Source organism: Trachurus japonicus, chromosome 4, assembly GCF_045865225.1.
Source record: "Trachurus japonicus isolate A0001 chromosome 4, Traja_1.0".
Lineage (NCBI taxonomy): Eukaryota > Metazoa > Chordata > Actinopteri > Carangiformes > Carangidae > Trachurus > Trachurus japonicus.
The window spans coordinates 33,813,244-33,878,243 of record NC_140910.1 but is presented as its reverse complement, the minus strand read 5'-3'; the positions used below and the strand labels follow the sequence as shown (position 1 = coordinate 33,878,243).

Here is a 65,000-nt window from a genome sequence, read left to right as displayed (position 1 = left end):
TATCTAAAATGGACCATTAACAAGTGGTAACGTAGATTCATCCACATTCATATGAGACTTTTTTATAACCAAATAGAAACTCCTCGTTGTCCCTTTAACTTTTTTTTCAGAAATATTTCAACTTTTTTGGAGAAATTGTACCATTTTTTTTTCCAGAAATGTCTTTATAATCTTTCAAAAATGTACGCCTACAGTGTTTCCTCCAGGATTTTTTTAAAGAGTGGCGGCGACGGTGGTCTGATCGACGGGGGGGGGGGGTGCGCATAAGACCGGATCGTCGACTAGTCGCTGATGACATCATTCATATTTTTCCCATCATAACTAAAATCCCAGGAGGAGGGAAATGCTTTGCAACAATCTGTATTCACTGACAGACGCTCATGCACAGAAATTAGTCCACAGAACAGCAGCTTTGTAAACAACAAGCTGTAAATCAGTTTGTTTTTTTGTAACATAGGCTACAGGTGCAAAAGTGCCCGACCCTCTGTCTGGTACGATCTGGTTCTATCCAGCTTGACGGCGCTGTATTTTTTTCATTCAGCGCACTCAGCTGTTGTTTCAAGCCGCTACTCTTGTAGCCTACTGTTACATGATCAGCGACTAGTCGACGTCAAGCTCAAAACGTCATTGTGTTGCAGGGGACTAGTCTGTGCTACCCCTAGTGGAAAACCTGCTTTACATTGTTTTAACATTAATAAAAAATTTTTAAAAATCATCATTCTGAAGGTGTGGCGGCTTTTATTTTGCCGTGGCGGTGCGCCACGATCAATTACATGTAGAGGAAACCCTGGCCTAATTTGAACGTACATTGATTGTTTGTGTATTTCTGGTGTTTTGTCCAATGGGGGTCCGTGGTCTAATTTGTGTCAATTCTGGGGTCCTTGATGTAAAAAAGTTTGAGAACCAATTTTATCACTTTTTAAATTATTGTTTGACTTTTTATTTTTTTATTTTTTTAGAAATTTTAACCACTTTTCCTAGAATCTTTTCAAGAAATTTTACCAGTTTCTTCTCAATTTTTCTTTTTTACTTTTTTTTTTTTTTTCAAGAAATTTTTACCCCTTTTTGTATTATTGTTTGGCCCATTTTTTTTTCGAGAGAGAAATGTTGCCACATTTTTCTAGAATTCTTTGAAGAAATTTTACTATTTTTTTTCTCAATTTTTCCCAAAAAACTTTTTACTATTTTTTTAAAAGAAATTTTATCACTTTTTTCTAGAAATATTTCAACTTTTTTTGAGAAATTGTACCATTTTTTTTCTCCAGAAATGTCTCTATAATCTTTCAAAAATGTACGCCTAATCAATGTAAACGTACATTGATTGTTTGTGTATTTCTGGTGTTTGCTTCAAAATTTTGTCCAATGGGTGTCCGTGGTCTAATTTGTGTCAATTCTGGGGTCCTTGATGTAAAAAAGTTTGAGAACCTTTTATTTTGTTTTTTTGTTTTTTTAGAAATTTTTACCACTTTTACTAGAATTTTTTGAGAAAGTTGACCAGTTTCTTCTCCATTTTTCTTTTTACTTGTTTTTTTTTTCAAGAAATTTTACCCCTTTTTGTATTATTGTTTGGCCCTTTTTTGAGAGAGAGAGAAATGTTGCCACATTTTTCTAGAATTCTTTTGAGAAATTTTACTATTTTTTTCTCAATTTTTCAAAAAAACCTTTTACTATTTTTTTAAAAAGAAATTTTACCACTTTTTTCTAGAAATATTTCAACTTTTTTTCAGAAATTTTATTACTTTTTAAATTATTGTTTGACTTTTTTTTTTTTTTTTTTTAATTTTAACCACTTTTCCTAGAATTTTTTCAAGAAACTTTACCAGTTTCTTCTCAATTTTTCTTTTTTTTTTTCAAGAAATTTTACCCCTTTTTGTATTATTGTTTGGCCCTTTTTTCGAGAGAGAGAAATGTTGAAATTTTTCTAGAATTCTTTTGAGAAATTTTACTGTTTTTTTCTCAATTTCTTTTTTTAAAGAAGTTTTACCACTTTTTTCTAGAAATATTTCAACTTTTTTTGAGAAAATGTACCACTTTTTTCCCCCCAGAAATGTAAACGTACATTGATTGTTTGTGTATTTCTGGTGTTTGCTTCAAAATTTTATCCAATGGGGGTCCACGGTTTAATTTGGTCCAAGTATGAACAGTTTACCACCTACAGTAAAAAGCAGTTTACCCACTACAATACAAAACATTAGACTGAACCACTGCCACGATTTAGCATTTAGAAGTGGAGATGAGGAGAAAGCACATTCCTCTGGTCTGGAGCTTCGTTCCTCACTGAGGTTTCTGTCAAGTCACAAAGACTCTCTCTGTTTGGGGATGTTGCTTCCTGGACCGCTCACCGTCCTCACACACACACACACACACACACACACACACACGAGGGCGGAAACATCTCCGCCACAAGAACAGAATGTAAAAAAGAAGAAGGTGAAATAGAAAGATGAAGTCCCATCAGCAGCCCCAAGAGGACGAGGCGTTCACTGCAGCTCAGGAAACCAGACCAGATCAGATGATGAAGATCCACGTCGACTTCATGATGATGATGATGATGATGATGATGATGCTGGCTGTGGAGCGGCGACACACACACACACACACACACGAAGGTCAGAGGTCACCGCCGTCTTCTCAGGACCAAAAAATATCCTCCATTAAAACACCAAGAAGGAGAAGGACAGTGGACGTGACATCTCGGTCTCCTCTGTTCCTCAGAGATAGTAACTCTGTTTTAGAGGGAAATACAGAGACTGTTGATGAAAAACTGTCCCTGAAGGCAACGCGCATCAGTGGTTTTGCATGTATTTCCCTCTAAAACAACTCTGTGTGGTAACGTTGTGTTATTATCTCATAGCGTGGTGAATGTGCAGCTCACAACTTGTCCACCAGAGCGTTGTGGAGTTGTTGGATTGTGTATTTGATGAGTTTGATGAGGGAAACCAAGAAATCCCATAATGAGCCTCCGTAGCGTAGCTCTGAGCAGCTCACGGCTCTGCTCCGCCGTTCTAAAAACAGCTTGCACCGACAAATAAAGGTAACGAACCTACTGCTATGACTATAGGGATTATGGCAATGGGCCAATTTGCCAAAATGTTGAACTATCCCTTTAACGTTAGTCCAGAGTTTATTCGAAACAACGTCATTTAGGACATTTTTACAGCCTAAATCTCCCTTCAGGACACTTGGATTGCAGTGGACAAGCAGTGTGGAGGAATATTAAAGGGTTGTTGTGTAGTTTTATGGACGTTTTTGTGTCGGGCCTCATATAAAGTTTTTTAAATTTATTTAATTTTTACCACTTTTCCTAGAATTTTTTTGAGAAATTTTACCAGTTTCTTCTCAATGTTTCTTTTCTACTTTTTACAATTTTTTAAAAGAAATGTTACCCCTTTTTGTATTATTGTTCGCCCCCCTTTTTTTGGAGAAATTTCACCACATTTTTCTATAGTTTTTTGAGAAATTTTACCACTTTTTCTAGAATTCTTGAGATATTTTACCAGTTTCTTCTCAATTTTTTTTTTAAACTATTGACTATATACTATTTTTACTTTTACCACTTGTTTTTTATTATTGTTTGACTTAATTTTTTTTTTAATTTTAGCACTTTTTTGAGAATTTTTACCACATTTTTCAAAAAAAAAAAAAAAAAAAGCTAAATTTTATCACTTTTTTCTAAAAAATGTTAAACTTTTTTGTTAATTTTTTTGATATCTTACCACTTTTTTATGCCGTTCTCTCTCCTCATTGGATAAAGGTTGTAGGATACAAGGAAAGTTTTCTCCTGGGCTCAGAGCAGAGCAGAGTGACTGACAGACCCGTGTTTCAGACCAAACACTCTATAGAAGTGATTGCTGTCGGAAGATACAACTATTTAAGACTTATTAACACAAACATTCACCTTACTGATAGCTTTAAACGTACATTGATTGTTTGTGTATTTCTGGTGTTTTGTCCAATGGGGGGCAATCTGTGGTCTAATTTGTGTCAATTTTGGGTCCTTGATGTAGAAAAGTTTGAGAACCTGAACGGTTTACCCACCTAAAAAGCAGTTTACCCACTAGACTACACCACTCCCCCCCCCCCCCTCGTTGGGGCGTTGGTCCGTCCCTGCTGCTGCTGCTGATGTGACTGGACAAATTAGCGTTACGGCCGCTAATGTATTCAAACCGCTGGCGAGCAGCTGCGCGGGACATTGAGCTGTATTAGAAACGATCGGCCTGACTGTCAGCGACGCTAACCGCTCATGAAAAGGTGACAGCACATTTGGCTGCTATTTGCTGGAAGAGAGGAGGAGGAGGGGAGGGGAAGAAAAAATACCTACGAGTTTAACTTTGGGGCATTTTGATCTTTAATTCATACGGGATGTGGAAAATGTGTTTGGTCTATTCACATCTCAAAAGAGTCATTCTGAGGAGAGAGAAACGTTGTATCATCATCTCACGCCATCGCGCCGCTCGGCAGCACTTTGATGACTTTGTACCAGTTTGTCCTCATTCATTCACAAACTGTCCTTTCATTTAAAAAAAAAAAACACTCGGCACTCTCTCTCCCGCTCCTGTCGAGGCGCTCGCTTACTTACGCACGCAAACGCCGAATATTTGAGGCGACTCCTGGATGTGTTTTATGCAGACGACATCTGACAGGCCTGAAACGAAGCCAGGGCAGATATGAAAGCAGGCACTGTCTGTCAAAACCAGGAAGTAATCACACACACACACACACACACACACATCCACCTACCTCAGGGGCCCAGCTGAAAGTCATTAGCCCTAAAACAATGTGCTGCTTCTACTGTTAGTCTAAAAAAAAGAAAAATAATAACAGTAATAATACTTAGGAGAATTACGATAATGATTTGAGAGGATCTCAATTATGTGGCGGTGCGTTCAGGGTCCCCGTCAGGGTGTTGGACTGTGGAGCTGCAGGATTTGCTGCAGCCTTGATTGTAATAGCCATCGGTGATTACCCCGCTCTCTAATCCCATTAGACTTCGTTTGGAGCGAAGGATGAAAAACATTATAAATGAAATGAAAAGAACGTTTAAAAATCATCATCATAAAAACTACATCCATATGCCCGAGAGTGTTGTTGTTGTTGTTGTTGTTGAGTGAAGTGAAGTGAAGCAACACAAAGAGAAGAAGTCGATATAAAAACACAAATCTGTTCATCTGCAATGTTACAGGCAAAAAGTATAAAACACATCAAACATCATCGGTACATTAAAAACAAGAAAACTCTTCTTTACATTTGAGGACGAAGCACACGCACACACTGCAAAAACTCTACATCTTTCCAAGAATATTTGTCTTATTTCTTGTCAAAATGTCTCATTTCTAGTCAAAACTAATCTCTTTTCACTTAAAATAAGACTCATCACCTAAAAATGAACTTGTTTTTAGATCATTTTCACTTGTTTCAAGCATATTTTCATTTGAAATAAGTAGAAAAATCTGCCAGTGAAAGCAAGTTTTTTGTGCTTGTACAGTAATAAGGAAGAAAAACTTGCTCCACTATCAGATTTTTCTACTTATTTCAAGTGAAAATCTGCTTGAAAGAAGTAAAAAGTGTCTAAAAACAAGCTACTTTTTATGTGATGAGTCTTATTTTTAGTATAATGAGATTTGTTTTGACTAGAAATTACATTTTGACTAGAAATAAGACAAATATTCTTGGTAAGATTTGGAGTTTTTGCAGTGCACACACATGAAGACTTGTTGTTCTGGATGTGGATGTTTTATCTGGATGTGGAGGAGTTTCATTAACGTCTGGACGTCGTCTCAGATTAATACGATCTGTCAGAAGAGTTGGAAGGTCGTCTGCCTTCGCCTCTACCGGCTGATTAACACGCTGCTCTGATTACACACACACACACACACACACCGCGCACGAGGACGTTTCACACACCGGGTCGCACACCTTCACTTCCTGTCAGGTTCTGCTGCCAAAGTTCAAACTCATTTAAGAAGAACGACAGGTCGATGGAGGAAAAGTGAAGTTAAAGCTCCTTTAAAATAAAGGTAGATGTTTGTATTAAAGCTCCTTCAGTATAAAGGTAGATGTTTGTATTAAAGCTCCATACAGTATAAAGGTAGATGTTTGTGTTAAAGCTCCATACAGTATAAAGGTAGATGTTTGTATTAAAGCTCCATACAGTATAAAGGTAGATGTTTGTGTTAAAGCTCCATACAGTATAAAGGTAGATGTTTGTATTAAAGCTCCATACAGTATAAAGGTAGATGTTTGTGTTAAAGCTCCATACAGTATAAAGGTAGATGTTTGTGTTAAAGCTCCATACAGTATAAAGGTAGATGTTTGTATTAAAGCTCCATACAGTATAAAGGTAGATGTTTGTGTTAAAGCTCCATACAGTATAAAGGTAGATGTTTGTGTTAAAGCTCCATACAGTATAAAGGTAGATGTTTGTATTAAAGCTCCATACAGTATAAAGGTAGATGTTTGTGTTAAAGCTCCATACAGTATAAAGGTAGATGTTTGTGTTAAAGCTCCATACAGTATAAAGGTAGATGTTTGTGTTAAAGCTCCATACAGTATAAAGGTAGATGTCCATGTGTAGTGTGATTATAAAGCAGCTCTAGGTTCTATATTAATACTGTGAAAGTATCAAAGCCTCAGTCCACAGAGAAATGCACACAGCCTGGATTCAGAAACTGAGCCTTTAAAAACCAGCCGTCAGGACTTCCTGTCACTTTGTGATGTCACAACTAAGCCCCGCCCCCTCACCACCACCTGGACCCACCATCCAACAACAACCTTACTTTAGGATTTGGTTTCTCTGAGTGTTTTATTCTGAAATCTAAACTCTTTTTATATTGGATCACTGTAGGAAACAGTCAGCCAATCAGAAGAGAGGCTCGGAGCATCTTCCTCTCTTCTGATTGGCTGACACCGACCTGTTGTCACTAGATGGAAAACAACAAAATAAGGAGTCTGATTTAAAATGTATTAAACATCCCTCTCAGTCAGTTATTAGTGGTGTTTTATATCCTGGAGCTTCTCCTCTAAAAACTGTTTTGTTTTCAAATTTCATCGTCTTCAGAGTCGAGGTGTGAGTGCGAATCAGACGTCAGCGTCCAGATACAATAACACATCCAGATTCCAGATCAACTCAATATCACATCTAATGTCTTTTTTTCTTTTTTTTTTAAAATCGAATGCAACAAGAAACATCAGGTTCTTCACTCAGAGGAGAAACGACAACCCAACAACAAAAACCAAAATCCACACGTTATTCCACTGATCCAGAAACAGCAGAGAGCTGTGAGTCCGTCTCCATGGACGCAGACAGAGCTCCTGTACAAGTTGAACTTTTTTTCTCTGTGTGGGTTGTAGAATTAAAGGGATAGTTCAACATTTTTGTCAAATTGGCCCATTGCCATAATCCCTATAGTCATATAGCAGTAGGTTCGTTACCTTTAATTGTCGGTGCAAGCTGTTTTTAGAACGGCGGAGCAGAGCCGTGAGCTGCTCAGAGCTATGCTACAGAGGCTAAAGGAATTTCTTGGTTTCCCTCATCAAACTCATCAAAAACACAATCCAACAACTCCACAACGCTCTGGTGGACAAGTTGTGAGCTGCACATTCACCACGCTATGAGATAATAACACAACGTTACCACACAGAGTTGTTTTGGAGGGAAAATCATGCTAAACCACTGATGCGTGTTGCCTTCAGGGACAGTTTTTCATCAACAGTCTCTGTATTTCCCTCTAAAACAACTCTGTGTGGTAACGTTGTGTTATTATCTCATAGCGTGGTGAATGTGCAGCTCACAACTTGTCCACCAGAGCGTTGTGGAGTTGTTGGATTGTGTATTTGATGAGTTTGATGAGGAGGGAAACCAAGAAATCCCATAATGAGCCTCCGTAGCGTAGCTCTGAGCAGCTCACGGCTCTGCTCCGCCGTTCTAAAAACAGCTTGCACCGACAATTAAAGGTAACGAACCTACTGCTATGACTATAGGGATTATGGCAATGGGCCAATTTGACAAAATGTTGAACTATTAACCTTTAAGGACGAACCTGGACGTTAACAGAAGTGGAATAACTTGTGAATTCAGCTTCAGGGTTTATTTTCCTCTCAGTTTTTGGGACAAACGGAGCAAAGCAAACAACATTCATATAATAATAATAATTATTACAACATTAATAATGATAATGATCATGTCCGTCTACTTCATAGCAATCATCCAGACCGGTATGATGATGTCGGGGAAGCCTTCCTGCTTCTCCACGGCCAGCACCTCCAGACCGGCCTTGGCCACGATGCTCTTCATGATGTCCAGGTGGCGGCAGATGCTGCTGTCGATGGGGTCCAGCTTGCAGCCCTGCCGCGCCATGTTGTCCTTCATGATGATCACTCCGTTGGGACGAAGCGCCTTCTTACATCGAAACAGGAAGTTCATCAGGTCCTTGTCTGTTAGGTGACCTGGAGAAGAAGGAGAAGAAGGAATATCTAGTGTGAAACTGGTCCCTGCAGTCATCTCTCTTTCCTACCGCTGCTCGCCAACACCCTGGCCAGGTAGATGGAGTGAATGAATAAAAACACATAAAAACACATTATACTGCGTTACGCACCAGATGATTTATTGCACCTGGCGGCTCAGACAGGTGCCCAAATAATTAAAAAGAAAGAGGAGGAAGATTTTCTTTTTTCCATTTCTTCCCGTTGCATCCGTCCAAGCAGCCAGAGGATCTTCTCTCTGGGTCCAGAGGAGATAAATAATCCCTCCCATGTGTTCGAGCTCCAACATCTCCACAGAGAGTCAAATTTGGACGAACCAGGGTCTGTCCTCTTCTCTTCCTGGTTCGTCCAATTTGGATGAACCGGGAAGAGAAGCTTCTGCTACAAAACAAGCTTGAAATATAGACTTATTTAATTTTTTTCGGGACAATTTCGCATTTCGGGGCTTCAATACAAGAGGGACATTACATACGAGCAGCATGGAGGTATTTGGATGTTTTTTGGTGTGTCTTTTTGTTGCGAAGACAGTTGGTATCCATTTGCAACCGTCATATGGACATGCACTGCTACGCCGAGACCCCCTGTAACTCAGAGAAGCCACGGAGGACTCTGAAACTTCTCCCAGCCCTTAGTCCACATGAAGGGGAGGAGATAATGAGTAGAGTTCTCAACGGGCCTGAAAATTACAACCCGAACCGACCCAACCCGCGGGTTATTAAGCCCGGACCCGACGGAGCCCGAAAACACCAGCATTAATTATCTGTCCGAACCCGGCCCGGGCCGAAAAAAAAGAAAAAGCGGCGTGCTATCTGTGCAGCGGGACGTGCCGCTGCCGGTGACACAGCACTGGTCTTCTGCCTCACGTCATCTGGGGCGGGACTTAACGTACTCCTGTAGGCTACACTTGCCCTTTGATCAGCGGGCGCAATTGATTACATTTCCGCCGCGGGAACGGTGCGCCTTTGTGGAGATTTATCCACCAACCAGTGCGCGTGCTGTTGACGCACAGCTGTCAGCTGCAGGAGTAGGTACAGGGTTTCCCGCAGCTCTTTGTTGTTAAGGCGATATTCGCCGCCGCCGCCCCCCGTCGGACGATGGCCGCATCCTACACACCACAGAGAAGCGCGCATGCATAACAGCAGCACGTGTTGAAAGCAAAACTTAATACGGCATGGTGCCCCCCCCCCCCCCATCAACAGATCCGCGCTACCCCCCCCGTCGACAGGTCAGACACCACCTTAACTAACAAATTTTCTGGGGAAACACTGAGGTACATGCCTATTGTCGACATTTTCACGCAGTGATGTTTCATTGGTTCTGCCCACAGCAGCACAAGATGCAGAGTGGGATATAATTGCCTGAGACTCACACGTAAACAAACAACAATTTACACCATAAATGTGTTTCATGAGAGAGAAAAAAGGAAGCCCGAGGTCCGACCCGACCCGAGTCACGTTCATATTTCTTCGACCCGAACCCGGCCCGAACCCACGGGTTCCGTCGGGCTGGCCCGGCCCGTTGAGAACTCTAATAATGAGTGTAATTTCAATTGTGGGTGAACTATCCCTTTAACGCAGGATCAGACGACATGAATTCAGGGCCATTTTCACTCCATTTTGTTGTGTGATAAAACTGAACTGACAGATTTTCTGTCTAGGATGCTCTCTACGACGTCCACGACAGAAAGTCTAACATGTTAGAAGTTTTTACATTTCTTCTCCTACAACATGAACCTGGATGTCGGCCAATAGGACGACAGAGCTCTGACTATTGGTTTACACACAGTGAAGCTCCGTTAAGCTGCTTCATGTCTCAGTGTCAGTGAATGTTTTAGAGGTGAACACGTTGGTTAACGTAGTTCATACCGTCCTCTTCACCAGACCCAGGAACAACTCCACCATCGCTTCTTCTTCCTTTTCTTCTCTTTATCTGAGCTAAAGCAGCTACAGTCGCCATGATTGACAGTTTGTTGAGGCGCCTCCCTGACGGTCGATGAACTCCAGCAGGGTCGTGGACCATGATTGGATGAGGTCATAGTGTTTCCATTTTCCCAACCAAGACACGACAAGAATTTATGCCACTGTGATTGTTTAATGGAGACCATCAGGAAAGACGTGTAGTCTGAACACGGCCATATTCTCCCCTCTAACACTGATCTCAGACGCATCGTACCAGGTAAAAGGCCAGAAAACCAAAGATATTCAACATATGTAAAGATCCTCCATGAGCGGCTGCTCCAGTGATAGAAATGGTTTCACTTCCTGTCTCTCTAAATGGGCGTGGCCAACCGTCACCACCTCGTCTGTGAACGTGTGTGTGGATTTATACAATTTGAAGGTAGATGAAAGTGAGATATTTATATTTTCTTATGATAACATTACATATTTAGCATGATGAAAATAATTTAAATCATTTTCACAGGAGTTTGCGGCCGTTTGTTTGACGTTGCCATGGAGATCTGAGCCAAATCTGGCGAGAGTGTGTCGTAGAGACAGAGACAGGTCTGGAACAAAGTGGATTTTCTCCTGAGTGACTGTGGGGAGAAAGGACAGACCATAATCTGTGTTCAAGTTAAATTGTCCCATTGAAGTCAATACACTCTATGCTGCCTCTGGTCTCTCTAAAGGGGCGTGGCCGAGCAGAAGCCTAGTGACATCATACAGGAAGCTGACTCCTCATGGGGGGGCGGGGTTTATAAACCGTCTTTGATAAAACTGCGTGTTTGTCTTCGTACCGTCACCACATCATCAGGTTTGAACAGGAAACCAGAGAAAGTGGAGAAGCCAGGTATCGAACCTCCGATCTCCTGATTAGTGGTCAACCTGCTCCACCTCCTGAATCACAGCTGCACAAGAGTTTACACAACTTTCTTTGCTGCTTTTTCCTTTTTTTTCTACCCCCGTCTCTCTTGTTCTTATGGTAACCAGTAACCATGGCACCAGTACACCCAACTGGATGCTGTTGGACGTCTTCAGGGTGATGATTGGTCTGTGGTGAAGAGCCGTGCAACCCTATAGCTCAGCCTCTCTGTTGTTTGAATCTGGGAAGAATGGATCTTTCTTTTTCTTCTTTCCTCTCTGGTTTTGTTCTCCACCGCCCCCTGAGGGACAAACATCTGTCTCTGCAGCAGCGGTCAGCGGGCGAGGACGACGGCATGTGAGCAGCTGAAGACTCTGAACCACAACAGTGACGCTCTGAATAAAAAGATCATTTACTAACTCTCTGCCTGCAGGTTTCCTCTTCCTTTGCAGTTCAGTTTCCAGGTTTCACGTCATCGAGTCCAAAACTTTAAAAAAAAATAATAAAACCCGAGCTGGACAGAATCCATGTCAGGAGAAGCTGCTGCACAGATCAATCACAGGTGGATGTAGCAGCTCCTCTAGAACCTCCAGTCTCTTTACCACAGATTAAAGGGATAGTTCACCCAAAATTGAAATTTCGTAGGCGTAGCAGTGCATGTCCATATAACGTTTTAAAATGGATACCAACTGTCTTCGTAACAAAAAGACACACCAAAAAACATCCAAATACCTCCATGCTGCTCCTATGTAATGTCCCTCTTGTATTGAAGCCCCAACATGAGAAATTGTCCCAAAAAAAATTAAATAAGTCTATATTTAAGCTTCCGCTACAAACAAGCTTGAAAAATACTGGTTTTTCGGGACAATTTCGCATTTCGGGGCTTCAATACAAGACGGACATTACATAGGAGCAGCATGGAGGTATTTGGATGTTTTGGATGTTCTCTGTAACTCACAGAAGCCACGGAGGACTCTGAAACTTCTCCCAGCCCTTAGTCCACATGAGGGTGAGTAGATAATGAGGGAAATTTCAATTTTGGGTGAACTATCCCTTTAAACAAACAGGACATGTTCACTTTTTAACTCTGGACAGAACCATGCTAACTGCCCCCACTGCTTTCAGTCTTTATGCTAAGCTACGCTAACCACATCTGGAATGTGAAAGTTTCTCTGCAGGTTTTCACCGCCACTTTGCTGATTTCTGTTTGTGTTCACATGTTTATGAGTGGCTGCTTTAAAGGGATATTCCTCTGTAAGTATAACCCAGTAGAAAACCCCCACCCCCCCCAGAGATCAAGTTTACCGACTGCAAACTTCTCTACTTGTAGCGACTTCAGCACAGACAGCCAGATAGAAAAACACTGCTGTCTATGGAGCCTCCAGCCAACCTCCATCAAGAAGCCTCTCATAGCCACAAATAATGTTCAGAACAGCACCAGACTACATCAACAGTACAAACAGGGTCCCATCCCATAATATGAGGCATCAAACACCTGCAGGCAGGGCCGGCCCCTGGCATAAACCCTCTATGTGGTTGTTTAGGGCCACAGCCGTTAGGTGGGGGGCCACATGATCAGAAAGGTACCGGGGTTCATCAAGTCATTTAAACATCCTGAGGTCTGCACGTGCAGCTATGAGCTTTATATGTAATGTGAAGTCAATATTCAGCTTCTTTTATCTCACATTTGAGACATTTGGTGAAAATAGAACGGCAGAATGACAACATTTGTGCTCAAAAAACAATCTTACAAAATGTCATTTTAGACTTGTTTTGTATTCATATCCTATTTCAAGCACCAAAACAGTTCATTCTCATGACTGAAGGAGTGTTTTCACAAGGGATTGGAAATGTTTCAAAAAGCAGACCTCAAATTTCCAGCATTTGTCCTAAATTATTTCTTTCTACAGTGTTCTAGGACAAACTGGCCTCAGTGTGCTTACAGCAGAGGTTCTAATATTTAGACATAAAACACTTGAGTATTGTTACATCTGCAAGTATCTTAAAAAGATACATTTAAGAAAATATGTAAAAGTGGAGAAAATGTCCTCAAACCTCAGAGGGATAAACACGTCTGTATTCAGTTTTAACCAGTGATTTGGTGGGGGCCACCAAAATCCTAGGGCCGGCCCTGCTGCTAGCTTTAGGACCCTGTTATCGTTTCATCCCATTCCAATATCCGGGGACTACACGATCTTTACCTCATAAAAAAGATCGAGGTAACACTTTACAATAAGGGTCCCTTAATTAACGTTAGTTAGTACATTATTAAGCATTAATTAACTGTTTACAGATATATTAACAATCATTTTCATGTATTACTTAGGATTAGTTAACACATAAATTAATGTAGCCTATTAGTAATGTTTACTACTCAAAGTTAGTTAATAACCCCCTAATAAATTATTAAATAATTAGTTATTATTATGTATGCATTACTCAGCATTAATTAACACATAGTTTATATATTAATGCTTAATAATGTACTAACTAACGTTAATAAAGGGACCCTTATTGTAAAGTGTTACCAAGATCGATTCATGCTCAGCTAATTGGTGGGAGTTCAGAGCTCAAAACCCCGCAAGAGTCTTGTGATCGGGACCGTGATTCGGCACTAGTTGCTTCTGAGCGTAATGAGATTTTGGTTCGCGGGTGGAGGCAGGGCAGTCACGTGATTGCGCTACACCAATACACTTTTCGTAAAGACAACAGCAATATGGCTGCCGCTATATGTCCCGTCTGTCCGTCCTGGGTGAGGGATCCCTCCTCTGTTGCTCACCCTGAGCTTTCTCCTGCTTTATTTTCTTGGTGAGTTTTTCTTCAGTGGATGTGAGGGTCAGAGGTCAGAGGATGTTGTCATGATGCTGTGTAAAGACCATGAGACAAACTCTTTGTAAAAATGGGCTATACTACTTTTTCTACTGGTTCATTGCTGTGGATTGTGGACAGCCTGATGAATTCTTTTCTTGTGACCACTTTCAGGATGGTTTCGGCCCCTCCTTACTTTTACATTTGTTTTCTACTTGAAATTACATTGCATTATGACAGTGATGCCTGATGCTTCTGCCATGTGATTTTTCTAGTGGACATGTGCTATTTGGAGATTTGTTTGTATAATGTAGACTGTGTGTATATTGCTCCTCTATCTTCTTGTTTTTTTTCCCAATCATCACATGACATGTCAGGTGACCTGTGCATTTATTTAAGCAGGTGTGTTAATTACTGTCTTCATGTCTGATGAAGGGCTGAGATGTCCGAAACGTTACCACTTGGTGTGTGACAATAAATTGTCACGGGAGCAAAACTAGTGTGCGGTCTTCTTCTTTCTTTACCTGTATCTCCTTTTGTGGACCTGCACCTAGCCTCACCTTTTTGGGATGTGCGTGTTTTTGTTCTTACTATACTAATAAAACTGCCTTGGCTTGCCTTTTGTAATCTGAAAAATGACGCAATGTAATGAATGTATGTATATAATAACAATAAACAACCGTATGCTGATGTTTCATTCAGGCCCTGGATGTCGGAGCGGAAATCAGTTTCTGTAAGACTTTTTCTGCTTCACCTTACGGCCTATGAAGTCACTACAACTAGAGACGTTTGTGGTTGATAAACTTGATCTCTGGAGGGGGGGTCTACTGGGTTCTACTGGGTCTGACGTAGGGTTAAACTTACAGAGGAATATCCCTTTAATTAAAGTGGACATATTATGCAAAACTCACTTTTTCATTGCTTTAGTATGTGTATTTGCGTATCCGGAGCGCCTCCTCACCCCTTAAACGTAAGTTTTGACAACTACGTCAACATTTTGTAAACGGCCATAGTCAGAAAATGTGTCTCTTAACAAGCCGTTTTAATTTCACCCGGCTTATTACATCACAAGCTGGGTGATTTGAATATTCCAGAGAACCCAGCTGTGCTCAATCTTTTGGTTTTTCTGACCAAAGCATGTTACTAACATTACTTTTAGACATCAAGGTGCCATGTCAAGAAGCAGAAATGAGCAGAATATGTCGTCTTTAAGGAAACACTGAAGCCTTGGTACTTACACGCCACCCACTGCATCCAGATGACGTCGTACTTGCTCTTGGGCGGCGTGAAGTCCTGCAGGTTGTAGCAGTAGTAGGTCTCGATGCGGTCGGCGTCGTCGCCCAGGTATTCCTCGTGCGCGTGCAGCAGGAAGTGCTCCATCATGTCGGCCAGCTCCATCTTCTCAAACACCGGCAGGAGGACGCCTTTGGACACGCGGCCGATCCCGGCGCCGCAGTCCAGAGCGCAGTGAGTCCCGGCCTTACCAGGACCCTGAGAGGGACAAGACACCACCGAGTCAGAGGAGAGAGTAGGCTGACCTGTCCCCGGTTAAAGCTGTCCCTCACTGCAAAAACTCAAACATCTAACCAAGAATATTTGTCTTATTTCTAGTCAAAATGTCATTTCTAGTCAAAACTAATGTCATTCTACTTAAAATAAGACTCATCATATTAAAAGCAGCTTGTTTTTAGACACTTTTTACTTCTTTCAAGCAGATTTTCACTTGAAATAAGTAGAAAAATCTGATAGTGGAGCAAGTTTTTCTTTCTTATTACAAACACATAAAACCTCCTTTCACTGGCAGATTTTTCTACTTATTTCAAGTGAATATATTTGTTTGAAACAAGTGAAAATGATCTAAAAACAAGTTAATTTTTAGGTGATGAGTCTTATTTTAAGTGGAAAGAGATTAGTTTTGACTAGAAATGAGACATTTGGACAAGAAAAAGGACAAATAATCTTGAGTTTTTGCAGTGCTGAAAATGTCCCCGATTTTAATATTGAATGGGGGAGGAAAAAAATAAATAGTTTGTTGCTGGTTGTTTATGTTTCATCTCTGTTTTTGATTGTTACGGCTCTAATGTTAAAGACATAGTTCAACATTTTGGCAAACTGGCCCATTGCCATAATCCCTATAGTCATAGCAGTAGGTTTGTTACCTTTAATTGTCGGTGCAAGCTATAAATACATTTTATTTGTAAAGCACTTTTCACAAAGTAATCTCAAAGTGCTACAGAAACCAGAAACAAAATAAACAAAAGACTAAGAGAAATGTTATGTTTTTTAGAACGACGGAGCAGAGCCGTGAGCTGCTAAAGGTAAATTCATGCAAAACCGCTGATGCGCGTTGCCTTCAGGGACAGTTTTCATCAAGCAGTCTCTGTATTTCCCTCTAAATGGCAAAAGGTTTTTACAAACAGTTTGTCCCAAAGGGCTTTACATGGCATCGAAACCCTTTTAACAGGGAAAACCAGGAGAAAGCTCAGGGTGAGCAACAGAGGAGGGATCATCACCCAGGACGGACAGACGGGACAGAGATGTTGTTACAGACAAGAAAACAGTTTACAACAGAGAACTCTGTGTGGTAACGTTGTGTTATTATCTCATAGCGTGGTGAATGTGCAGCTCACAACTTGTCCACCAGAGCGTTGTGGAGTTGTTGGATTGTGTATTTGATGAGTTTGATGAGGGAAACCAAGAAATCCCATAATGAGCCTCCATTAGTAGCGTAGCTCTGAGCAGCTCATGGCTCTGCTCCGCCGTTCTAAAAACAGCTTGCACTGACAATTAAAGGTAACGAACCTACTGCTATGACTATAGGGATTATGGCAATGGGCCAATTTGCCAAAAATGTTGAACTATCCCATTAAATGACGTCATATCACAAAAGAAACAGAGTGGACTATTCTTTCATTTTGATACAGAAGCATTTTGTTGAAGTTGTTTAATCTTGCTGGTGCTGTTGCATGGTTTAATCAGATTTATTTATTCTATGAAAACATAATTTCTGTAGTAGAAAGTGGCTCTTACTTGGTCTGAAAGGTTGAGGAACCTCTGACGTAGCACATGATAACATAGAAGGATGTTTAACCACCGCGCTGAAAGAAATCCAGTCGCCTTAGGATAAAGTGAAACACATTGTGAAAAACTAAGCCTGAACTTATGTTTCACAGAGGACTAAATCTCCAGCTGAATGTCTGTGTCCCTGCAGCATGTTCTCCCCGTATCTATAAGTCATAAAGGGCTCTTCTGCAGCATCATCTGCGCTGCCAGATGTCAGACCTCTGGACCTTACAAAGCACCGATCCCAGAGACCTCAGCTCCTCGGGGCAGCGCACAACTCTGAACTCTACCACAGGGGAACGGAAAAGCCTCCTCACTTGAATCGCGCTGCTTTTTCTTTCCCTCTCATTTGGTATTCTGACCTCACTCCAACCCCGTCACCGGAGGGGCCCCGGTGTGTGATTGTATGAAAGATGGGGCCCGGAGGAGCTGTGCGCTTGTTACAGAATGCTTCCTGGTTTCGGTGAATTAGTGCCATATTGCTGCTCTGTGCTGTGCTGTGCTGTGTGTTACCGCGGCTCGGTTTAATCTGGATGTGCTTTAAATCTTTTCCCCTGCTACGCTTTGTGTTTTTGGATGGAGACGTCAGGTTTAAAAACTGAAACAGGAGCGTGTTTGCAGCCGGGGGACATGGATGTGTGAGCTGGATGAGCTGGACCAGACTCATCACTCAGGGGGGGAGGAGCTAAAACCTGAAGCCAACAGCATCGACAAGACAAACACACTGTTTTAGACTGGATTGTGTAATGAGGTGTCTCAATGGCTCTCAAAACTTTTTACATCAAGGAGCCTAAATTGACACAAATGAGACAAAGGAAGGACACCCATTGGACAAGATTTTGAAGCATTAAACACCAGAAATACACAAATATATTTGTTCTGAGACTGAAGAATGTTACTTTCATAGTCAATGTTCGTTCAAATTAGGGCCAATGGTGTGACTTTTTGGAAATATTGTAGAGAAATTTCAGGGAAAAAGTGGTGCAATTTCTCCCCAAAAATGTTTAAACATTAAAGGGACAACGAGGAGTTTCTCCAGCGGCAGAATGAAAAATTCTGCGACAATAAAAAAGTCTGATATTAATGTGGATGAATCTACGTTACCACTTGTTAATGGTCCATTTTAGATAAATCTATGGTTTTGTCTCTTTGGTTATTTTGTTATTATTAGTGGTGGTGGAAATGCTGGGCGAGCCGACCAGCGTTTCTTTACTTTCGGTTTCGTGGCGAGTCATGAGAATAACGCCGCCGTATGAATCTCCGTTTATGGTGGGAACTACGACGGTATGTGATCGTCTTCCAACCTCTGACTTTAATTCTTGATGAATGAAAACATGAGTCTGTCTTGCGCCGGTCAAAGAATTTCACGGTGCGCGGAGGCTCATAAATGTAGTGAGAAAACACTTCACTTTAACAAAACTCCTCATTGTCCCTTTAAAAAAAATGTGGTAAGATTTCTAAAAAATAAAAATAAAAATTCTAGGAAAAAAGTGGTAAGATTTCTAAAAAAAAATATATATATATATATATATATATATATATATATATATATATATAGAAAAAAGTGATACAAATTTCTCTAAAAATGCTTAAACATTGCTAGAAACTGTGGTAAAAATTCTCAAATTCTTCTGTTTTGCTTGTTTTGTTTATTATTGTGGTCTCTTATTTTTTGTTTTTATGAGGTGAGATTTCTCTTATAAACCCATCTGGGTTTCTTTAATCTCACCTGCACAACTGGTTTGCTGTTTTTATGCTGTTTTTTCTTCTTTTGTTAATTGTGCAAATAAAATCAAATAAAATCAAAAAGAGTTTTAAAAATATTCTAATGAGCACAGTGCAACTTTACAAACTAAACTCAGCTGTAAAGGCCTTTGCACGTCACCAAGTCTGTTTTTCGATAAGTGAGAGGGACACACAGTCATCCTCACTGCCTCCTTGACGACTTTTGTCTCCCTTTGTGAAATTTGGAACAGAAAATATAAACGTATAGTGATAAAACGTATCGAACTCAGTGTGTAAGGAGTCAGTAGGAAAACAGACCTGGTGTACAAAGATCTGAACTCACAGACGGAGATCTGAGTGCAGAGAACAGAGAGCTGATATCTCACATGTTAAAACCAGTCGTTCTTGAACATTGTGTCACTCGCTGCTCAGGACTTGTTCTGTTTACATTTTGCACCAGAGAGAAAAAAAAAGAAAAAGTGTCCACTTAAGTCATGTGTGTGTGTGTGTGTGTGTGTGGCTCCTCTGAAGCATCCAGTCTTAGCAGGTTATAATTAGAGCTCCTGTAAAACTGATCCTTTAAATAACACAGTCTCTGGGCCAAACCCGTTCCCCAGAATTAGCACCCAATCACATGTGCTGCATGTAGACAAATGTTCCTCTGCTGTAGACGCTGCAGCCCTGTCAGCTGGGTCGACACCAGCAGATATTTTAATAATAAAGGCAGTGAAAATGACCATAAACAACACAGATGCCGCCCGGTGGTTGTGTTGGGTGTTTATGCGTCTGGCAGCAGGTCTGAGCCGCTATTAGAAGCTGTACAGTGAGGACGGTGGATTCCTGGTCCAGAATAGACTCTGACATGATGTGTGTTTCACAAAGAGCAGCTACAGGGTAAAGAGATACAGCCGAGACGCCACCGTGGAGTTTCTCACATGTCACAGACCGAGAGTCGACTCGTGTTTCTGGTTTCCTTCAGGGTTCTTATGGATCCTTAAAAAGTCTTAAAAGGCATTGAATTCATTCATCTAAAAACAAGGCCTTAATTGGCATTAAAATGTCTTAAATCAATTTTTCAAACGTCTTAAAAATGTTAACACTTGGTGAGTGGTATTTTATGATTGTAATTAGTCTCAAATCTCAAAATAATTGGTAACATTCCGACATAGAGAAGTTAGTGGCGGCTAAATTTCTCTTTTTTCTGACTTTTTATGCTTTTATTTTGAAAGGACAGCTGCGGAAAACTCGTGCGAGTTTGTAGTTTTCACCAAAGTCCGTACTTTTAATGGAAACACACAGAACTCAGATTTCTTTTAATGCGCATCATTTCCCAGTTATTTGAATCACTTTGGATGGAAACATACAGTACAGATGAGCAAACAAGTCCTTTTTAGTTTATCATCTCCTCTCCACAACTACACAGCTGTTAAATGATGTCACTCACTCACTCACTCATAGCCCCACCCCCATTATTCATGTACACTGCAAAATCTTTCCAAGAATATTTGTCTTATTTCTTGTCAGAATGTCTCATTTCTAGTCAAAACTAATCTCTTTCCACTTAAAATAAGACTCATCACCTACAAATTAACTTGTTTTTAGTTAATTTTCACTTGTTTCAAGCTGATTTTTACTTGAAATAAGTAGAAAAATCTGCCAGTGAAAGTGAAAGTTTTTTGTGCTTGTAATAAGAAAGAAAAACTTATCAGATTTTTCTACTTATTTCTAGTGAAAATCGGCTTGAAAGAAGTAAAAAGTGTCTAAAAACAAACTACTTTTTAATGTGATGAGTCTTATTTTAAGTAGAATGAGATTTGTTTTGATTAGAAATAAGACAAATATTATTGGTTTTGATTTTGAGTTTTTGCAGTGTAGCAGTCACTTTACCTTGGACCACATAGGAAAGTGGGTAAAATTGTCGTCGACGTTTTTGTTTTTGTTTTTTTTTGCATTTGTGTTTATTGTGAAAGTCGGTCTTAAATTTCATTTCAAGTGGCTTTAAAAACGTCTTAAAAAGTCTTAAATTTAACTTGTCTTAAGCTGTAGGAACCCTGTCCTTTCTCGCTGGTCGATACTCCACTCACCACAAACCTCTTGAGAAACTGCCGGGAACCCTCCAGATCCACGTTGGAGATGTCCACGTAGTCTCCCATCATGCCCTCCTCCGAGGCGGGAACGTCCTCGTAGAACTGCTGAGCTCGGTAGTAGAACTGCTTCTCTCCTTTGATGTACTCGCAGGTGACGGGGAACAGCTTCACTGGTGGGACAAAGAACCACAAGATTAGGCAATAGGGCTGGGCCAAAAAATCGATTTTTATATTAATCGCTATTTTTTTTCAATTTATTTATTTTTTTTGGGGGGACGACCAATAGTATTCTGTGCCATTACACTCGACAAAGTCAAACCGGCCTGTTGTGTTCGTTTGTTCACAGATATCTATGTGAACAAACGAACACAACAGACAAACTGATGTGATGATGTGTGTATTGGTTTTTGTAAATATGACTTAAGATGTATTGTCAAATGTTTGGTTCAACCTGCTCTTGTTTAAGGAAAGAAAATCACAATAATTGAAATATAAAATCGCAATACTTGGTAAAATCGAATCGCAATACTTGTTTAATCAGAATCGCAATTTAAATCGAATCGGGACACAAAAATCGTTAGAGAATCGAATCGGCACAAAAGCGTATCGGCCCAGCCCTATTAGGCAAGGCAAGGGATCTTTATTTATATAGCGCATTTCATACCAAGGCAACTCAATGTAATTTACATAACGAAAAAGAGAAGCATAAAACAGAATAAAAACAAACACTAAAAACAGAGTTAAAAGCAAGAGCAAATAAAAGTAAAAGAAAAGAAAATAGATTAAAAAAAATAAAATAGATAGATTAACCGATTAACCGGGGGCGTATCCCTCCGCCACTGGGACTAGTGTCGGATTTCCTCTGGAAACATTTGATATTTTTGTCATGAAAAAGTCCAAATGAACTCTCCAAATGCATCAAACTTGAAAGTTTCCCCGTCGTTTGTGGTTTAGAGAACCAAGGTGGGCGGGGCTGAGAGATGCAACTGTTCTGTTGTGACATCACAAAGTGACAGGAAGTCCTGACGGCTGGTTTTAAGGCTCAGTTTCTGAATCCAGGCTGTGTGCATTTCTCTGTGGACTGAGGCTTTGATACTTTCACAGTATTAATATAGAACCTAGAGCTGCTTTATAATCACTCTACACATGGACATCTACCTTTATACTGTATGGAGCTTTAACACAAACATCTACCTTTATACTGTATGGAGCTTTAACACAAACATCTACCTTTATTCTGAAGGAGCTTTACTGTAATACAAACATCTACCTTTATTTTGAAGGAGCTTTACTGTAATACAAACATCTACCTTTATTTTGAAGGAGCTTTAATACAAACATCTACCTTGTATTATATTATTTTCATCTATTTGTGAGTCTAATTAACTTGATGAAGATGAATTTGACTGCTGGCAATTCACCATCAATTCACCATAGATGGGGCGATAATATTGTCTATAGGTTGTCACAAACTTTTCTGAAATGCTCAGAGAAGACCTTGATACCTTGTTCAGTTTGGACCAGAATCACAAACCTGCTAAATCCTCCATCGTACAACAACAGAAACCGTTAGAGGTAGAAACAAGTGTTCACCACCGCGGCCTCAGGTGAAAATAACATACAACTTGGCGTTGGAGCGCTCTGCGTGTAAACTATCACTGTTCCCGGCCTCGAAGGACATGTAATAATGTGATTATCAGCAGACTATAAATACCAAGGAGCTGCGCTGCTCAGCTGCTGCTTGATATAAGATCACACCACGACTGATTCATGAAGGATTGTTTGCATCTGAAACCAGGACCCTGATGGACAGCGGTGTGGATTCTGTTAGAGACGCTTCACTACTCTGTAATGTGATGTCAGTGACATGCTGTGACATTAAGAAACTTAACACGTGGATCCTTAAACCATCCCAACCCCTCGCTGCCTCCGCTCCGCCGAGCTGAAATAAATCCTGCAGAATGAACGCTACATTTCCCAAGGCTTAGACGACACGTTCCCGGTGTATAAAAGGGGGGAGGAAGGTGAGGGTCACAGGGGAACGTCCATCTGTTTGTCAAGGATCATCCAGTGGCAGAATTCATGACACCACGGTGAAACATTGAGAAGGGGGGGGGGGGTCAGTTCCAGCTGGACCTCGTCCCTCCATGTCAGAAACATCGGGACGAGGCGACGAGCCAGGAAACAGACCCAATCCTTCAGCACGTCTCGCAGAAAACAAGAGCTGTGTGGGCCCAATCCCATTTCTCTTTTTTACCCCTACCCCTTGCCCCTCGCCCCTTGAAACGGAGCTACAAGGGGTATAGGGGTAGAAAGTCAGCCCCTACGAATTGGGACACCCCTTCAACAATCACATACGTCATCACGTAGTCTCCACTGGCTTTTTACGTAAGCTGATGCGGCGAGCTTTTGCCAGAAATCAAGTAGCCGTGTACCATATAACTTAAAACAATAAGATAAAACTTAATGCAGGCTGATCGGTTCATTGTAAAACATTTATTTACTAATGTAAATGTGGTGATTTCTGTACGTGCAGAGCCCAGAGGCAGCGCTGCCTGCTCCTCTGACTGATACACACACGAAGCTTCACTTTTCATTCAAATAAACTAATGCTACTGCCACAATTGTCAGATTTCATCAATGAGACCAACATTTAAATGCTAAAAAGAATTTAACCAGCCGGTGGTAAACCTCTAAAAACCTGCGGGTAAGTTAATTAGCGATCGCCTTTTCCCCCGGGATGACGACGTAGTTTGGCCGGCGGAGCAGCGCTGCAGACCGGCTGCTGCCTCTGTGAGGAGCCGCTCCTCCTGGAGCTTCACTTCTCCGAAAAATCGTCGGAGCAAACTTCTAACCAGCCGTCATTTGGATAAACTAACCGCACATGTGGGACCTAAACAGTTACTTTCTCGCATGAAAAAATATTAAAACTTAATAAAGTGACGTAATAACAGCACTTCAGCAAGAAATAAAACAGCTTTTCGTTTTACAGCCACCGCTGCCGGCTGATGCAAGATGCATTCTGGGAAACTTTTCATACCCCTCCGTTTGGAGTGTGCCTCTGAAAAATCTCCGTTTGGAGGGGTATGTAGCCCTACCACTTCCTCCTACCCCTCTGTCCTAACGGGGATTGGGACACCCCTACCCCTACACGTGAACGCGCAAAACGGAGGGGTAGGGGTAAGTGGTAGGGCCAAGGGGTGAAATGGGATTGGGCCTAAATCACCCCCTATCAGGGATGTAGTGCACTAACTAGTGTCCTCGCCATTTTGTAGTGTTGTTCGAATTCTCCGCGATTAATTTCATCCACTATGTAGTGGACGACAAAACACCCACAATGCACCGCAAAATTGAGTGAACAAGCAATGTACACTACTTTCTACTCCCGTATGTATCCCACAAGTCAATGCGGTCATGTTTTGAGCAAGCTAATTAGCATGTTAGCTAGGATTTCTTTAGGTTATTTAGCAGTAAACTCCTCAGACGTAGGGGAGAGCGGGGTAAGTAGTGCCAATTTTTACTTAAACTGCCTTTAAAGCAAGGGGATTATAATAATGCCCCCAACTAATATATGTACATATAGTTTAGGATGTTGTGCATCCCTGGGAACAATCACTTTGAATCTTAAATCAACCGTTTCAGAAATATAGCTTTAGAAAAAAAAAAAAATTCTGGCACAACTTGCCCCCGGTGCGGGGTAAGTTGTGCCATTAGAGAGAATACACTGGGGTAAATTGTGCCATTGATAATTGAAGTAAAACAGATCATTTTAATCTCACAAATGTTAATGCTATATAAAAGCAAGACATTCAATACAAAATTAAAGCCAGAAGCGGCGATGATCGGGCCCTCGCTTGTCCCCATGCAGTCGCGGGGGCCTGAGGCACGCTGGGGGCTGTGGCGCAAAGAAACGCCATGTTTTGTTCATCCACCAGGCTACGAGCACAGCCAGACTGGGCAGGTGTGTTCAGGGGCGGTCCCTCATCACACATGTCAAGTTTCAAGCAAATCCGTGCCCACTGCCATGTTTCTCCTATACACAGACAGCACTGCCACTGGCACAACTTAACCCAGGCCCTTTGGCACAAATTACCCCAAGCCCAGTATTTTGAGAAAAAAGGATTCCCCAGCCGTTTTGAGCTGGCATCATGCTAACTGTATAGACTCATGGTGTAGCTTAATAAAGCACTAAAACATGTGTGAACTGTTTTCAATGTTATCTATAATTGTTCAAACATGGCAATCAAAAAGCCTTGATCATAGAAATTTTACTTTGGAGGGCAAAAACTTGTTTTTTGAACATAAATGTGCTTTCCTCTCAAGCCATGTGTCTCCCTTCTTGATAGGATGAGTGAAATGGACGCCCCTTCAAAAATATGTGGTCACATGACCAACTTCTTCTATGGTTTTCTAGATAACAGGGGTGGAACTACTTGCCCCATGGCACAAATTACCTCACTCTCCCCTATTTGCCTTGGCTCCGTTTGCCTGAGCAGCAGGAGTTGGGCAGCAGCATCCGAACATTAACAGGCAGCATTAAATCAATCTAATTTAGAAACTGTAGTAGAATATGTAGTAAATACGAGCTAACCAGCTAAGCTAATAGCCACAGCTCACGGTCGGGACACACAACAGTAGTCGACCAAACCAAACTTCCGATATTTCAACAGTTTATTGTCCGAGAAACACAACCACACAGAATCTCATCCTCAAATGTTCCCGGTTTTTCTTATTTTATTCTTATGTGACGGTTTGTTTACATGATTCTCTGTTCTCACCTGGAGCATCACCACGTTCAGAAAATGACCGTGTAGTTTAGTTTATTAGTTTAATAAGGGACAATGAGCAATTACATTAATCATTTAAAGGAAAAAAAATGAAAAGATGGTTGCACCAGATTTAGCTCCCAGCTAATTTCCATCTGTAGTCCCTACACATAACATAAAAATAGTAAAATACACAGAATACAAGTTACTATACAAGTGTCCGAATTCTCCTCCCGTCGTTCCCTACATTGTGTACATGATGTAGTGGATAGGGAGTGAGTGAATGAGTGGATGATTTCGAACACAGTCGAGCTGTGACCGTCAACGTCCTTGTGATTCAGGCTTCATGAGGACTGGATCACAGCGTCAGGTCATGTGACCCCCCCAGGAGAGCTTTCAGAGGAGAAGGGCTGAGGACAGTGTCTGGTGACACCGTCGTACCCATCAATCTCTTAACAGAGCAGCTGATTAGAGGCTGCAGAAACGGCTGACCGGACCACAATCTGAGACATCCCATCAAACGATACGACGGCTCTGACTCTGGAGATTCATGTTGATTTCTTCTTCTTCTTCCCTTCCTCCTAAGGGCCTAAATTAACATCCAGCAGCAGCGCAGCGGCAACAAGAAGAAGGAGAAGGAGAAGGAGACCGCCTTTGTAATTATCTGCAATTATCAGATCAAACACACAATCTAGCTGAGCTGATAACACACAAATCATTGTGATGCTGTTGTCCATATGGAAGTCATCAGTCAACAACAACAGCAGCACAGCCACAGACTGGAACAGGATGAACAGAAGCTAACAGGCTAACAGGCTAACAGGAGCTGTGTGTTCACTAGAAACATCTTCATCAGTGTGAAGCTGAAAGGGCCAAAGAGTCGTCAGGCCAAAGTCACATCAACTGGGTCTGATCGGTGAGCAGTGGACGACTACATGACTCCATGACTCCATCACACCATCAGTAGGAGCTGAAGGCCAAAGTGTCCAGCTCCGCTCGAAGACACAACACTGATAGGAAGCTGTTTGATGGACTGATGAGACCAAAGCAAGGCAAGGCAAGGCAATTTTATTTCTTTAGCCCATTTTTACCACCAGTTTGTCTCAAAGGGCTTCACATGGCATCATAACAACATCCTCTGTCCTTAGACCCTCACATCCACTGAGGAAAAACTCTTTTAACAGGGAAAAATTGGAGAAACCTCTGGGTGAGCAACAGAGGAGGGATCCCTCGGGGGGCGACCCCCATTCCGAAGATCGCCGAAGGGCGGCACTCCTGCTGAAAAATAAATGTCCTTGCTCTGTGCTTTGGTTGGGTTTAGGCAATGTAGAAAGGAGTTGGTTAAGTTTAGTAAAAAGATCAGAGGCCAAGAAAGTCTCTGCTAAAATGCACCTCCACCGTGAGTCAAACCCTGACCTCCTGCGCCAGGCAGATACTCTAACCACTGTACTACCATAGCTTTTACTGACTTAGGTGCCAGGTGCCTTAATCCTTTCGATGGCGGACATTTTTTCAGGGTCGGAATGGCACTCCTTTTCAAAAAAATAGTCAAGGGCCGGCAGTCCAAAACATGAAAGTAAACGTTCGGAATGGCACCCTGGACCCGGATCCCTCACCCAGGACGGACAGATGTGCAATAGACGTTGTTACAGACAAGAAAACAGTTTATAACAGAGAATGTGGTTAGGTTGAACTGTTTGGGAAGAACGATATGCTCTGATCGGACTTTTTCAGTCCCAATGCCGAAAACCAACACCTGGGCTTAGCTTAGCGTATTGGTCTATACCCGATACCGATCACTGTTCAGTTAAAGGTATAGGGCCTATTCAGAACTTTGAGCCCACTGTGGGTCTTAACATTAGTGTAATCACTCATCTATCAGACGATGGAGCCCAAACTTTGTGCAAAATCCTATTTTCCAGTAAATCCAGGGTAGTTTTTTTCCGCATTGGATAATGCAGGCGCACAAATTATGCATCACGTTGCTCACGATTCATCAGCCACTGATATTGGATCCGTCATCCGTCAATCAAACGTCTGAGACAAACGAGGAGACTCGTCCACCACCACCGACACAAACGCTCCTCCTCCAGATCCCTGTGGTCCACCAATAACGTAGCAAGCCTACGAGCTAATAGTTAGCTATGTTAGCTAAACACACTTGGCTTGATAACGACCAATCAAATTTGTTTTCCTTACTTCCTTCCTTGCGGTAACTCGTGGAAACTCGTGGAGGGAGGCGCGACAAACAGGACCGGCCATTTCTGCACACCTTTAATAAACCGTACACCTCACCATGTGGAAGACAGTGAAAGCATCAGGCTTGACATTAACTTCTCTATACATCTTTGTAAGAGGTTGTTGCTCTGTGTTGCTCTTTGTTTGAATAGATCGGTGTCATGGATCAGACCTGTTATCCAATAGCCTACCTGGTCTAACATCCCTATAGTCATAGCAGTAGGTTCATTACCTTTAATTGTCGGTGCAAGCTGTTTTTAGATCTGCGGGGCAGAGACGGAGGCATACGGTACTTTCACGTTTCCCTCATCAAACTCATCAAATACACAATCCAACAACTTCAAAACGCTCTGGTGGACAAGTTGTGACCTGCACATTCACCACGCTATGAGATAATCATGTAACATTAGAGACAAAGTTGTTTTAGAAGCAAATGCAGCCGGAACTACATTCCAGACACGGCTGCTGGGTGGAGGGATTTCAGAAGAGAAAGTAGTTCAGAGTATTTGCTTCATGTGTCGTAATGTTACATAATTAGCCTATACATGATTATTTCATAGCGTGGTGAATGTGCAGGTCACAACTTTGTGTGTTTTGGAGTTGTTGGATAATGCAAAAGTACCGTACGCCTCCGTCTCTGCCCCGCCGATCTAAAAACAACATGCACCAACAATTAAAGGTAATGAACCTGTTGCTATGACTATAGGGATTATGGTGATTGGAGAATTTGACAAAATGTTGAACTATCCCATTAATATTGGATCGGTGCATCCCTGGGAAGAACATGTACTGTAGCTCCAATGTGGAAACACCCTCCAACAGGTGGAGTTGAGGTGGGAGGAGTCATGATGGAGACTGTCCACCTGCTGAAGCTCAGGGGAAGCTGGTGATAGAGAAGGACAGAGATCCTAAATCTACAGGATCTGCAGGGAAATAATGTTAAGTAAGTGGGCCAGTCTGAGATCTTAAAGGGATAGTTCACCCCAAATTCAAATTGCACTCATTATCTCCTCCCCCTCATGTGGACTAAGGGCTGGGAGAAGTTTCAGAGTCCTCCATGGCTTCTCTGAGTTACAGGGGGTCTCGGCGTAGCAGTGCATGTCCATATGACGGTTGCAAATGGATACCAACTGTCTTCGTAACAAAAACTCTTCGTAACAACGACTCTTCCTGGTCGTCCAAATTTGACGAACCGGGAAGAGGAGCTTCGAGAAGCTTCCGCTACAAAACAAGCTTGAAATATAGACTTATTTAATTTTTTTCGGAAAAATTTTGCATTTCGGGGCTTCAATACAAGACGGACATTACATACGAGCAGCATGGAGGTATTTGGATGTTTTTTGGTGTGTCTTTTTGTTACGAAGACAGTTGGTATCCATTTGCAACCGTCATATGGACATGCACTGCTACGCCGAGACCCCCTGTAACTCAGAGAAGCCACGGAGGACTCTGAAACTTCTCCCAGCCCTTAGTCCACATGAGGGGGAGGAGATAATGAGTGCAATTTGAATTTGGGGTGAACTATCCCTTTAATCCAGTGGAGAAGCTGCAGAGATACATTCATTACACACCAGAGATCCTGAGAATCAGCTGTGTGAAGGTCCAGACTTCCTCCTGATGGCTGACCGTCCCTGGTGAGCAGCTACAGGAGGAGCCAGAGGAGGTTAAACCCAATGGGATCACTTCCTGTTTCCACCAGCTGGGAATGTTTAATAAAGACATAAAAGTGACAGATCACGTTTTATTCCACTGGCTCCGTCTTCTTGCTGTGTTTTTATGCTAGCTATAGGTTTGTCATTTTCTCTATTAAGACATAAAGAAAAATAAAAAACAACTTGGATTCTCATTTGGCTCGGTCCATTTGAAGCCGTCTGTAAATAATCTGCCCTGTGACTGTCATGTGTAGCGCTGACTGACATGACATGACAAAGTGCTTTCATGCCCGACATGCCATGCCATTAATGGGCCTTGTATCAAATGAGGGGTAAGGAAGTAAGGAAGGAAGATCTCCTGTTTCTGCAGCTGAGGTGCTTTCATGATGGACGAGTGTTCAGCCCGGACCGGGGTCAGGTTCAACCAGACTGACAAGCCTCAACAATGACAGGTAGCTACCAGACGCTGATGAATAGAAGAGATGAACAGAGACAAGCTCACATTCACTACAGGAACTTTATCACCAGTTTACCTGCTGCCAACGTCCAAACCACACAGAGCAGAGTGACCGTCTGCACCTGTTGACACCTGCAGGCTTATAAACCACGTTTACACTTCACAGGCTCATAAATCTGAACCAGGAAGGTGGATGCTTGAATCAAATATATATCTATACTTTGTTAGCGTTAGCTGACATTAGCAGTCACAGTTATATAACAGTTGTACTGGCTGATGCAGCTGAAGTTATATCCATCCTGTTGAAGGTTTCTTACACTTACGCTGCCTTTTAACACTTCATTTATACGAGTCAGTTTCAATATTATGAACGCTTCCTGAACAAAAACTTGGACGTATTATTATTACGCTTTGACTTTTTTTATTTTAAACATTTATATTTTATGGACAAGATAATAATATCTCACAATTGACGGACTAATAAAGGAATATTTTTATCGTATCTGTGAGCACTTTTAAATCCAGGTTAAAAACATTTCTCTTTTCACGTGCTTATAGAGCACTGAGCTCTTTTTAAGAACTTTATCTATTTTCTTTTATTTGCTCTTGCTTTTAACTCTGTTTTTAGTGTTTGTTTTTATTCTGTTTTATGCTTCTCTCTTTTTTTTTTTTAATGTTTTGTCTTTATGTAAAGCACATGGAGCTGCCTTGGTATGAAATGCGCTGCTATATAAATAAAGATGCCTTGACTTGCCTATCTTGTACTTTTGCAACATTAAGGTGGATAATAATAAAAGTCAGACTTTTCACTGTCTAGTTCAATGTTTAATGGATTTGTGATGTCGACAAATGTAAATATAATTCTATGAATACGATATAAGGCTATATGTCTGTCTTCATGGTGTCATGTCACCACCATGTCCACAGGAAATGAATTATAAAGGATTAACTGTATGTTGCAGGCTTCAGCATGCACAAAGGCTGTTGCAACATGTATATTATAATATTTGAAGGCATCATCCTTCCTTCCCTGCAGCCATTCACTTCCATTCAGTTCTCTACAACATGAAAATCAACTTTGAGCTTTGACTTTTTTTATTTTAAACATTTATATTTTATGGACAAGATAATAATATCTCACCATTGACGGACTAATAAAGGAATATTTTATCGTATCTCGTAATTTTGCAACATTAAGGGTGGATAATAATAAAAGTCAGACTTTTCAATGTCTAGCTCAATGTTCAATGGATTTGTGATGTCGACAATGAATACGAGTCTCTATATGTCTGTTCACGGCTTCATGTCACCACCATGTCCACAGGAAGTGAATTATAAACGACTAACTGTATGTTGCAGGCTTCAGCATGCACAAAGGCTCTAAGTCTGGACCTCCTGACCCTCCAGAGTAGAGTAGAGGTCTGGGCCTCAGTCCGTCGTCTTACCCACAGGAGTCTTCTCCAGCAGGTACAGGTAGCTGGCGAAGAACTCGCTCCGCAGCGTGTGGTGCAGGTGGAAGGACATGCTGTGGCGGCACATGCTGTCGTCCGTCCCCTTCCAGCGATCCCTGAAGGCCTGGTGAGCGCCTTTATACTCGAGGTTGGGCGACGTGGCGCGGCCTTCGTCTTCCACAGAAATCTCCATGTTAGCGGTCTGGTCTTCTCTTCGCTGGGCCGAGCGGCGGGCGGTCGGTCGGTCGGTCAGAGAGAGAGAAAGGAGAGGAGAAAGGAGAGGAGAAAGGAGAGGAGGAGAGAGCAGCACGGCGCCCGTTTGAGACTCTGTTTCTCCAGCTGCTTCTAAATCTGTCGAGCTGAGAGTTCAACACGTCTCAGCCGGAGTCCAAGTGATCAGCAGAGATCTTTTTCACAGGGCGGCGCTCAGGAAGTCGCTCCAGATTTACAGATCACCTGCTGCTAGGACCCTGACTCTAGAGGGGGGGGGGTCTCCTTCTGTCTAAAGACTCTGAGCACCAACAGAACAGACTTGTACGAAGGTGACTTGACTTGAGGCTGAACGTTCCAGCAGCACACGAGAGGCCGAGCTCAGCGCCCCGCGGCCGTATGATGTGGTGCCGCTAAAATTAGCAACGTCTTCTCAAGTTTGTACACAAGGCTCCAGTTAGTGGGAGTGGGAGTGGGAGTGGGAGGACTGGACTGGACTGCTCCTCACACATCAGGCCTCACATTCACCTCTTCACACACAGAAACATACTGGGTGTGCAATGTTTTCTTTCCTCACAGAGGAGATAATAACAGTGGAGAACAGCACAACGCATCGTTATGAAGCACAAAACTCACACTTGAGTTCCTAAAAGTCTGTTAGTCCACAGAGAAAAATAGAAATACGGAAATGTACTCAAAAGGGTACAAACCCTTGTCTAAAGGGTATAATACCCTTTAGATGCTAGGTGCACAATTGTACTTGTACAATATATACTTGTACTACTTGTACTGGTGTGTGTGTTTGCTCTGCGACCTGCCCTGAGCGAGGATCGATGCTAACCGCTTCACCAAGACCTTCTCCTTACTGCTACCTCGTGACTGGGACACCTGCAGACCTCCATTACATATATTTACAAAATAATTACTAGTTGAATGTTTAATTATTATCCCTACTTTCCTACTTAAGCTACTATTTTTTTCTAACACACTGTCTCTGATAATGTACCTTTAGGGGGTAAATACGTGTACCTTAGGAGTACATATATGTACCTTTTGCCATTCTGGAACATTTATGTGCCTTTTCTACCCCCAAAAGGTACACATAGGTACTCTAGAGTACAACAATTGGCCCTATAGGCTACAGTAGGACAGAACTGTACCTTTAGGTACAGAAATGTCCCCCTTCTGTACCCCTATTTTTCTCTGTGTCCGTTAATTCACCTGCTTTGGACCGGATCAAATACATTTTTTGTTACAGTTTGTTTGTTTGGTGTTGCACATTTTGCATGTGGACCAGAATTTGTAAATAAAGGCACGTGTTTGTTCAGTCATTGGTCAGAAACGTCTGCGAGTAACGAATCATGGAGAGTCTGCACACGGCACTGGTTGTTCTGATGTCGATGGGGCTCACACACCTTCAGACGTTCACAGAACATGTTGAGCATTAAGAAAAGTCCGTTTTACAACAATGTTCTCATAATCTTACATCTAAGAACACCTGCTACCAGGCAGCTGTGAAGGACAGAGTGTGTCGTATGGCTTTTTGCAGCTGGGTCCGATCGAGGTCGAGCGGCTTTCAGACCTCAGATGAACCGGTTTGTTTGGAACCGACACCGACACCGACGCTTCAGCTGGGCCTCGGTCCACTGGTTTCACTGGTCTGGTCTGCACCTGAGTCCAACTGCTGTATTCACACTTGGCCAAAAGATCCACAACAAGGGTGGAAACAACTTTGAGTTTGTTTCAAGCATCAACTATATACAAGGCAGGTGTGAAAACGCCTGAACAGAATAGTCCAGTACAAAAGCAACTTCCTCCTCTTTGTGCAGCACTGGGTGTTTTTGTTTTGTAAAGTACTTTGTGTTGCTTCTTTAAAGCCCCTGTACAGACTTTTCATTTAGTGTTGATTTCGGCGGCCCCTGTGGACGAAAGCGGTGGTGTTTTGCCGGAATGAAGACTGCATTTCCCACTGTCCTGAAGACGTTTGTGTAGATTTGTTTTGGAAACGTTGGAAAGAAGACAGGACTTGCTTCTTTTTTTGTTTTTTTAGCAGTGTAATGTATCTATTCGTATGGTTTGGTCAGTGGTCCGACCCGACCATGCCTTCCAGAGGTATAGAATTAGACGACTTAGAAACAGCGTATCTCCACACTGATGGACTCATTAGCTGTTGTAGGTAACAGAGACACATCAGCAGAAACCACAGACTTTTGCGTATCCAGTTAAAAGCTCTGTACAGGGGCTTAAAGTGTTATTCAAATGAAGTTTGATTAATTGATAAAGATTGAACAGGACGAGTGTGACTTTTTGGACTTTTAGCTTTGACACAGACAAACCTGTTGAGGTTCAAGTTCTCCCCTGGTGTCCTGTATGTGTGTCAGTCTGACCGACCCCGGGACCTTTGACCTCTGACTCAGCTGCAGTACTCTGGTGACTTAACAAGCTGTTAGCACCTCCCTGTTCCTGGCCCTGATATAGAAATGGATATGTGACATGTGGTTGGAGGAAAGTGTGTTTTTCTTAAGGAGAAAAGATTTGTGTCTAAAACGACGAGGAAAATATGATTTTTTTTTACTGTCAAACAAATGATCTACACACGACCAGAAACACTTCTGTCAGTGCCCGGGGAATACTGAATATTTTTAGCCTCTAACACAAATAATCTTCAGATATATCCATCACAAGCCAAAGGCTATATTCAGACAGGTGAGGTCAGCCGAGGCGTAGCTGCAGAACCACAGATGCTGAGATAAGCAGATAGTCTGTGGAGGAGCAGATTTATGTCACCGTGTCTCTTCCAAACCGTTGGTTAGGCTTCATATTTGTTTATTTCTCACTTTTATCTGAAATCAAGCTTCGACACGGCTGGTGTGTAGAGTTCAAGTTTTTACAGTTTTACAGTTTTTCCCCCAAAAAACTTGCATGAAAAACTGGATGAGATCATGTGAGATCATTTCTGTGCGTCTCCAAAACAAATAAACTCGTTCCGCGAATTCTCAAAATGAAGTGTCATTTTCCTTCAATCTGTTATAACGATCTGTCGTCATCCAGGATGGCAGCGTGAGCTCGTTTCTTGGAAATTTATTAAATAGAGTAATTGTATTGTGCAAATTTCTCTTATTGTATTATTGAGTATCGAGGAAACAAAACTTTAAGGATCATACACAGATCTTAGTCAGTGAGGGGTTTTTCCAGTGTTTCTTGCAGCCACCTCTGGTTTAAGCATTATCACCATGGCGTCCACATGGATGAACAGGAGAGTGCAGCGCATTGGAAAACGTCAGGGTTACTGTATGCTTCAGAGAGGTTGTGTAATATGAGTTTTCAAGAGACTCCGCTGTAACTCTACACAAAGTAAAAATAGTCTAAAGAAAATTTAAACCAAATACCAGGTTGCATAACTTGTAGTGTAACAAACCTTCAGGTTCACGGACCCGTTGGGTGTTATCTAACCCCGTCTCGCCTCCACATCCATCACATCTGTCTGCCGACGCGCTGCAGTCTAAAAGAAGAACAACACTACACTGCTGTAACACTGTAGTTTCTACTTCTTTGACAACAAATTAGTTTCACACACACACACACACTCTGTGTTTCTTCGCCCACTGCCCAGCTGGTTGTATATTCATTACCATTTATTTGGCTGCATAACTTTGAAACTTTAGTCTAATGTACATTCACTGTGTGACCAGAAAAATCCAGTACAACAGTCACCTAATTCCATTCTTACCATTAATTAACGATGAGGGTTGTGCAATATCTCCTCACCTTGTCTGTAACAACATCTCTGTCCCGTCTGTCCGTCCTGGGTGATGATCCCTCCTCTGTTGCTCACCCTGAGGTTTCTCCTGGTTTTCCCTGTTAAAAGGGTTTTCCATGGAGTTTTTCCTCAGTGGATGTGAGGGTCTAAGGACAGAGGATGTTGTTATGATGCCATGTGAAGCCCTTTGAGACAAACTGGTGGTAAAAATGGGCTGTACAAATAAAATTGCCTTGCCTTGCCAAACAACATGTATAAGGCCTGAAGTTTTTTCTCTAATTGGGCCTAAATAATATTTTGTACATAACACGTAGCCTGTAAGAGCTAACTCTCGGCTAGTACATTTAGCATGAAAGGGCCAAAGCTATCATCCCTCTTGCTATCAATAAAGCCTGGGATACTAAAAAAAGAAGACCGGGTACAACAAATATTCCATAACGCATGGGAAAAGGCTTTTTGACACACGGCTGTTTCACACAGCAGCTATTTCGGCTGCTGACCGCCGCTCGGTTACGATTAAAAGCTTACGATTATGTTACGATTCTGTAAATCAGCTATCTGTAACACGAAACAGCAGCAAAATCAAAAGTTTAACATGCAATTGATAATCGTATAATGTCTGACCAAACACAGTTTTATTTTAAATTAGAGTATTTTTCGAAACTCACCTTTCTGAGAATCTCTGTAGAACCATAAACACCTCACTGCTCTTTGTATCAGTCGCTGTAGCGACTAGAACCAGATCATGACCAGGTCTGAACCGGGTCAGAACCAGGTCAGAACCGGGTCCCCCTAATGTTATATTGTCGAAAAAAAGTCCAATTAAAGGTATTCAGAAACGAAAATTGATTTTGAGCCCACTGTGGGTCTTAGTAGTGTAATCACTCATCTATCAGACGATGGAGCCCAAACTTTGTGCAAAATTCTATTTTCCAGTAAATCCGGGGTGAAAGTGTAGTTTTTTTTTTGCATAATGCAGGCGCACAAATTATGCGTCAAGTTGCTCACGGTTAATCATCCACTGATATCAGGATCTGTCATCCATCAATCAAACGTCTGAGAAAAACGAGGAGACTCGTCCACCACCACCGACACAAACTCTCCTTCCCCAGATCCCTGCGCTCCATCACTTAGCCGGGAGCGTGCCTATGTTCCCACAGCCCTATGTTCCCTCAGCCCTGTGTTCCCACTGGACTCTCTCTACCTATCTGGACTCTATCTACCTGGCCTGTCTAGCCTCTAGGTCTTTTTACTAAACTTAATCAACTCTTTTCTTCATTGCCTAAACCCAACCAATGGTGGGACCAAAGGGCTGTGGGAACATAGGGCCTAATATTCAGTGACAATAAAAGTTAGAAATGTGGGAACATAAGGCTGTGGGAACATAGGGCTGTGGGAACATAGGAATGACCCCACTTAAGCCTAGCTAGCTAAAAGTTAGCAAGCTATAATGTAGCAAGCCTACTAGCTAACAGTTAGCTACGTTAGCTAAACACACTCGCACACACACACCGAGCTTGGCCCCGCCACAAATATTGAATATGCTGCCCGCTCGATAACGACCAATCAAATTTGTTTTCCTTACTCAGGTAAACTCGTGGAAGGAGGCACGACAAACAGGACAAACGGCCATTTCTGATTGGATGTCTTCATCTAGACATATTTGCCCTGATATTATTTTTTATCATGTTGAAAAACAGTCGAATTACGTGACGCGACGTCGACTGGATGTCTTAACCATAGGTCTTAACGCAGGTCGAGAAAATGTTTGCTAGGCACGGTTTAAGATATTAAATCGCATTGCAGTTTCCACCATTATGTTGATTTTTTTCATGTTTTTTCGCTAAAAACTACTAGCCCATTTGTTTAACTTACTTTTAAACCACATTTGCAATTGCAAGAATGTGTTATTTGCCCAGAATTTCCCACACGTGGGATCAATAATGTTTCGTTACTGTGGCGTTAGTCTGAAAACCGGTAGCTGAACTTTTTCTTTAGTGAGTTTATAGTTGTCTTGAACTAGCCTCGCATCACAAGAGCTTGCCCTTCTCCGATTTTTTTCTAGCGGAACCGGAAATCATAAAATTCACCAAAGTAAAAGTGTTCACCAACATAAAACTTATAAAACAGACATTAACTTGTAATATAGAAGCAAAATGTTAACCTAATCGCTCCGTGACTTTCTTGTAAATTATATTCCTTAAATTAAAGAGTTTCACTGCATTTTATTGGCTTAGTGCTTTTATTTTGACAGAAAGGCCTATCTCCATAGTGTCCGTTTCCTACCAAAACTCGAAGGTTTAATCATGGTTCCTACACTTTTGAAATTTCAAAATTCCATACTTTTTCCAGACCTTAATTTCCGGACTTTTCGGTAAAAAAAAAAATTCAAATAATTTTTGACATTTGAGTAAATAGATGTGTATCGTGTAAATAAATTATGCAATTAATTTCATTATCCTGAATTTGTACATTATGCCATTATGTAACCAAATAATTTCCAGGAGATTATAATTAGTCTAACCCAAATAATTTCAGATAAGACCAAACCCAGATAGGTATTAAGATAAATTTCCATACAATAGTTTCCATTTTCCATACTTTTCCAGAGCTGGAAATGTATAAAATCAAATTCCAGACGTTTCCATACTTTCCATAAACTTGCGTAGGAAGGAACCCTGTTTAATAAACCAACCAACCAGGCAGAATGAGTGGATGATGGTGAGTGGAGCAGTGACCCACCAACAGGTAGTTGTCTCCGCCGGGTCCTCCGACTCTCCAGGCGGCAGCAGCTTCCCTCTCTCCCCGGCCGCCGCCCTGGCAACGAGCGGAGCAGATCAACAACATCCGCCCGGTCTCTATGGGTCTCTCCACCACCACCAGCAGCAACAGCAGCAGCTAGAGGAGGAGGAGGAGGAAAACGACATGGTGGTTTGATGTGAAGTTCCTTCTCTCCACTTTCTAAACATGGACAGTTTACAGGCAGGAGACGCGCGCTTCCTGAAGAGGTAACTTAACGGCCGCCTGCTGCTGTAGCTGCTACAGCCGTTAGCTTCTCATTTATACACGGTAACGGTCGGTAACGGTAGTTAACGGAGGCTAACGGTCCGGTAGGGTAATAAACACACAGACACACCGGGCAGGATGACGCTCAGCTGTTCGCTCACAGCATCAATGATATAACTCGTTTTATTTTAAATGAATGAATGAATGAATGACTGATAATGGAGCTAAACCATGGATGTATTGAGCTAAACTCGGACCAAATCCACCGTGATACAGTTTTAATATGGACACAAATAAAACGACAAACGGTAAAACGGCAGTAGCAGCCTAGCAGCAGTTAGCTCACTTGTTGCTAAGGCAACTAGTGCGAACAGCGTCTGTTTATGACGTCATGTAAACACCAGTCAGCTGTGGTGATGCAGCACTTTACAATAACTTGTTCTATGTCTTTAATTTGATTTTTTAAAGGTTTTTTTTTTATAATTTATTTCTTTTATTAGACATATTTATTTATTTTATTTATTTACTTATTATTTTATCATCTCTATATTTCTTATATTATTTATATATATTAGTTCTTTAAATGTTTCGATAATGTTTGCCTTTGTCATGTCTTGGAATGTCTGTCGCTTTGTTTTTTTGTTCCTTGTTCAATTCGTGATGTTATTTGATGATAAATAAATATTAAAAAAGAAAAAAGAAAAAGATGCAGCACTTTACAGATGGAAAAAAAAACATTTGGAAAACGTTGGATTAGATATTTTATTTATTTACCCATCTGATAGAAGAAGTGTTAACGTTCAGTTAGGGAAAGGTTGTAAGTGTAAAGATGATGCTGTTATCACTGAAGGCATTAAACTGATGCTCTAAGATCAATATTTATGGAGTAGTTGGACATTTTATGGAGATTCTGACAATCATATAAATAAAAATGATATTAATCTTTAATGATTAACCCAATATGCTATATTATACTACTATTTATATCTAGCAGATAAATCCAATATATTTTTATTCACTTACTTACCTATATAGACCTTTTCTATTTTAGTATGTAAGGTATTATTGTTTATTTCTTTTATTACGACTGAGACCTGAGTACTGCATCTCCTTCCTCATGTTTCATGGTAGGAATGACTATCTATCTATCTATCTATCTATCTATCTATCTATCTATCTATCTATCTACTGTATCTATCTATCTATCTATCTATCTATCTATCTATCTATCTATCTATCTATCTATCTATCTATCTATCTATCTATCTACTGTATCTATCTATCTATCTATCTATCTATCTATCTATCTATCTATCTATCTATCTATCTATCTATCTATCTATCTATCTATCTTAAAGTATATCTATATAGTCATCTTATACAGTAAATACCAAAAAGACATTAACGATTAATAGTAAAGAATATGTATTTAGGTGTGTAAAATACATTTTGTACCGTTTTTTGGAGGGTCACTGTGCTTGAATCCAGTACATCAGTGTATGTACACTCACTGTAGGGCTTAGGTTACCATGGCACCAGACACAACTACACACGTTTGAGTTTTATTTTTTTGTTTCTGTGTGACCCGTAGGAAAGTGAAGGGCTGCACGCTGGATGTCCACCCCACAGAGAAAGCCCTGGTGGTTCAGTACGAGGTGGAGGCGACCATCCTGGGAGAGCTGGGCGGTCCCATGGTCGGAGAACGCAAAGAGTGTCAGAAAATGTGAGAAACTACGTTAAAATGTATGACTTAGAATCTACTATCACACTGTAAATGACCTTTTTAAAGGGATAGTAGCATTTTTGTATGATCTCCAAATAGCCCCTAAGTACTTTAATTGCAGTAGAAGACTCTCTACACTCCTCCCGTTACTGTAGCAACGCCAGCCCATAATAGCCCTGCCCAGAGATTTACAACATACAGTGTTGTGAACAGACCCAAAGAAGCGGCCTATTTTCACGGCCTAAAAGAGGTTTTACCTGAAAAAAAATACACAGTTCCATTGTTCACTATAATATAATTTTTTGCAGGAAAAACACAGTTTTTATTTGGACCTAACCAACTCACGTATCCCTCCGCCCAGGGTTAGCGCCCGCCGATCAGCAGTTGGTTAGGTCCAAATAAAAACTGTGTTTTTCCTGCAAAAAATTATATTATAGTGAACAATGGAACTGTGTATTTTTTTTCAGGTAAAACCTCTTTTAGGCCGTGAAAATAGGCCGTTTCTTTGGGTCCATTCACAACACTGTATGTTCTGTAAATCTCTGGGCAGGGCTATTATGGGCTGGCGTTGCTAACGGGAGGAGTGCAGAGAGTCTTCTACTGCAATTAAGGTACTTAGGGGCCATTTGTAGATCATACAACCCCACTTTTAAAAAATGCTACTATCCCTTTAACAACGTAAAACCTGCTGAGAGTGGTCAGACGATGCATATTGAATCATAACACCTAGTAGATCAACACTATGTCTGTTGTTCTGGTCATGTGAAAGTGTTTTTTTGTGCCGCCATCGTCAGTATTCGGCTGAAGAGCCTGAACGCCAACACGGACACGTCCTCTCTGGCCCGGAAGGTGGTGGAGGAGTGTCGGCTCATTCACCCGTCCAAACTCTGCGAGGTGGAGCAGCTGCTCTTCTACCTGCAGAACCGCAAACAAGCAAACGGTAACAAGTCCGAGTCCCTCAGTCTCTTTCTGAACGGCGCTCGTATACGTAGTTCAGGGTATCCGCGGGGTCTTGAAAAGTATTAAAAGGTGATAAATCAATTTTGGGAAAATTAAGACCCTTAAAAAGTATTAAAAAGTCTTTTCACAACTTTAATATAACTTTAATATATAATAAAGTCTTAAATATTGAAGGTATTTTTTCTGAATTAGCTGTCCAAGAGTTTGAGTTGTAAAAAACATTGCAGAAGTGTGTGAATTTATTTGTTTTATTAAAAAACAAAGATGAACCGGTTCATGAAAAAGAAAAGAAGATTGTTGTTTTTTTGAGAGTTGAGCAATGATAAACTTTGCCTTTGATCTATTATCCCAGCCTTTTTTAAATTCTGTTGTATCATAGTGGTTTATAGTCTTTATCACAAGAACTAAAACTGTTAAGTTAAAAGTGTCACTAGTGTAAATGGTTACAGCTTGAAGCGGCGGTGAGGTGTTGAAAAATATTGCGAAGGTCTTGAAAAAGTCTTAAAAAGGTATTAAAATTAACTTCAAGATTCCTGTATATACCCTGTTATATCATTTTTATTCTGTTCTTGTCAATAGCTGTATATACTCTTGAAATAATTTGACACATAACTGTACAGAATGTCTCTCTCTCTGTTTTTTATATGTGTTTTTTAATTTTATATTTCTATATTTGCATATTTTTCAACTTTTTTTTTTACCTTGTATGCTAGAATGCAACTGTAACAACCAAATGAACAGTCTTATGTCTTATGTTCATAGTTCAAAGCATTCCTCAGGCTAAAGGTGGAAGTGTTTCATTATCAGAAAGTTATTTATGATGTATATATGATGATATTTTACAGACATTGAAGAGAAGAAACGCATCTCACCCAGAGACTTCACCCCGTACACAGCAACAGAGGTAGGAACTGATAGCAGCTTGTTGGTGTGTGAACTGTAATGTGTGTTGACTAGACTCTCAGTCGGTGCAGCTGCAGCTGTGTGTCCTGTCTCATGCAGCATCACAACGCCATCAGAAGGCAGAACTGTTGCCGTTGTGTCAGTGTGATGGCTGTGACTGAATACTGGGAGCGTCTTGTAGTTTTGCTCATAACTACAGACAGCCAGGTGTCTGTCAGTCGGGCGGAACAGACTCCGCAGACGTCCACTCGGACTCAAAGCGATAGCCACACTTTGCTTGGAGCAACCGGTGACGAGAATCCTTAAAGGGATAGTTCACCCTAGAATGATATTTCGCTCATTATCTACTCACCCTCATGTTGACTAAGGGCTGGAAGAATTTTCAGAGTCCACCGTCCCTTCTCTGAGTTACAGGGGGTCTTGGCGTAGCAGTGCATTTCAATGCAACGGTTGCAAAGGGACACCAGAGCTCTTCGTAAAAAAACACACACAAAAAAACATCCAAATACCTCCATGCTGCTCGTATGTAATGTCCGTCTTGTGCTGAAGCCCCAAATTGCGTAATTGTCCCGAAAAAAATTAAATAAGTCTATATTCCAAGCATGTTTGTAGCATTAGCTCTGTGTCTGTTGTCCGGCTCCTCCGCTGCCAGCACGCATGCGCAAGGTTCGCACTGAGCCCGACTCGCTTCCTTGTTTACCCCGGCGAAGGACTAGAAGCAGTCCGTAATAGCCTGCCTTGTACCGGGACAACACTTTTTCGTGCAATTTTGGCCTCTTAAAACATATTTTAGCCATGGCTGAAGATTTTGATGTCGAGGACGAGCTGCATTTCTTTGCTGAGCCGTATTTGTACGAGCCAGAACCTTGCGCATGCGTGCTGGCAGCGGACGAGCCCGGACAACAGACACAGAGCTAATGCTACAAACATGCTTGGAATGTGGACTTATTTAATTTTTTTCGGGACAATTACGCAATTTGGGGCTTCAGCACAAGACGGACATTACATACGAGCAGCATGGAGGTATTTGGATGTTTTTTTGTGTGTGTTTTTTTTACGAAGAGCTCTGGTGTCCCTTTGCAACCGTTGCATTGAAATGCACTGCTACGCCGAGACCCCCTGTAACTCAGAGAAGGGACGGTGGACTCTGAAAATTCTTCCAGCCCTTAGTCCACATGAGGGTGAGTAGATAATGAGCGAAATATCATTCTAGGGTGAACTATCCCTTTAACGTGACAACCGTTCTCTGTGCAGCTCTGATCGACTGTGCGTTCCTCTGTTCTCTTATCTCATTGGTTACTTTAAAGAGGAACTGAGCAGGATTTCTCCCGTGGCTATGCTACATTTTTACCTTCATTAAAAAGCTCTGGAGTAATGGAGTAACGGAGGCTCTCTGTCTTCACCTGCGTCTCACGGCTGAAAACCAACCTTGTAACATCAGTGTACTGTAGTACCTGGCCGCCACCCCGGTCTCCCAGCTCTCGTCTCTGCTGCACCGCGACACAAATGCGCTCCGTAACCCGTAATCTTTTGTTTATGACAGTTAAGACTACACAAACACATGCGCTGTAACATCGTATATGTAACGTTCTCCACCAACTTCATTTGTAAACAAATGCACATGGAGGAGAGGAGCGTCACCAAAACAGAGGAAAAGCGAACGGACTGTCACAGTTCCCCTTTAATGCAGCACCCATCCACTTAAAAAAAAAATACAAAAGCTGGATGGAAAGAGCAAGCTGAACATCAGTTGGGCGTAATGTGTTTCTGAACTAATTTTTCCGGTGTTATCAAGAGCGACCAGGTTGGCGACCACTGGTATCAAATATATTAAAGGGCAGACAGAACACAGCCTTGAGGTGAGCAGGTGGAGGATGGTCGTAGGCTGGACAACGCTCCATTCACTCCATTTGTATCCTAATTACGTAATGCCGTTACATGTAATCTATTACTCCCCAAGCCTGGTCTCTTCACACAGTGTGTGTGTGTTGATGTGTGTGTGTCACCGTCAGCTGGACGAGGAGGCGAACATCAACAGCATGGACGAGTACGTGGAGCTGCTGTATGAAGACATCCAGGAGAAGATCAGAGGAGCCGCCCTCATCTTCCAGCTAGCTCGTAACCCTGACAACCTGGAGGAGCTCATACAGAACGGTATGAAGACAGCTCTGACTTTAGCATTTATCATTAAAGCAGAAGTAAGCTAAGTGATCCGGTCATTTTGGCTAATGCTGCGTTCCAGGCAGGCTTTTGAAACCGTAAATTACAGCTTCAAGTCACAACTTACGACTTTGTAGCGTTCCAGGCAACCCACTCGTGTTTTTCCGACCTGTTTTACCTTTACCTGTTTTCTCTCCTCATTGGATAAAGGTTGTAGGATACAAGGAAAGTTTTCTCCTGGGCTCAGAGCAGAGCAGAGTGACTGACAGACCCGTGTTTCAGACCAAACACTCTATAGAAGTGATTGCTGTGGGAAGATTATTAAGACTAAGACTTAATTATTAAGACTATTTAAGACTTATATTAACACAAACATTCTGCTTACTTCTGCTTTAATATATAACTACATAACTATATATAAACTTTATACTATATATAAACTTGAATATATAACAAAGAAACAATACTTCTTGTTGTTTGGGTCCTCAGACCTTTGTCTAGCAGAGAAATCTTTGCTAGACAAAGGTCTGAGGACCAAAACGTTGATTCTTTGTTGAAGGACAGTGTGCGGGCAACTTTTAAAGCAGAACTAAGCGATATATTTGTGTTAATCTAAGTCTTAAATAGTTGTATCTTCCGACAGCAATCACTTCTATAGAGTGTTTGGTCTGAAACACGGGTCTGTCAGTCACTCTGCTCTGCTCTGAGCCCAGGAGAAAACTTTCCTTGTATCCTACAACCTTTATCCAATGAGGAGAGAGAACGGCATAAAGGGGCAGTCCTCTCTGTGTGTGCAGCCAAGGGATGCACCTGAATGTGGTGACGTAGGGACGAGGACCAATAGATCCATGACGAGGGCGGGGGCTGCTAACTCCATCTGCTGACAAGACGTTATGGTGCGTTCAAGGCAACCCGTAACTGGTGTTTTTCCGACCTGTGAAGTGGTACCAGTTCGATCTGGTACGAGTTCACAGGTCAGAAGTTACGAGTGGCCGTTATAGTGACTTTCACAGGTAAAACAGGTCGGAGAAACACGAGTGGGTTGCCTGGAACGCTACAAAGTCGTAAGTTGTGACTTGAAGCTGTAATTTACGGTTTCAAAAGCCGGCCTGGAACGCAGCATTAGCCAAAACCACCGGATCGCTTACTTCTGCTTTAACTTCTTCACTTCTTCACATGGGTAAACAAAACATTTTTTACATTTCAATGGCCAATAAAATACTATTAATTGGGGGTCAGGTCAATGGACGATTAGTTGCATGCCCATACTGCTGGTGGTTGTGGTTGTGTGAGGAGATGATCTCTGGTGTCACAGTGAGCAAACAACCCACAGCTGAACAAACGACTTGAGACCAAAAAGACCCAGAGATGTGACTGAAAGCTGCGTGACAGAAGCCAGTAAGTTAGAGAACGAACTCTCACACTGCAAAAACTCAAAATCTCACCAAGAATATTTGTCTTATTTCTAGTCAAAACTAATCTCATTCTACTTAAAATAAGACTCATCACATAAAAAGCAGCTTGTTTTTAGACACTTTTTACTTCTTTCAATCAGATTTTCACTTGAAATAAGTAGAAAAATCTGATAGTGGAGCAAGTTTTTCTTCCTTATTACAAGCACAAAAAACTTGCTTTCACTGGCAGATTTTTCTACTTATTTCAAATGAAAATCTGCTTGAAACAAGTGAAAATGATCTAAAAACAAGTTCATTTTTAGGTGATGAGTCTTATTTTAAGTGGAAAGAGATTAGTTTTGACTAGAAATGAGACATTTTGACAAGAAATAAGACAAATATTCTTGGAAAGATTTTGAGTTTTTGCAGTGCATGAACGAACGCTGCAGTTTCTGGATTCCTTCTACAATTCAAACTAAGTCGTCTGGACAGCTGGAGATCGCTGACGTTTATCAGCTCGTCCTTCTCTGGCTCCGAGAGGAAAAACACGGCTCGGCTCGTTTCCCCTCCGTGACGACCGGCCTTGTTTCCGCAGCAACAGCACGAAGCCGTCACCGCGGCGCAGCCTTCATCCGACGGCAGCGCTTCATTTGTCTCCGTCGCTACGCGTCGCCGGGCCGCTCCGTCTGTCGGCCCGCATCAACCGGCCCCGCCGCTGATAAGAGCCCAGCGCTTCGTGCGAACCCAGAGGCCCGGGGGGTCGGGGGGTGGAGGGGGGGGGTCGGGGTCGGTGTTGGAAAGAGGAGACGCAGCCGGGCTGGGATGCACGTCTCCACGACGACCGGCGCCCATAGCTCAAACTCTGCTGCAGCCTCCGACCTCATCACATTCCCCCACGGCGCTCCTTTAAACGAAGCTCCAGCTGCTCCGAGAGGCTCCACATCTCTCAACTCAAACCTCCTTTTTCCTTTTTCATGTGAAGTTCTGTTTTATTCTTTTGGCGTCCAACGATTTTATCAAAAAAAACAACAACATAATAGAGATAAAAGGATCATAAACTCTTACCCCGACCCATCTGTCCACTTCCAGGTTGCGTTTGGACACGTGTTAACAACACAGAGCTGCAACTAACGATTATTTTCATTGTCAATTAATCTGTCGATTATTTAAAGCAGAAGTAAGCAGAATGTTTGTGTTAATCTAAGTCTTAAATAGTTGTATCTTCCGACAGCAATCACTTCTATAGAGTGTTTGGTCTGAAACACGGGTCTGTCAGTCACTCTGCTCTGCTCTGAGCCCAGGAGAAAACTTTCCTTGTATCCTACAACCTTTATCCAATGAGGAGAGAGAACGGCATAAAGGGGCAGTCCTCTCTGTGTGTGCAGCCAAGGGATGCGCCTGAATGTGGTGACGTAGGGACGAGGGCGGGGGCTGCTAACTCCATCTGCTGACAGGAAGTTAGACAAAACCACCGGATCGCTTACTGATAGCTTTAAACGATTAATCGATTAGTTGTTTGGCCAATAAAATGTTAAAAAATGTTTTAAAAACATCAATCAGTGCTTCCCAAACCACCAGACGACATCGTCCTCAAATGTCTTGTTTTGTCCACAAACCAAAGAGAGACTCAGTTTATTGTCATAAAGGAACAAAGAAACCAGAAATATTCACATTGAAGAAGCTGGAATCAGAGAATTTGGACTTTTTTTCTTTAAAAAAAAACTACTCAAACTGATTATTAGATTATCAGAATAGTTGACGATTAATTTAATAATCGATTATTGTTCGATTAATTGTTGCAGCTCTATAACAATACAAACATACACATTTAATGCTGTATGGAATCAGTAAAGAAGTTAATTACAAAAAACAAAACAAAACAGGATTGTTTAAATTAAGGACAAACAGACAATAACAAGACAATAAAATCAGTTTACAACAGGGAGGTGAAGTGAGTTTTAAGAACTGATGTTGTCTGTCTGAACATCTTGATTCTAATATCGATCAAAATCTTTGTGATCATGATTTTAGCAGCTCCATCTGTGTGTGTATGTGTTTGCATCTGCAGCACCATGTGTGTGTCTCATGTGTGTGGACTCATGTGTGTTTATGTGTGTGTGCAGAGACGGTGCTGGGAGCTCTGGCCCGCGTCCTGAGGGAGGACTGGAAGCAGAGCGTGGACTTGGCCACGTCCATCATCTGTGTCTTCTTCTGCCTCTCCAGGTGAGGAAAATATTAAAAAGGTGCAAATTGTGGAAAATAGAGCGGCAAGAACAGCCCTGCATTGCGGTTACAGAACAAACATTATAGCTATGCACAACTATTTGGGCTGGCTATCAGTTAAGAAAAGATTATTGTACTCACTGATGGTGTTCTTTAAAAATATTTTAACAACAAAAAAACCATCAACCTTGTATAAAAAGGTATATTGTAGTTCTGTTAGACATAGCTATGCAACTAGAGGAAATTTTACACTACCAAAATCAAAAACAAATGCAATTAAACAAATGGTTATGTACAGTATAGAGCCATGCAAGAATGGAACAAACTACCAGACAACATTACACAAGAAAATAGTAAAATATTTTTTAAGAAGTTAGTCAAAGAACACCTGTTAAACGTATTGTTTAACTTATTGTGTGACCAAATAGTATATGTGGACATGTATTGACTCTATGATGTGTAAATTCTATGTGCCGCTGCTGAACTAGGGAGCTGTCTTGTATTGTCTGTGTATTGCTGTGTTGTGTATTTGTTTGTATTTTTTGTGTGTGTGTGTGTTTTATGTTGTATTTGAACATGGATTGTATTGTATAGGGCATAAATTGCATTGATACACTGTAAATATGTTGTATGGACCCCAGGAAGAATAGCTTTGGCATTGCCATAGCTACTGGGGATCTGAATAAATCAATCAATCAAAAGGTGAAACACAAACACACACAGACAGACACTCAACCTGTCAGTTCCTGTTCCAGTCTGGGTTCAGACATGCACCGGTGTTTATTAGACGTCCGACTCCTCGGTGACATCAGCAGCTACGTCCGCTGAGTCGGCAGCATCAGTGTTGAGTAGAGAAGAGTCTGAACCAGCGTTAATCACTGTGGTTAATTAGACTCTGACTGTGTGGTGAGCTACATGCTTTATTATGTGTCAGTGAAAATACAGTGGAAACAGTGACAGAGTCGGTGGATATGAAGGATAAACAGTGTGTGTGTGTGTGTGTGTGTGTGTGGTTTTATCAGGGTGTGTTCAGACATGATTCACGAGGCTCAAACTAAACAACTGTTGGGTTTTTCTTTTGGGTCGTAGTTTGTGAATGTATACGAGCAAATAATGAGGTTTCTAATCCGTCACCAGACTAAAGCTGTTTCCTACACACACCTGACAAACTGATCCAACCAATCACATCAGACCTGTTCCCAACACTTTAATGACGGACGAAGCTTTCAGAGTCGGTGTATAAATGTTTCAGTCCAAACATCTTCCTGCAGACATGGTTTCAGGTTTCAGGGTTTCTCCAGACTGGAGCATTTTGAACTCTTCAGATATTGTTTCATCTTTTCAAGATCGCTTCAGCAATTTCTTCACTTAATTCAGCATTGTTTCAACTATTTATTCAGCTCATTCAGCTTCCAGCTTTCAGCATTCACCCTTATTTCCTTCAAGAAATGCATTCTCTAGTTTTTTTAACACTGTTGAAACGTGGAAATGGACGACTCAAAGAATCTGTAATGTTTCATTGCAGGTGGCAGACCTGTGTGTGTGAGAGGATCATGAATCAAAATGAAATGTGAATATTTGCTTTGCAAGTCGATTTTCACCCCTAAATTTTCTACTTTTGCTCCTAAAATCTTCAGTCAGGGGTCACTGTGCTGCTGGTAAAAACAAACTTAGTCTGGAGCTCTGTGTTTAACATACAGTATCACAGTGTGTGTGATCATACTGATCATTTTAGTTGCTTTAATCATTATCGTCCACTCTCTGTTCGTGAGTATGAGCTCACCTCTGTAGCATTAAGGGTTTCCTTCCCTGGGCTCCAGGGGCCTGGAACTAAAAAAAACCATGAATATACTTTGGCCTGTTGTGTAAACTCCTGTATGTTAGGGCTGCAACTATCGATTATTGTCATTATCGATTAGTTGTTTGGTCAATAAAATGTTCAAAAATGTTCAAAAACATCAGTCAGTGTTTCTCAAACCACCAGACATCGTCCTCAAATGTCTTGTTTTGTCCACAAACCAAAGAGAGACTCAGTTTATTGTCATAAAGGAACAAAGAAACCAGAAATATTCACATTGAAGAAGCTGGAATCAGAGAATCTGGACTTTTTTTCTTTAAAAAAAAACAACTCAAACTGATTATTAGATTATCAGAATAGTTGCACTGCAAAAACTCAAAATCTTTCCAAGAATATTTGTCTTATTTCTTGTCAAAATGTCTCATTTCTAGTCAAAACTAAACTATTTTCACTCATCACCTAAAAAATGAACTTGTTTTTAGATCATTTTCACTTCTTTCAAACAAATTTTCACTTGAAATAAGTAGAAAAAAGTTTTTTTGTGCTTGTAATAAGGAAGAAAAACTTGCTCCACTATCAGATTTTTCTACTTATTTCAAGTGAAAATCTGCTTGAAAGAAGCAAAAAAAGTGCCTAAAAACAAGCTGCTTTTTATGTGATGAGTCTTATTTTAAGTAGAATGAGATTTGTTGACTAGAAATAAGACAAACATTCTTGGTAAGATTTTGAGTTTTTGCAGTGTGAAGATTAATTTAATAATCGATTATTGTTTGATTAATTGATGAATTGCTGCAGCTCTACAGTAGTCCTCCACCTCCTCCACCTCCTCCACCCAACGCTGCAGTTTCTCTCTCTCCCACTAAAATTATCCCTCGCTAGAATAATACATAAATGTCTGTCAGAGCTGATTACGGCCGCTGGAGGATGTGTTCGCCTGAAAACCGATCGTCATTCTTGGCCCGGCTCCATCCCTCGGCGTTCTCTGCTGTTTGGATTGTGAAACGGTTCAAGTTGGACTGATTATTCTAAGTCAGACCAGGACACTCTGTTTGACGGAGCGTGTTTTGACTTTGACAGTTTACTTTGTAAACTACTTCAGGGGTGATGGATCGGGTCATTCTGGTGACAGCTCCCAGATGAAATCCCAAATAATATGATTTCAGTTCTGAAAATCCACTTTGGGATAAATGGAAGTCTTTTTTCTCCCTCTCTCTCCCTCCTTCTCTCCTTCTCTCCTAATTTCTCTCCTCCAGTTTCTCCCAGTTCCACGGCCTGGTCACACATTACAAGATTGGGGCCCTGTGCATGAACATCATCGAGCACGAGCTGAAGAGGTTTGACCTCTGGCAAGACGAGCTGCAGAAGAAGAAGAAGGCCTATATCCTTTCACGCACTCGCCTGACTGACGGCTCCCAGCTGCCAGAGCTGCAAAAAACCAAAAAAAACCCAGATGTTTGTGTGTTGAGGTATTGAATTTGTGTTTGTAACGATCCCGAGGGTCGCTGCTCGGTTTTGCAGGGTTCTTACGGATCCTTTGAATTCATTAATCTAAAAACAAGGCCTTAATTTACTTTTATTTATTTTATTTTAATGTTTATTTAACAGGGACGATACATAGCTGCAACATTGCCACAAAGAATGAAAAATGCGATGCATACAAGACGTCTAGCTTCAGCTAATGTGCAGTCTTTGTCCCTGGTCAGGCTAAAGAAGGATAAAAGGTACTGAATACCGTTACAATAAGTGCAGTAATACAGTGAATAGATATCATGAATAAATAAACACAGCTACAAAATTTAGATTAAGAAATTGCACAGATTAAATACATTAAACATTAGTAAAATGCTGTATTGACAGTGACTTGAGAGAAGTTAATGTTCACATTTCTGCTGCTGCTGAAGCCAATGTTTAGCTCTAGCACTAAACATCTTTAATTCTGTTTGGGATTTGATTTCTGGTGATAGGTGTGTATCTACGCAGCACTGAAAGGGATGATTGACCAAATGTTGTCCTGCATCTTCAAATTTTACAGTTTTGCTTGCTCATCATTGGCATTAAAATGTCTTAAATCAATTTTTCAAAGGTCTTAAAAATGTTAACATTTGGTAAGTGGGATTTTATGATTGTAATTAGTCTCAAATCTCAAAATAATTGGTAACATTCTGACATAGAGAAGTTAGTGGCGGCCCTCACTGCTAAATCTCTCACCGCCACCAGCTCCCAAATCTTTTTTCCCCAAATTGTTCATGTAGCAGTCACTTTACCTTGGACCACATAGGAAAGTGGGTAAAATTGTCCCTAACCCTATTATGTAATAGATGTGGTGATGTTTTTTTGTTTTTTTTTGCATTTGTGTTTATTATGAAGTCTGTCTTAAATTTCATTTCAAGTGGCTTTAAAAACGTCTTAAAAAGTCTTAAAGTTAAGTTGGCTTAAGCTGTAGGAACCCTGATTTGGTCCTTGACTGATTTCACATGAGGAATTCTCTGACAACCAGAATCTGAAGAAAGAACACGAGAAGTCTCAGAGAAAGTACCAGAGCCTCCTGACCAAGCAGGAGCAGCTGCTCCGAGGTACCGCAGCACCTTCACCACCTCACAACATCACAACATCACAACATCACATCACAGCGGTTTCTGTTAAAGATATAAAATATTTAAACTCAGAATTAGAATATCTATCACAGCTACTGTCACAAAACACTTCTGTTTATTGTTGTGCAGTATTTTTAACCTTTATTTATACCGTACAGACAGGGAGAGACTTGTTGCAGACTGACAGAATACAACAACAGTTACTCACACACAGACACAGACATTACACACTGGGGGATGCAGAGCTTTTTTATTTGTATTTCTTTTTTCCTTTTTTCTCAATGAAATTTAGAAATTGTGTATTTGCTGTTTCACAAATTTCTGGCTTATGTGTTTGGGTTTGTTAGGCTGCATTTGAATTAGCCTTTGGGGACAATATTAAAGATTTACTACTACTACATACAATACAACACAATACAATACATATAACATTTACATAACAATACTAGGTGGAAGCAGATTTAAAAGATACTAAAAACAGAAACAATTGTTAAAACAACAGAATTAACTTATTAACTCATTATATAAATCTGTATCATAGAAGGTTTTTGGTTATGGGATATCTCCTATGAAAATATAATCATTTTTATTGGTTAAGATCATCTGGTCACCAGAGATACTGTGTTAAAGGGACATTATGGGATGTTATAGTCTCTCCTCTATGTCATTAATGCTGCAGAGGTGAAGTAAAGGCACAGTGCAGCTCAGAGCTCAGAGCTCAGGTCTGGTTCTGCTCCTCAGAAACACAAACGGGGTCTGAAGTGTTTTATTTTCTGGTCGTGGCCTCGGTTTGATCTGTTTCTAACGACTCCGGCTCTAATTGAAGCTGGCGTGCTCTCAGGCCGCTGTTGAATGAGGCGCTATGAGCACTGAACACTGGTACTCTCACTGTGACTCCAGCTCCGTTTGTTTAACCCCCCCACCTCACCTCCCCCCACCCTCACCTCTCAGTGTTTCTACAGTTATCACTACTACTAGAGTGTTTCTGATCCTGAAGCGTCCACTGTCTTATGGCAACAAGCCATTTTAACATTTAAAAGCTAAGTTTGACTCTCCAGGATTAACATTGTAGATATCAACAACGTCTTTCTGACTGGTCGTAACTACATTTTGAATAGTTGGATTTTTTATTCAAGATATCTGTGATTGTCCGCAACTACAGTACATTCTTCCTAGGACAAATGACGTCACTGTAACCATTCGTGTGTATGGGGTTTGTCATTACAGATATCTACAATTCAGTTGCAGATATCCACTATGTGAATTACAGATATCTGTAACTGAATTACGACTAGTAGTAATTCCAGTTTGAGATATCTACAACGTCATTTTGACTAGTCAAAACTTAATTTCAGATATCTGAACAGGGACGTGTAGATATCTGTAATTGAGGTGAATTAAAGATATCTTGAACTGGAATTATGACTAGTCAGAATCAAATTGTAGATATCTCAAACTGGAATTAGTACTAGTTGTAGTTCAGTTACAGATATCTGTAATTCACATAGTGGATATCTGCAACTGAACTGTAGATATCTGTAATGACAAACCCCATACACATGAATGGTTAAAGTGACGTCATCTGTCCTAGGAAGAACGTAGTTGTGGATCTGAAATGTTGAGGCAAAACTGAATCACAGATATCTGCCACACAACCAGTCTGACTTTTAAATGTTAACATGACTTGACATAACGGGTTCAGAATGAGTCAAAGTGAAGGTGAAATAAATAATCATCTTTAAATAGTAAGAATCAGATTAGAGATAGAATAATGTTTATATTGTTTGTTTGTTTTTGCAGATTTGAACTATTTTTTAAGGATATCTGTAACTGAATTATGACTAGTAATAACTCCAGTTGGAGATATCTACAATTTGATTCTGACTAGTCATAATTCCAGTTCAAGATATCAGATATATTACAGATATCTGTAATTCACATAGTGGATATCTGCAACTGAATTGTAGATATCTGTAATGACAAACCCCATACACATGAACGGTTAAAGTGACGTCATTTGTCCTAGGAAGAACGTAGTTGCAGATATCTGAAATATTCTTTTTGAGATTTTGACTAGAGGAAAAACTGAATTACAGATATCTGCAACACAAATCCAGTCTGGCTTTTAAATGTTAAAATGGCTTGTTGTCATACTGTCCCCGTCTCTCTCCACAGTGGCTCTGTGTCTGCTGCTGAACCTGGCCGAAGACACGCGCACCGAGCTCAAGATGAGGAACAAGAACATCGTCCACACGCTGGTGAGGCTGCTGGAGCGGGAGGACGAGGAGCTGCTGCTGGTGGTCGTCTCCTTCCTCAAGAAGCTCTCCATCTTCATGGAGAACAAGAACGACATGGTGAGAACAGGAGGAGGAGGAGGAGGAATCTTTACTGTCAGATTGTATCTCTCATGGTGCCACAATCATATGATGATGAATAACCACATGCAGCGTCTTCATCCCCTCAAAGTTTTCCGCATTTTATCATGTTACAGCCACAAACTTGAAGGGATAGTTCAACATTTTGTCAAACTGGCCCATCACCATAATCCCTATAGTCATAGCAGTAGGTTTGTTACCTTTAATTGTCGGTGCAAGCTATTTTTAGAACGGCGGAGCAGAGCCATGAGCTGCTCAGAGCTACGCTACGGAGGCTCATTATGGGATTGTTTGGTTTCCCTCATCAAACTCATCAAATACACAATCCAACAACTCCACAACGCTCTGGTGGACAAGTTGTGAGCTGCACATTCACCACGCTATGAGATAATAACACAACGTTACCACACAGAGTTGTTCTAGAGGGAAATTCAGAGACTGTTGATGAAAAACTGTCCCTGAAGGCAACGTACATCAGCTGGTTTTGCATGAATTTCCCTCTAAAACAACTCTGTGTGGTAACGTTGTGTTATTATCTCATAGCGTGGTGAATGTGCAGCTCACAACTTGTCCAGGTAACAAACCTACTGCTATGACTATAGGGATTATGGCAATGGGCCAATTTGCCAAAATGTTGAACATTTCCAACAGAACAACACAACAGCAGCAGCCTCCTTGGGGTGTGAACACACAAAGAAAAATAAAATGGCCTACCAGTCTGCTTAAAAGGTGCACTTGTTAATTTCTCAAAAACAAAACGTAAATCTTGGCATTGTGCTTTAAAATAAAATAAATCGCTCTAAATGTCTCTGTACGTGAAAAACATCTTCAAACTAGAATAATTATTTGAATTCAACAAATCGATTATGTGACACAACTGCATCGATTCAGAATCTAGATGCAGCTTTGAAACCATTATTTTTCAGTGCCATTAATACAAATAAGTCAGAACATAATAAATGTGCTTAAATGAAGTTATGTGTAACAAAGTGAATCAGTATTGAAGACATGGAGGAGGAAGAGGTGCAGGAAGGAATGAAAGATGGAGAAGAAAGCAGCAGGAATGTGTCGGTAGCTGCGTTTCCATTAAACCCAAATCCTAAATATTGTTGTGACCCTTCGATTGAACTGATTGAGATTTGGCGCAAAAGTGCACTGAACTGATTAGATTTTGGTTTGTTAAAAGTCAAAACCTTTGAGCCTTTCTCCAGTCGTCTGTATATGTTCTGTCACTCTGGATAAACACGATACGATTCGACCACCACCACCACGGGGAGTTGATTTCTCGTCGTCAGTCCAACATCTTGTTTTGCTCTTCGGTTTGTGGACTAATTACTGAACAGTTCTGACATTGATCGTGTTCCTCTAATTCACTGTAATAACAAACACAGGACTAATCACGGATTTACGCTCTGATCCAGACTTGGTGGTGGTTTAATGAGCCGACTCTCCTGCTGTCTGTAATTAGACTTTCTTGCACAGCTATAATTAATTAATTTGCTCTTCAAAAATCAACTGTAGGTTTTTTTTTCTTCTGATATTCGAGCTGTGAGTTGTCAAAAGTCAGACGGAAAAAAACCAAAAAAAACCCCAGAAAAACCCAGAGGTCATTCTGACAAATAGCTGTTGCCCCTCGTAGAAAAACCACACTTATCAAATTTCAATTTTTAAAAAATGCTAGAGGAACCTCGCTGCCTCATCCAGCCCCCACCTGTTTCCAATCTTTCCCCGGGTTTGTGGGTCTTTCTTTATCAAAGCCAGACCCGCCGGTTACTAGGAACTGGTTTTATCTCCTTGTTTCCCCCCTTCGCTGTATCTCTGATTGAGATTAAAGGAGCCTTCAGGAGAAACTGTGGCTTCAACACTCTGACCCAGTCGAGTGGATCGGTTTACACCTGAGGGAGGAGGGAGGAGCTTCTCTAATTGATTAGAAGAAAAATAAATAAATAAATAAAAGGCCGAGCGATCGCGTAATGATCCGGTTTGTCAGCCAGCGCGTTGTTTTTTTATTAAATTGTATTTACTCAGCAAACATGTTGTGACTTTGTCCCTAATCAGATGAGTTGTCCACACGGTGATAATCTCCGTGCTGCTGCTGCTGCTGCTGCCGTCGCTAATGGAAACGGGATGTCGGCCGTAATTGACACAGGCTGCGGCTGATTACTGAGGCTGGAGGTCTGTGATGCTGGTGTGACTGGAGCTGCTTTCACACACAGTAGCAGCACCGCAGTGTGTGTGTGTGTGTGTGTGTGTGCGTGTGTGTGTGTGTGTGTGTGTGTGTGTGGTGTGTGTGTGTGGTGTGTGTGTGTGTGTGTGTGTGTGTGTGTGTGTGTGTGTGTGTGTGTGTGTGTGTGTGTGTTTTTTAACTGGGAGCAGGTTGTTGCATCACCGGCTGCTGCATGTTAACAAGCAGCACTGGACCGACACCGGCGCCGCAGCATCACATCACCCCGACAGTGACTGTATTCGAAACCGCATTAAATACTGCTAGTACGTACTGATTTGGCCAAAATGCAGTATGCAGTATGCAAACAAAAGCAAAATCAGTATGCAGTATGCGAAAAATTCCCAGATGTCATACTGATTCGGGAAATATCTCCAGTATCTGACCAGTCTACATTGTGTACTGTATCCCACAATGCAATGCACCCCTGACGTCTAACCGTAACCAAAGACGATAGTGAAGTATCTTTGCCGCGTACCTATAGTTTAATAAAATAAAACTTAAAGCAGACTGATGTGTTCATTGTAAAACATTTACAGTATTTATTGATGTAAATGTGGTGGTTTGTGTCCGTAGGCTCCAGAGCCCCGAGGCAGCGCTGCTCTTCTGTCCAATACACACAGGAAGCTTCACTTTACATTCACACTAACTAATGCTACTGATACAGCTGTTAGATTTCATCACTGAGACCAACATTTATCTCCTAGAAATACTTTAACCAGCTGGTGGTAAACCTCTAAAAACCTGCGGGTAAGTTAATTAGCGATGGTTTTCTCCCCCGGGATGAGGACGGAGGTTGGCCGGCCGAGCAGCTCTGCAGACCGGCTACTGTCTCTGTGATGTCCCGGTCGCTGCGGAGCTTCACTTCTCTGAAAAACATCGTAGCAAACTTCTAAACAGCCGTCGTTTGGATCAACTGGCCGTAGATTTGGGATCTAAACAGTTACTTTCTCACATGGAAAAATATTAAAACTTAATAAGGAACTAATTAATGGAAAGGAATTAATTTGTGTTCTGCGCATGTTCCACTCTCCGTGCGTCGCTGTTTTGATCGGGATATCCCATTGATTACAGTTACCATGTCAACAGGAATAACCCTGTTTGCTCACACATGTAAACGGGTTATTCTGAATGTTTCAGAAACTGGAATATTGACCTTAACCTGAATATTGACTGCAACTACTTTTACAAAATGAAAATGGCCGAGAGCTACTCATGTTTTGTAACATTCATTAAAAAAATTTGCGTGAGGAAACAACCGTATTTTATGCCAGAAATAAGGCTCAGGGTGTAAAAAACCTGCACTTCTCCTTTAACTATGCTACATTTTTACCTCAGTGATCAGCTCCAGAGTCCTAGTGCTGGTTAAATCAATGACTTGTAACTAGGAGAATGGAGGCTCTCTGCCTTCCACATACTGTAGCGTCTCTTTAAAAACCTCCAACACTAAATGAATTACTTTGTTTTTTCAGCCTAAGCGTAAATTTCAGGATCAAAATGACAGATATAATGTGATGATGTAAGTGAATGATGTGGTAACTTCACTGCTCTGTCTGATGTTGGTTAACAAAAACAAGCAAGAACCAAGAAAAAGCAAAGCAAAAACAAACACACACACACACATTTGAAAGAAGAAGGCAGCCGTGTCCCACTCAACAACTTACAGGCAAAGGAACATTTCTGGTGTGTTTTCTTTTTTTACCTTTTTTCTTCCTCCTTAAAAGTAAATTTTAAATAAAATAAAAAAATTCCCACAACGGTTTTCCTAAGAAATATTTCTCCTGCCTTTTTATTAGTGATGACAGACGAGAGAAGTGACGAGGAAACGAGAGCAGAGAAATGAGGAACGACTTAACAACAAAGGCTCCCTGTCGGACCTGAACCGGGGATGTTGTGGTTCATCGTCGGGGTCCCCGGGACTGATTTTAGTTGGACTGGAGACTTTGGCAAAAATATGTGCAAGAAAATCAAGTTTCTCCACGAAATGAAATGAAAACGGAGTCAAGTGAAGTGAAGTGAAGTGAAGTGTCCTTTGTGATTCAGAAAAACTGAAGAACTGGCTCCTTTTCTGTAAAACGTCTGAGTGGGGAGATGGCTGTCCAGCTGAACTTTTCCTACATGTAGTTTTTAGGCAAGGCAAGGCATCTTCATTTATATAGCGCATTTCATACCAAGGCAACTCAATGCGCTTTACATAAAGACAAAACATTTTAAAAAAAGAAGAAGCATAAGACAGAATAAAAACAAACAAAACACTAAAAACAGAGTTAAAAGCAAGAGCAAATAAAAGTAAAATAAAAGAAAATAGACAAAGTTTTAAGTTCTTAAAAAGAGCTCAGCTATAATAAGCACGTGAAAAGAGAAATGTTTTTAACCTGGATTTAAAGGTGCTGACAGTTGGGGCTGATCTCAGGTCTGCTTCACCATGTCTGGTCTGAACTCTGAGCTCCACTATCTGACCTGAGGCAGTAGATCTCAGAGCTCTACTGGGTTTAGACTCTACTGACACGTCGTTCATGTAGTTTAGACTCTACTGACATGTGACTCTACTAACACGTCATTCATGTATTCTGGACCTAAACCTTGTTGTTTACAACTACTTCGGGTAGAAAACCAGCATGAGAACAATAGTGACGGACGAGAGTTTTGCTATCTCATTTTTCATGTCACTATATCAGCGTTTAGACTAATCTGATGATTGTAAAGTTTATAAAACCAATGATTGGACTAACATTACTATTTATCTGTGCACATTTTTGTAATTAGTCATGGTTATCATAGATTAGCCGGGCTAACGGTTAGCTACCTGTTTAACTTTAATAACTCAGTGACTCAATAAACGCTCCATGAACAAATATTTTCTCCAGCGGATATCTGAGTTCCAACATGACTGAGCTAACTGGAGTAGTTTCATGTCGTGTCCCACAACGGGAGGGTTTTAACAGCTGACGTCCTGATGTTAGCTTAGCTACCGTTAGCTGTCCCTGTCAGCTGAGCCACTGATGCTTTCTAGACACTGTGATTCCCCCAAACTGAATAAATACAACACATAGCAACACAAAACACACACACAGAAATAGTAATGTTTCTTCAATCATTTCAGATTTGTCTAAACGGTGATAGGGCGTGAAAAATATGATATATAGCTAAACTCTCGTCTCATTCACATTACGTGCTGGTTTTCTACCAGGAAGTAGAATGTAAACAACAAGGAGATTCGGTCCATTCTGTAGGTGACTGGGAGCCAGTGTCAGGTCTGAAGAACTGGGGTGATGTCTAGTTATTTCAGGGCGGTTAAAATATGTGTGTGTGTGTGTTTCCCTTAGGCGGAGGCGTGTGCGGTGGAGAAGTTGTCCCGGCTGGTTCCCTGTGAGCAGCAGGAGCTGCTCAGCACCTCCCTGCGCCTCCTGCTCAACCTCTCCTTCGACGCGGTGCTGCGCGGCCACATGGCCCGGGCCGGCCTCGTGCCCAAGCTCTCCTCGCTGCTCGGTAACCAATCACTTAATCACTTAACTAAACCAATCACTGACCCCCGATCAGTTACTGTTCATGGCTCTTTGTCATGGTGTGTGTTTTGTGTTCATTCCTTATAGCAGTGGCTCTCAAACTTTTTTTTTTTTTTACATCAAGGACCCTAAATTGACACAAATTAGACTAAGGAAGGACGCCCATTGGACAAGATTTTGAAGCAAACTCCAGAAATACACAAATATTTGTTCTGAGACTGAAAAACGTTACCTTTTTTAATCAATGTACGTTCAAAGTATAGGGCCAAGGGCGTGACTTTTTGGAAATATTGTAGAGATCGTATGGACTTCAGTGAATCAAAAATATTTTAGACATAACTAAGCCAAGCAAAGAGTCCTGCTGGGCCAGATAATATAGTTCATCAACGTCTTTATTTTCTGAGAAAAATGAGTTCTTTTAATGTGTCCACTGAGATGATGACTTTATTTTATATAAGTTTTATTGAATCTGTTTTAACATTTTGCACTATTGCCTGGTAACTTGACTGTAGCCAACAACAACAGGCTGGTAGCCTCATCGATGTGGCCAGTCAGGTTTCTGGGAGGAGGCATCAGCCCATCTCATAGACTTTTATAAAAGACAGGTGATCAAGATGGCCACTTCCATTCAGGAGAGCGTAGATCTCCGCCTTCAGACTGAGTTTCAACTGTTACCTTCAGGTCGGAGGTTAAGGGTGCCTGTCAGTGCCTGATCTGTACCCGGAACACGATCCGTTCCAGCGCTTCTGCACATGCGCCGTTTTACGGCATTAGTTTCAAAGCTATGCTAACTGATAGCCTAGCAGTAGAGCAGTAAAAGTCCGCCGTAGCGTTGTTAAAACGTCACTTTATTAATTTTAAATATTTTTTCATGCGAGAAAGTCACAGTTTAGAGTCCTAATCTGTGGTCAGTTTATCCAACTGACGTCTGTTTGGAAGTTTGCTCCGAGGTTTTGGGAGAAGTGCAGAGCTAGCTGGGAGTAGCCACCGGGAGCTAACGTTAGCTCGCTGCTCGGCTCATCTCAGAGGCAGCAGCCAGCTGGCTGAGGGGATCGAACCTGTGATCGACCGGTCACCCAGACGTCGTCATGCCGGTGGAGAAAGGAGCAGATTAATTGATGGTCTCATTGATTAGTTTGTGTAAATGAAAAGTGAAGCTTCAGGAGGAGCTGGTCAGAGGAGCAGTGCTGACTTGCTGCTGTCTGTATGTGCAGAAATCACCACATTTACATCAATAAATAAATGTTTTACAATTAACTGATCGTCTACATTACATTTAATTTAATCAGAAATAGAACAGAGGGGAATTCGTTGCGACGTGCTTGTGTTTTTCCTCATAGAACGTCTCTGTTTTCATCCATATCCGCGGTGTCGCCGTAAACTAAAAGAAGGGGGAAGCGTCTGGAACGGATCGTGTTCCGGGTACGGATCGGGCACTGACAGCGCCCTCTATCAGGACTAATAGATATAGGTCTTCATTTGTTCCTTCGGCTGTTATAATGTTGAACACTCCTCTTCCTCCTCCTCCTCCTCCCCCTCCTCCTCCTCCCTGTCCTCCTCCTACTCCTCCTCTTCTCTCCTCCTCCTCCTCTCTCCTCCTCCTCTTCCTCCTCCTCCTCCTCCTCTCCCTCTTCTCCTCCTCCCCTCTTCCTTCTTTCTCTTCCTCCTTCTCCTCCTCTCTCCTCTTCCTCCTCATCTCTCTTCTTCCTCCTCCTTCTTCCTCCTCCTCCTCCTCTCTCCTCTTCCTCCTCCTCCCCTCTTCCTTCTTTCTCTTCCTCTTCCTCCTCCCCTCTTCCTTCTTTCTCTTCCTCCTTCTCCTCCTCTCTCCTCTTCCTCCTCCCCTCTTCCTTCTTTCTCTTCCTCCTTCTCCTCCTCTCTCCTCTTCCTCCTCCTCACCCTCCTCCTTCTTTATCCCTACTCCTCCTCCTTCCTCCTCCTCCCCTCTTCCTCCTCCTCTCTCCTCCTTCTCCTCCCTCCTCTTCCTCTCTCTTCTTCCTCCTCCTCGCCCTCCTCCTTCTTTCTCTTCCTCCTCCTCATCCTCTTCCTCCTCCTCCTCCTCCTCCTCCTCCTCCTCCTCCTCCTCGGCCGTTTGAAGCCCCTCCCTCCCCTGAGAGTCTCGGGTGACGGCGCATAATTAATATAATATATTTGTTAGAATAACATGCCAGAGCCTCTAACACAAATGTTGTTTTTGTAGGAGGTGGAGGAGTCTTCAGAGAGTTGGGGGGGGGTGAGGGTTTTCTTTTAGGAAGTGGAGGAGGATGGGGGGGGGGGGGGTCGGGGGGGTCGGTTGTTCAGGAAACACGGGGCGCACACATAATATAAGTTAACTGAAATATCACGCCTGCTCTGGGTACTGACACCGTGGAGCTCGCCTGTGTGTGTGTGTGTGTGTGTGTGTGTGTGTGTGTGTGTGTGTGTGTGTGTGTGTGTGTGTGTGTGTGTGTGTGTGTGTGTGTGTGTGTGTGTGTGTGTGTGTCAGGGTTTTCCCGCGGGGTCTTAAAAAGTCTTAAAAAGCATTGAATTTATGAATTTGGAAATAATACCTTAAAGGGATAGTTCAACATATTTGGCAAATTGGCCCATTGCCATAATAATCCCTATAGTCATAGCAGTAGGTTTGTTATTACCTTTAATTGTCGGTGCAAGCTGTTTTTAGAACGGAGGAGCAGAGCCATGAGCTGCTCAGAGCTACGCTACGGAGGCTCATTATGGGATTTCTTGGTTTCCCTCATCAAACTCATCAAATACACAATCCAACAACTCCACAACGCTCTGGTGGACAAGTTGTGAGCTGCACATTCACCACGCTATGAGATAATAACACAACGTTACCACACAGAGTTGTTTTAGAGGGAAATTCATGTAAAACCTCTGATGCACGTTGCCTTCAGGGACAGTTTTTCATCAACAGTCTCTGTATTTCCCTCTAAAACAACTCTGTGTGGTAACGTTGTGTTATTATCTCATAGCGTGGTGAATGTGCAGCTCACAACTTGTCCACCAGAGCGTTGTGGAGTTGTTGGATTGTGTATTTGATGAGTTTGATGATGAGGGAAACCAAGAAATCCCATAATGAGCCTCCGTAGCGTAGCTCTGAGCAGCTCACGGCTCTGCTCCACCGTTCTAAAAACAGCTTGCACCGACAATTAAAGGTAACGAACCTACTGCTATGACTATAGGGATTATGGTGATGGGCCAATTTGCTAAAATGTTGAGGTATCCCTTTAAAAAGGTCTTAAAAAGACTTGAATTTAACCTGAAGGAACCTGTAGGACCTCTGGTGTGTGTGTGTGTGTGTGTCTGTCTGTCTGTGTGTGTGTGTGTGTGTGTGTGTGTGTGTGTGTGTGTGTGTTTGTGTGTGTGCCGAGCCGAGCCGAGGCGTCATTAATCATCGGCTGCCGCTGCCAGCCGTCCTCCTTTTAACTGACACACTCCTCGGCATGAGGACTCTGCTCTTATCTCCAAAGAGAGAGAGCAAACACTCTCTCCATCAGCCTGACCCGGGGTCGCCGCTCGCCGCTCCGCTGATAAGATGAAAGAGGAGAAAGACTTGATCTGTCCTCCTCCCTCCACCTGGACCCGACAGACAGAAAGAAGAGTCCTCACTTTGTCTTTTATGTTTTCGTTATTTAAAGCTGAACTCTCCAGGTCTGGTCTCTCCTCCTCTGTGACGTTATTTATCACAGTGGCTCTCAAACCTTTTTTTAAATTGACACAAATTAGACCAAAGACCCCCAATTTTTTAGCTAATGTATGTTCAAATTAGAGCCAATGGAGAGAAATCTCTGGAAAAAAGTAGTACAATTTCTCCAAGAACAATTAAACATTTCTAGAAAGAAGTGGTAAAAATTTCTCAAAAAAAGTAATAAAAAAAAATTTTCTAGAAAAAGTGGTAAGAATTTATTTTAAAAAAAAAATTCTAGAAAAAATTGTAAAAAAAAAACCTCTCAAATATATTTTTTTAAATTCTAGAAAAAATGGTAAGAAATTTTCAAAAAAAAAAAAATGGTAAGAAATTCTCGACAAAATATTCTAGAAAAAGTGGTAAGAATTTCTAAAACGAAAAAACAAAGAAAAGAAAAAATCCTAGAAAAAACGGTAATGGTTTAATTCTAGAAAAAATTGTAAGAAATTCTCAAAAAAAGAATTCTAGAAAAAGTGGTAAGAATTTCCCAAAAAAAAAAAAAATTCTAGAAAAAAGAAAAGAAAAAATGGTAAGAAATTCTCGACAAAAAAAATTCTAGAAAAAGTGGTATGAATTTCTTTAAAAAAAAAAGAAGAAAAGAAAAAATCCTAGAAAGAAAGGTAATGGTTTAATTCTAGAAAAAATTGTAAGAAATTCTCCAAAAAAAATTCTAGAAAAAGTGGTAAGAATTTCTAAAAAAAAAAAAAAAAAAAAAAATTCTAGAAAAAATGGTAAGAAATTCTCAACAAAAAAATTCTAGAAAAAGTGGTAAGAATTTCTAAAAAAGAAAAAATCCTAGAAAAAATGGTAAGAAATTCTCAAAAAAATGTATAAAATTTTCTAGAAAAAAGTGGTAACATTTCAAGAAAAAGTTGGGGACCCCCTTTAACCCTCTGAAGGACCCCTGTGGGTCGCCAGACCACACTTTGAGAACCATTGATATACCATG

General features: G+C 41.4%; 2 protein-coding genes across 2 annotated transcripts in view; one reads left to right on the top strand and one right to left on the bottom strand.

Moving 5' to 3' along the window:
- Positions 1-7,922: 7,922 nt before the first annotated feature.
- On the bottom strand, positions 7,923-31,962 carry ntmt2 (N-terminal Xaa-Pro-Lys N-methyltransferase). The gene is made up of 4 exons (XM_085775477.1): positions 31,522-31,962; positions 20,961-21,133; positions 15,327-15,579; positions 7,923-8,445 (listed from the first exon to the last, which is right to left on the bottom strand). The coding sequence occupies exons 1-4, from the start codon at positions 31,718-31,720 to the stop codon at positions 8,189-8,191; spliced, it is 882 nt and encodes a 293-aa protein (XP_085631603.1). The 5' UTR covers positions 31,721-31,962; the 3' UTR covers positions 7,923-8,188.
- Positions 31,963-38,371: 6,409 nt separating this feature from the next.
- The window catches only part of kifap3a (kinesin-associated protein 3a), an 85,132-nt gene continuing 58,503 nt past the window's right edge, over positions 38,372-65,000 (top strand). The window contains exons 1-10 of the mRNA XM_085775250.1: positions 38,372-38,505; positions 40,095-40,226; positions 41,021-41,166; positions 42,032-42,090; positions 44,102-44,243; positions 47,767-47,866; positions 50,918-51,044; positions 52,141-52,237; positions 54,434-54,612; positions 60,184-60,346. Of these exons, the coding sequence (XP_085631376.1) occupies positions 38,465-38,505; positions 40,095-40,226; positions 41,021-41,166; positions 42,032-42,090; positions 44,102-44,243; positions 47,767-47,866; positions 50,918-51,044; positions 52,141-52,237; positions 54,434-54,612; positions 60,184-60,346 (1,186 nt within the window). The 5' untranslated portion in view covers positions 38,372-38,464. The remainder of the gene's footprint in view (positions 38,506-40,094; positions 40,227-41,020; positions 41,167-42,031; positions 42,091-44,101; positions 44,244-47,766; positions 47,867-50,917; positions 51,045-52,140; positions 52,238-54,433; positions 54,613-60,183; positions 60,347-65,000) is intronic.

Excerpts from the sequence above, each read along its gene's own strand:
- ntmt2 (XM_085775477.1), bottom strand. The coding sequence starts at position 31,720 with ATGGAGATTTCTGTGGAAGACGAAGGCCGCGCCACGTCGCCCAACCTC. Across the intron at positions 21,134-31,521 it reads GCTGGAGAAGACTCCTGTGG|TGAAGCTGTTCCCCGTCACC; the intron begins GTAAGACGACGG and ends TTGTCCCACCAG. Across the intron at positions 15,580-20,960 it reads AGTTTCTCAAGAGGTTTGTG|GGTCCTGGTAAGGCCGGGAC; the intron begins GTGAGTGGAGTA and ends TGTCCCTCTCAG.